This window comes from Neofelis nebulosa, chromosome 15 (assembly GCF_028018385.1).
Source record: "Neofelis nebulosa isolate mNeoNeb1 chromosome 15, mNeoNeb1.pri, whole genome shotgun sequence".
Lineage (NCBI taxonomy): Eukaryota > Metazoa > Chordata > Mammalia > Carnivora > Felidae > Neofelis > Neofelis nebulosa.
The window spans coordinates 71791128-71863216 of record NC_080796.1 but is presented as its reverse complement, the minus strand read 5'-3'; the positions used below and the strand labels follow the sequence as shown (position 1 = coordinate 71863216).

At 44.5% G+C, this 72089-nt stretch overlaps 3 protein-coding genes across 3 annotated transcripts; 1 reads left to right on the top strand and 2 right to left on the bottom strand.

The window, feature by feature from the left end:
* Nucleotides 1-2110: 2110 nt before the first annotated feature.
* On the bottom strand, nucleotides 2111-4450 carry LOC131495737 (olfactory receptor 10J3-like). Its single transcript, XM_058700840.1, is given in 4 exon segments — nucleotides 2111-2277; nucleotides 2279-2846; nucleotides 2879-3062; nucleotides 3065-4450. Coding segments are annotated over 4 exon segments (1026 nt in total). The 5' UTR covers nucleotides 3204-4450; the 3' UTR covers nucleotides 2111-2142.
* Nucleotides 4451-17049: 12599 nt separating this feature from the next.
* On the top strand, nucleotides 17050-49193 carry LOC131495581 (olfactory receptor 10J1-like). The gene is made up of 3 exons (XM_058700575.1): nucleotides 17050-17106; nucleotides 23611-24154; nucleotides 48191-49193. The coding sequence occupies exons 1-3, from the start codon at nucleotides 17050-17052 to the stop codon at nucleotides 49135-49137; spliced, it is 1548 nt and encodes a 515-aa protein (XP_058556558.1). The 3' UTR covers nucleotides 49138-49193.
* An 18319-nt stretch (nucleotides 49194-67512) lies between these two features.
* On the bottom strand, nucleotides 67513-71614 carry LOC131495580 (olfactory receptor 10J3-like). The gene is given in 3 exon segments (XM_058700574.1): nucleotides 67513-70867; nucleotides 70870-70917; nucleotides 71368-71614. Coding segments are annotated over 3 exon segments (930 nt in total). The 3' UTR covers nucleotides 67513-70232.
* Between the last annotated feature and the right edge of the window lie 475 nt (nucleotides 71615-72089).

The following is a 72089-nucleotide window of genomic DNA, read 5'->3' as shown; positions in this document are numbered from 1 at the left end:
TAAGCTGTCGGCCCTGCTCTGGGCAGTTACTTACCAAGTCCAAATCCCGTTTGCTGCTTCATCAATCTCCATGGCATCCCCGTCCCAAAACTTCTACCTAAAAATGTGCCCAGAATCATGGGCAAGTTGACTTGTCCATATCACTTAGAGCATCCACACTCTTTCCCTTCCTGAAAACTGGAATGATATAGCCTCACGTTTAGCCTTTCCTGTATTTGAAATTTTAAAAATATCACCGAGAGTGGTCAGCAATCTCACTGCAAGGTAATCGAAAGGGGATTCAAAGCTGCCACGCAACTGAAAATTGCTGAGGATAAAGGAATAACTTCTTGTGGATTCTGAGAAAAGTTCACATTTAAATTTTTTTCACCAGTTTCCAACCAACCAAATTGAGCCACAAGTAAGTATAGTTCAATTAATAGGGTGAAATTATTTTTTTAATTAAAATATAGAAGCCATTGGCCTCCTGCCTTCACTAGAATATATCAAGGCTAAAAATCTGGGCTCTCTGCTTGCCAAGGACTGTCCTAGAAATGGGAAGCTAAACTGTTGCAGATTAGGATCCTCAGAAAACAGATTCTGATGGGCACAACCGGATGGTTCAGTCGGATGAGCGTCCAGCTTCGGCTCAGGTCATGGCCTCGCAGTTCAGGAGTTCCAGCCCCGAGTCAGGCTCTGTACTGACAGCTCAGAGCATGAAGCCTGCTTCGGATCCTGTTGTCTCCCTCTCTCTCTGCCCCTCCCCTGCTCATACTCTCTCGCTCTCAAAAATAAATAAACATTAAAAAAAAAAAAAAAGGAAGAAAGAAAAAGAAAACAGACTCTGAAACTGATTGAAATGTAACAGGTTTCCCAGAGTGTGCCCTCGGCATCAACACCCGTGTGATTGTGAAGGCAGCGGACCCTGGCAGGGGGAGTAGCTGAAATGTGATGTACGTCAAACCGGCTCACAGATGAGAGCCTTGGAGCCGGGAGGGCCCTTTTTAATCATCTTAGTTGGAGGGACGGGGGCCAGTCTTTACAGCCGGAAGTAGGCAAGTCTTTGCGGCCGGTCTGCCCTGGCAGAAGGTGTGAGACCCTGGAGAAAGTAGCTCTTCACCAAGAGCAATTTCCGAAGAGCCACTCAACTGACCTCTATTGCCTCAGAGCCTCCCAGCAACTGGGGGAACAGATGTGTGGGGCCCAAAGGTAAGCAATCCAGGTAGGGTAGCACAGCATCCACTGAGTACAAGTGACAGAAGAGAGTGAGACCCCGGCCGTCAGATCTCTACCTAATGGCTTTTTATCTGGATTTAAGCAGGATGACTAAGCCAAACATTGTGAAAATAATTTTGACTATCCTCATAGCAAGGCACTGGTGCTATTATGTTTAGAAATCTGGACATGAAGGCAAAGGTGTCTTTGATCTCCAGGCTGACTTCACGTGCTAGCTAGTGTTTTGTGCAAAGTCAGACAGGTTAACTTGACTTGGAGAACTCGTTCATTTCCACTGCCTTGCCCCACCCTTCATAACCAGCAGACCCCGTGACACTCTCACAAGTGATTTTTTGCCCATGCAGGGTCACCCCGTGGGGTGATTCTGGGCGTTGCAGGAGCTGTGTCTGGAAGTCAGGGTATGCTCATTCCTTGCCATAGAAGGGCCAGAGTGCACAGAAGGATGAGGGAGAAAGGACCCTGCCTTGCACCAGAGCGCACGTGTTCACCTTCTGTGATGCTCAGACAGGAATGCTGGCTTTAAGTCCGGTTTTAAGTTGGGAGCATCTAAGAAGAAACTTCTCAAGATTAACCTCTGCAGGTTTAGGAGCTTACTGGAAAATTAAAAAAAAAATTTTTTTTAATGTTTATTTATTTTTGAACAAGAGAGAGACAGAGTGCAAGAGTGCAAGTGTGGGAGGGTCAGAGAGAGTGGCAGATACAGAATCTGAAGCAGGCTCCAGGGTCCAAGCTGTCAGCACAGAGCCCAAAGCGGGGCTCGAACCCGCGAGCCATGAGATCATGACCTGAGCTGAAGTCGGACTCTTAACCGACCGAGCCATCCCAGCATCCTTCTTGATCCCATATTTAAAGGCATTTTTGAAACAGCATTAATATTAATACACATTAAACAAAATCAGTTAAAAGCCTTCCAATAATCTGTCCTTGTTAAGAGGAAAGGGGCTTCTGCCCCACGGCTCTGCGCAGGGCATCCTTGACCTCCTTGTTCCCCAGGCTGTACACGACAGGGCTCAGCAGGGGAGTGAGGACGGTGTAGGTCACAGAGGTGAGTCTGTCCTGCCCCCACGGAACTCTGGGACTTGGGCTTGAGGTAGACGGCGGAGGCACAGCCATAGTGGACGATGACCACCGTGGGGCGGGAGGTGCAGGTGGCAAAGGCCTTCTTCCGGCCCCGGGCGGAGGGGATCTTGAGGCTGGTGGAGACGAGGAGGACGTAGGAGAAGAAGACCGGGCCCGTGGGCAGAATCAGGACACAGACGCTGACGACAAAGTTGATGACCTCGTTGACAGGGGTGTCCACGCAGGCCAGCTTCAGCAGGGGCCTGACGTCACAGAAGAAGTGAAAGATGACAAGGGCGTCCCAGAAGGGCAGGCCAAACACAGATGTTACCTGGACAATGGCCATGCCCAGGCCAGTTCCCAGGGAGCCACTTGCTAACTGGACACAGGCCTCTTTACTCATGACGACTGAATACCGCAGGGGGTTGCAGGCGGCCGCGTAGCGGTCATACCCCGTGGCCGTGAGCAGGAAGCAGTTGTTGATGCCGAAGGTGAGACAGAAGAAGAGCTGAGTGGCACAGTGTGGGATGGAGATGGCTCGTTGGGGACTGAGGAGACTGGACAGAAATGGGCTGGTGGGGACTCAGGAGGCCGGAAAGCACAGATGATGGCCACAGCGTAGCAGGTCTCAGAGAGGGACAGCATGCTCGGGAAGAAGTACATGGGGGTATGGAGGTGATGGTCCAGACGAATCACTGTCACGATGATGATGATATTGCTGGACAGAGTCAGCAGGTGCAAACTCAGAAAGACGGCAAAGAACAGCCTGTGCGGCCACCCGAGTTCCTTTCAAAGGGGAGCTCGACCACGGCAGTAGAGTTTGGTGTTGGCACTGAGGGAGGTGTGGTTCTGGGCAAAGGACAGGGGTGATGAGCCAACTGTACAAGAGAACAGGCTGACCCAAGGCCTTGGGTAAAAAGTGTGTCCATCTTCTGAGCAAATGCCCTGGACCTCGACGGTCATCAGTGTCAGCTGCGGTCATCGCCTCTATCCACCTCTTCCTGGGCTCCACCCCAGGACCCTGAGATTGGCGGCAGAGTCAGATCCCAGAGGGAAGGCAGAGGCTGAGTACAGAGGAGATCAGTAGAAATAATTTGCCCAGACATCGAAGAGGCGAGTCCAGGTCAGGGAAGAAGTTGGTCCTCAAACACCCTTGGATTTGCTGGGAAGGATCTAGTGAGGACAGTAACCGAGGTAAAAGACAGAACATATCTGAGGCTGATATCCTTTCAACACCTGTCAGAAGGCACTGTCACTGCCGAATGGCTCAGAAGAGTCCTGTAATGATTTCTGCTTCTCAGAGTCACTTCACCAAGCCCAGCGCCTAAAATCCCCTGCGATCATGGAAGACTAGAAAAGGGAGCATTTCTACGAGCTGGTCCTCCTGAAAGCCCCACACCACATAATCTCTCAGGCCATGGAAAAGGTTTGATAAGGCACTGCAGGGGTATGGTTTATCTCCTTGAATTTGAGCAGAAAACGGGATGGAACAGATCCGAGGAGATCCTTTCAAAGAAGGGGCTGGGTTTTCCCAGTGTGAGAGCAGAGATAAAACTCACCTAATCAGAGAAGGACCAGATATTCTATTTTTCCCTTCAATTTTGCATATTTCAAGTTGAGACAGGGATAGAAATGGGCTCATCTCATGTGAGCTCAGAACTGGAGACTGGACAGCGGCAGGTTTAGTCTTGCCTTTCAACCCGTGTCTACTCCCGAAAGAACCCGCCATGGTTATCCGTTACTTCCATTCAGAAAGCTGAGCATCATCCTTTTCCATGCGGAAAACAGTCCTTCCCAAAATGCTGTATTCTGTGTCCCCTCTTCCCTGCGCTTTCTACCAACACCCAACTTGTGGGCACAATGTCATTCTCCTCAGAGACTGCAACGGTCTCCCAACCAAGGTCCCTCATTGCATCAACCTCAGTCAAGTTCCAAGCGAGCCCCCTGAAGGGTAAAAAATCTGCTGATGGTGTTTGCCCAAAGGATATGAAAACACTACCTCGAAAAGATTTATGCACCCCTATGTTTACTGCAGCATTATTTAGAATAGCCACATTATGTGAGCAGCTCAAGTGTCCATCGATAGATGAATGGGTAAAGATGTGGTATATTCGTTCCATACACAATGGAATATTACTCGGGCATCAACAAGAATGAAATCTTGCCATCTGCAACAACATGGTTGGATCCAGAGGGTGCAATGCTAAGAGAAATAAGTCAGTCAGAGAAAGACAAACACTTTATGATCTCACTCATGTGTGGAATTTAAGAAACAAACCAAAAAATCCCAGTTAACTATCGAGAACACACTGCTGGTCACCAGAGGAGGGGTGGGAGAAACCGGTGGTGGGGATGAAGGGTGAAGTCTCCAGGTACATTGATGAGCACTGGGTAATGGATGGAATCGTTGAACCACTACACTGCACAACTGAGACTGATGTAACACTGTAGGTTAACTAGACTGGAAGTAAGATAAAAACTTGGGGGCGCCTGGGTGGCTCAGTCGGTGAAGCGTCCGACTTCGGCTCAGGTCATGATCTTGAGGTCCGTGAGTTCGAGCCCCACGTCAGGCTCTGTGCTGACAGCCTGGAGCCTGGTTCCGATTCTGTGTCTCCTTGTCTCTCTGCCCCTCCCCTGCTCGCGCTCTGTCTCTCTCTCAAAAGCGAGTAAACATTACAAAGAATTTTTTAATCGGCTTCAGCCCAGCTTTCAAGGATTTGTAAACAAGCCTGTGATTAACCAGCCTTGATTTTTATAACTCTCATCACTTCCCTTCCAACTGCTCATACAAACTTCATCACGCGCTTTTAACATCTTTCTCGCGGTGCACGGACCAGACCCATGTAGTGCCCCATGTACTATCCCGACATGGGTGTGGACCTGGTAGAATGAGATGTTTAGTTCTGCTTTGCACTCCCATCCCAGAGATGCCCAGCATCTTCTTTCTCCCTTAGATCACAGTGGCCCATCCTGCTGCTAGCCGGGAACAGTCTGTAGTGACATCCAAGTTGTGTTCTCGGGTTTTGACGGATAGTTCGGAACCCATCCATCGACAACCACAGATCTTATTATATTTGACCACATACATGGAAATGCATCCAGGTTGTTCTTATAACTCCCTTCCACTTGCCTGGAAAAAGATTTTACTCCTGCCTGTAGCCTAGAATATTTGTTTTCTTCCTCCTCCAGACCATTAATCCGCTCTAAATTACTATCACCTGAAACGACTCTAGCCCAGCACCACTATGTGGGTGGACTCCAGAAGAGCCACCAGGAAAGGGGAGCAAGGTGGGAAGGGGAGACGAGAAACACTGGCAAGAAGAGGGCTACTCATCTCGGGTGTAAGAAATGGAGGTGAGGAAGGAAAGAGACAAAAAGGTCGGGAGGGTACAGATGGACAGAAACCTCGAAATTCAGACCGCAGTGGACTTTGGGGTTAATACTCTTTCTTTCTCTCAAATAAATGACAACAAAAGGAGGGAAACAAAGCCTGTCCCTGACCCAATCTTACAGTTTTTCTCCAGGGAAGAGAACTTACTTGTCTTGTTGGGTCTCCAATGTTTTTTGAAGTCTACTGTAAATAATAAAATTTTGTTTTGAATGCAAGCAAAACCATCTCTCCAGGAGTTCAATGTGCTGAGTACGTCACGAAGTGAGTGCTGTGCTAGTATCAGGAACACAAAGATAACCAAGCAAGGGTCCGTGCCCTCACGGAAGTTAGATTTCTGGACAGCCTTTTGTATAGGACCCAAAGAAAGAGCCCTCAAGTCTTACGTCCCTCCTCCTTACATTAGTTCACACATACACATTTCCAAAAGGATAAAAAGCACAAGATTGTCTACGAGAGATCGTGGTCCCCCTTCTACAGATCACCGTTGACTCCGTGATGAACGAATATTACGCTACAATCAACAAGCACCGTCCCAGAGTACAAGGAAGTGAAACTCACCAGCAGCCTGTTTCTCTGGGTCTTCTGAGAGTCACATCCGCCCACTCGGGACACCGAATGCCTGCAACAATACATATGGATTTGTACTAACAGTTACAAAGCATTTCCCAGATTTTTGTCAATGCCCTTCCCGAGATTGTTTTAAATCCATCAGTTACTTGAGTCTGGGTCACTGTGCAAAACTAGCACTATTTTACCAAAAGTCTATGGATTTTCTTATCTGATGATCACTAACGTCTTACTGAGCAGAGCTGTGGTTTCACAGGAACTCCCGCCTTTACTGGCTAATCTTGAGATACTGCCCAGAAGGGGATACCGAAAAGAAACTAGAAAGGAAGGGAAGGACACACAGCCCAGTCTTCAGTGCCTGAGCCTATGAGTGACGGACAGGAAAAGTCACATTGAGTTCCTCTGGATTCCCACAGCCTCCTCGGACAGCAGCTCTTCTTTGGGTCACAAAGCAATAATAATTCTGGCTTGAGGTTTCTTAACAAGGTGCGGACTTCCTGTCCAGACTCCTGGGTCTCTCTCCCCAAAACAGCACCTACTACTCCCAAGTGACCTATGGTAGCAGAGGGCACAATCCAAACAGCAGAGCGCCAAGAGACCTCATTACCCAGCAAGCTCGTTGCCTCATCCTGGGATTAACATTTTGAGAGGTAGAGCTGGCTTGGCAATTAGGAGAAATCTCTGTGGGGAAAAGGCTGATCTGGAAACTTGGTAGGTTGGGCCATGGTCCCGTGAGGTACGTGTTATACTTTCTGTCCATTTCTCTGGTGCCAAAGCTGAGGAGCTTAAGACCCTTCTGGAAAGGATGCTTCATGTGTGGCAGAAGGGAAGCCACGATTGCCAAGAAGGATTTAAGCATGGAACCCTGCAGCCAGGTCCGCAGAGGGCTGACCTTCAGATACCCCACACTGGAAGCCAGTTTAAAGTCCCAGGGTGCAATCACCAATCCAATCCATGCCTAGAATTCTCTTGTAAGACTACCTTTACCTTTTTGTTTAAATTCCAGCATAGTTAGCACACAGTGTAATATTAGTTTCGGGTGTACAATATGGTGAATCAACACTTAGATCCATCCCCTGGTGATCATCACAAGGGCACTATTGTTAAAAATTTTTTTAACGTTTCTATTCATTTTTTGAGACACAGAGAGAAACAGAGCATGAGCGCAGGAGGGGCAGAGAGAGAGGAAGACACAGAATCTGGAGCAGGCTCCAGGCTCCGAGCTGTCAGCACAGAGCCCGACGCGGGGCTCGAACACACGAGCCATGAGATCGTGACCCGAGCACAGAAGTCGGCCGATTAACCGACAGAGCCACCCAGGCGCTCCCATCACAAGTACACCCTTAATCCCCATCCCTCTATTCCCCGTCCCCCACCTCCCCTCTGGTGACCAGCAGTGTGTTCTTTGTAGTTAAGAGTCTGTTTCTCGGTTGGCTTCTCTCTCTCTTCTCTCTTTTCTCCCCCTTTGCTCACTTACTCTGTTTCTTAAACTCCTCACATATGAGTGAAATCATATGGTATTTGTCTTTCTCACCTTTATACCTTTTTTGATCGAAGCATAGTTCACACACAACGTGACGCCGGCTTGAGCCGTGCAACCTGACTCTGTGGGCTGTGCCACGCCCACCACGAGTGTAGCCACCCCGTGTCCTCACGCAACGCTATTACGGTACCACGGACTGTATTCCCTTCCATCCCGTGACTTCTGCTTTTAACCAATCTCGCCCATCTCTGCTCTGCTCGCTGCACACCCTGCATCATTCTGGAACTTCTGGCCCAGTTCCGCCCAAGGCCTCCGCCTTGCCAGGCCACCTTCCGGGAAGTACATCCGTGTCACTACCCGCAGCCCACACAGACGTTAGTGAGCGTCAAGGGCTTTGAACTAGGCAAAAGTTGGCGCTCAAGCGTCACATATTTTTAACTGTTTAGTCTTACTCTTCACATTGGCCTCACATCCGTAATTCAATTATAAAGCATCTTCAGAGACTCTCCATCTTTTCTCTCAGGGTACTTACAGCTGCTACTCATCAAAATAATTACTAACACTTATGATACGTGCTTCTTACCTGCTCGGTACTAAACTGGGCAGTGTACATATGTTAGTTCATCTAATCCTAGCGATAAATCTGCAAGGGAGCGTAGCTACATTCCTCTTCAGGAGAGAAAACAGGCACAGAGACGTTGTGGAACTTTCTCTAGGACACCGAGCTCATACATGAGGAACCAGGACTCCAACCGGGAAATCCGGCTTCAGGAGAAACAGTAGCACACATCCGGACATGGTGAAGTCCTCCGTGACTACCGCTGAGACCGAATTTAACTTGAAATTGTGCTCGACGGCGGTGCCACGGGCGAGGACGATCCAGGAAGGCAGCCTGGTGACGGTGCAAAAGCATTAGACTAGGGGCTCTGTTTCCCCAGAGATCAGCGTCCAGATCTGCCACGAATCTGACTGGCGTCTGGATGGATGCTCCTCTGACCCGAGCCTCCTGACGCGCCTGCGGGTGATGGAGTCGCATGTGACGACGGTGAGGACGGCGACGTCCCCCCGGAAGTTGCTCTCGCTCTGCACCCTTCACGTGGCTTTGGGTGACTCGCAATAACATGATGAAGTAGGTAAATATTCAATATTACTATCATTATGATATTACTATCATTATTAATATCATATTACATATGATATTACTATCATTACTAATATCATATTACATAATGATATTATCATTATGATATTACTATCATGATATTACTATCATTTACAAATGAAGAAACTGAGGTTCAATCAGAAAGTAGAATAAGGGGCCCTTCCCAGGGTCTGCCCCCCTCCCCCCACCCCCACCGCTAACTCTCCACATCTGCCTCCAATCGAAGGATGGAATTATCTCTCTTCCATCTCTGCAACGATGTTCTAATGACCATAAGAAGTGGTGTAGCTTTGGGGCGCCTGGGGGGCTCAGTCGGTTGAGCGTCCGACTTCAGCTCAGGGCATGATCTCCCAGTTCGTGGGTTTGAGCCCTGCATCGGGCTCTGGGCTGACAGCTCAGAGCCTGAATCCTGCTTCTGATTCTGTGTCTCCCTCTCTCTCTGCCCCTCCCCTGCCTGCACTCTGTCTCTCTCTCTCTCTCTCTCTCTCTCTGAAAACTAAATACACATTAAAAAAAATAAAAAAAAATAAAGAAAGAGGTGGTGTAGCTTCTAAGTCGGTGAATAATGGAGGGGCCAAGATTCCATAAAGAAAGGATATGTAGAAATGTCAGCCTGACACCCACTGTTTGCAATTTCTTCAAGGAACTGTAATTTGTTGCTCAGAGGCTTTGGTCCAAACACTCAACAAAAAAAAAAAAGAAAAAGAGAGAGCAGAGCATCTGGTCATCTGGTGGTCTCCAAATGCTTAAGGGCTGTATTTCCACTGAGAGGTAAAGTAGAAAGAAACTAACCCTCACAAAGACTGAAACCAGCTTCAATTTCACGTAATCCCTGCTTATTAATATGTTCTCGCCCGTCGTCTAACTACCTGCTGGGAAGTAAAACAGAGGAAGATAATATAACGTAGAGCCTCAATTTATCTTCACTGCTTTTTCACTTACAGCAGGGTAAGCCAACTACTGCCTGCCGGCCCATGAAGCCACCATCGGTTTTTGCACGGCCTACGTGCTGTGTAATGGGCCATATATTTTGTAATGATCGAAAGAAAGAACTTTTAAAGAATAACATTGTGTGGCGTGAAAATTGTATGAAAGTCATATTTCAGTGACCATAATTCAAGTTGTGTTTGTTTCTTAATCAAAGCCACACTCCCGGGGCGCCTGGGTGGCTCAGTGGGTTAAGCGTCTGACTTCGGCTCGGGTCACGGTCTCGCGGTTTGTGAGTTCGAGCCCCTCCCTCTGCCCCTCTCTCCCTCTCTCTGCCCCTCCCCCGCTCATGCTCTGTCTCTGTCTCAAAAATAAACAGTAAAAAAATTAAAAGAAAAAAAGCCACCCCGCCCCCCACATGCCGCCTGTGGTTGCTTTTACGCGACCACAGCAGCATTAAGTAGATGCAAGAGAGACTTTGGGTCCACAAGTCCTACATTATTTACTACGAGGCCCCCTCCGGGGAGGGGGCGGGGAGGGCTGGAGGACCCCCGATATTGTGCATGCAGGGTGCAGTGAAGATGCACTAAGTGTACCGGGAGAAAAGACCACAGGGCTAAAGATCAAGAAGGAAAAAAGAAAGCACTCAATAGAAATAGATTCACCAAAAAAGTTCCCGTCTTAAGGCTCTGAGAACTCCGAGATACACACCCCCGGGCCATCGTCTCCTCCTGAGCATGGGCACAACCGTAACTTGCCTCTTCCCAACAGAGGACAGACAGGTGACGGGATGTCACTCTCATGCTTACATCACGTCCTATAAAAATCTGTCTTAGCAGAACGGAGACCCTCCCTTGCTGACTCTGCAGATGTAAGCGGCCACGTTTTGAGAGGACTCCCAAGGGGGCCATGTGGCAAGCAATGTGGGCACTTGGGGGAACTGATCTCCGGTGACAGCCAGTGGGCAAACACAGCCTCAGTCCTGCAACCGCGAGGAATGAATCCGCCGACGACCACGTGAATTTGGAAGAGAACGCCCAGGTCCAGAAGGAAATGTGGCTGGGCTGACATTGTGCTTTCAGGTTTTTGAGACCCTGAGCAGGGGACCCAGAACACCTGAGCCGCGGGGACCGTGACAGAGAGCAGGGTCCCCCGGAGCGCCTGAGCCGCGGGGACCGTGACAGAGAGCAAGGGATCCAAGGCACCTGAGCTGTGGGGACCGTGACAGAGAGCGGGGGACCCGGAGCGCCTGAGCCATGGGGACTGTGACAGAACATGTCTGTGTTGTTACAAGCTATTAAATCTGTGGTTATTTGAGACAGAATATTAGAAAATGAATGTAAATTTGCCACATGTAAAAAAAAAAAAACAAAGTATGTGGTAATTTGTTGCAAAGCAATAAAAAACTAATTTTTATTGTGTTGAAGGAAATAGCTGGCAGATTGTGGAACCACAACAGAGCACTGGAAAATATATTTTTTTTAAATAAAGTGAAAACATCAGAAGTAAAAACTGTAATAACTGAAACTAAGAACTCAATAGAATATTTTAACAGCACATTAGAAAGAAACCAGAGATAGGAGTGCCTGGGGGGCTCAGTCGGTTAAGCATCCGACTTTGGCTCAGGTCATGATCTCACGGTTCAGGAGTTTGAGCCCCGCATCGAGCTCTGTGCTGACAGCGCGGAGCCCGCTTGGGATTCTCTCTCTCCCTTTCTCTCTGCCCCTCCCCCACTCATGCTGTCTCTGTCTCTCTCAAAATAAATAAATAAACCTTTTTAAAAAGTTTCACTATAAAAAAGAAAAAAAACTACAGATAAAAAATCACTGAATGAGAAGCATGTGAGTAGGAAATATCCAAGCAGAAGCACAGGGAGGGAGAAAGAATGTGCAATATATATTCAAGAGCACAGGAGGCATAGAGAACCTGGTGAAAGGTCTAGCGTATGTGTAATTGGAGTTATGGGTAGACAGGAGAGAGAGATGGAATGTACCAGAAGCAACAGATGCAGAAACATGTTCTCAGTTTTCCAAACCTGAGGACAATATCAGGACAGAGAGTCAAGAATGACGCTGAACTCCACGCAAAACAAATACACACACACCTCCCACCCCAACAAAATGCATGCACACATACCGTGTAAGATGGCCAAAAAAGAAAAAGGCTTAAAAGTAGGTAGAGGAAAAAGATACACTATTTTCAAGGAATAACAATAAGACTGTTAACTGGCTTCTGAACAGCAGTAATAAGAAACAGAAATCCGTGGAATGATATCGAAGGGCTGAAAGGAAGTAGCTGCCAAAGGAGAATTCTAGACTCCAGGAAAATATCATGCACGAAGAAAAGCCAAAATAAAAACAGCTTCGGAAATGGAAAAAAATGAGAGAATTCCTCACCGGAAGACTTGCACTAAAGAACTATGAGCTGGGGTTCTTCACTTAACCAACTGAGCCACCCAGGTGCCCCTGGGGTTCTTCAGATGGAAGGAAAATTCATGCCAGACAGAAACCAAAACAAAAAATAACCAAAATGAATTTCAGCATAAAAGATAAATGTATGGAAAGCATAAATTAATATTATACGTAATATTATCCAATTAATTAATATCTTGTGAATGTCTAAATACTTGTGGAATGAAAATACACAGTAACAACATTAAGATAGGGATAAATCAAATTCAGGTTTCACATAATCGTGGCACGGTCCTTGAAATCTAATCTCTAAAATAAACATTAAAGTGATGTGTAAGGAACAAGTAAAAGGAATAATAAAAATACTTGATTATTCCGAAATAAGATAAAAAGGAAAGGTATCTAAAAAATGGGAAAAGTAGAAAACAAATGGTAACATACGTAAAACCCAAAGATATCGGTAATTTTGTTATAATATAAAAATGTAAATTTCATTAAATGCGAAATAATAATCCAATTAGTACACAAAAACTGTCACACGGGATAAGAAAACAAAATTCTGTTTATAGAAGACATACCTTGTCAGCATACAGAAAGATTAAATATAAAAGAATGGAAAAAATACCATGCAAACACTAATCAAAAGAAAGTTATTGTTTTATGTAAACATCAGAAAAGAAGATGTCCATTTTTAAAAACTTGAAGCTTATTTTGTGACCTGCCCTACGGTCTAGCCTGGAGAACGTGCCACATGTACTCAAAAACAATACACATTCTGCTCTTTTCAGGTGTAGTTTTCCAGAAGTGTCAGGTCAAGTCGTCTGGCGATGTTGTTCGTGTATTCTCCATCCTTGTGGATTCTCTGATTGTTCTATAAATTACTAAAGTAGAATTATTGAGCTCTCCCAACTATATTTGTTGTGTGGTCTATTTCTCCTTTCAATCTGTCCTTTTCATGGATTTCTGGGCTCTGCTCTCAGGTGCATATACCTTCATAATTTTATATCTTCCTAACAGAGTGACTCTTTTATCATAAATGTTTGTCTCTTGTAACATCCCTTGTCTCAAAGTCTATTTTGTCTGATATTAACACAGCTCTCCTGTGGTTACTGTTTGCGTGGCGTATCTATTTACCACCGTGACTTTCAAAGTATCTGTGTCTCTGACTCTAAAGGTACTGCCTGTAAACAACTTATCAACTACATCTTGCTTTTTAAAATCCATTCTGACAATCTTGCCCTTTCGACTTGATGATTCAATGTGTTCACCTTTTTTTTTTAAGTTTACTTATTTTGAGAGAGAGAGAGAGACAGAGCGAGCAGGGGAGGGGCAGAGAGAGAGAGAGAGAGAGAGAGAGAGAGAGAGAGAGAGAGAGAGAAGGAAATCCCAAGCAGGCTCCACATTGGCTGCACAGAGCCCTATGCGGGGCCCGCACTCACAAACTGTGAGATCAGGACCTGAACAGAAACCAACAGTCGTCGGTGCGTTCACGTTTAACGTAATAAACAGTGTGAATGAAGCACTGTCTTCCATGTCACTAGCTGTTTTCCAAATTTCATGTGTTTTACATTCCTCTATTCCCCTTTACTGCCTTTTCTGTTAAACAACTTTTTTATTGTACCCTATTGATTCTTTTGTTGATTTTAAAACTGGATATTTTTTTTGAGTGCTTGTTCTATGCATGTTTAAATTATCACAATGTTGTTCAGGTTAATACAAAGTTGATTTCAATGAAATATGGCAAAATGGAAATACGCCTCCGTTTCTTCCTCTTATGCCTTTGCACTATCGTCATGTAACATCTTTATTTTTATAAATCCAATTTATAAAGCCATACAGTATTATAACAATACGACCGCTTCGAATGATGGTCTGTTTTCCTCTAAAAACATTACTACAGGAGGAACATAAAAATGTGGACACATAAACACACACATACACACTCTTGTATGGTTACTTATACATGTTACGATAGGCAGCATTTCTGGTTTTATTCGTTCTTCTTTATGGAAATGAGTTATTGTCAACTGCCGTTTCCGTTCAGGCTAAAGAACGTCTAGTATTTCTTGCGGGGTAGGTCTGCTGGCAAAAATTCTCTCCATCTTTTTATCTAGATACACCTTAATTTTCCTTCATTTTTTAAAGGATATTGTTGCTAGATTCAGATTTTGTTGTCGTTGTTAATTGTTTTTTCCCCTTGACAATCTGAATGCCATTTCACTCTCCTCTGGTCTCAATTTTGTTTCCTGTCGGGAAGTCACTATTAATCACGCTGCTTTTTCTCTGTACATGAGGGTGAGTCACTTTTCTTCGGTTTTCAAGATTAGTCTGTACGTGGCTTTCAGCAGTTGGATGTGGTTCTCTTTGCATTTATCCCACTCAGGGTTTGTTGGGTTTCTTGAATCTGTTAATGGTTTTCATCAGATTTGGGAGGTTTTCAGCCATTATTTATTTAAGTTTTTTTTTTTTTTTTTCTGCCTGGTTTTCTGGGAATCCCATCACACCAATGCTGGGATGTTTCCTTTGTCCCCAAAGGTCTGGGAGATTCCCTCTGTTTTCATGCTTCTATTTCTGTTCTGAAGGCTGGGTGATTTCTAGGATTGATTTTCAGGCTTCCCGCTTCTTTCTTCTGCTAGCTCAGATCTACTATTGATGCCTGAAATTCCAGTTATTATAGTTTTCAAATCTAGAGTTTGCATTTGCTCCTTTTCTATAGCTTCTATTTGAGATCCCCTTTTGTGCGATCACTGCCATTCTACACACACACACACACACACACACACACACACACACACACACACACTAACTTGAGTTCTGGGAATGTGAACTGTCTCCAGTATGGGAATTGGGTGAGAGACTTATTCTCCATTAAAATGAATGAAGTCAGGATTCTGTCCAGCCTTAAAGGAGGATCACAGCACAGAATCCTCAGATTTTTTGTTTAAAAAAAAAATCATACTTTCCTTCTCTAGATGGGCATTCTTCTGAGAAATGCTTCCTGAATCACGTCTGAGTCCTGGAGGAGGCAGGTCACTTGACCACACCCCCTAGGGTGCCCGTTGTGAACTGGTCTCTCTTATCCCAGGGAGTCGGTGACTCCGTGCCTGCCGCCGTGGCCCTAGCTCCTGTCGTGTTCGCACTGGACAACCGTGGCAGCCGCCTAACCCGGTCCCAAACTTGCTCCTCTCCAATTCATTTCCCACTTCTCAACCAGATGCTTTAGAGAGCACATCGGACTGTGCCGTTGCCTCCTTAAAAGCTTTGCTGGCTCCACATTGCCCCATAAGCGCCAAGTGCTGTGTGACCCGTATACTCACATCCTCACACCCAAATTCATCTCTCCCTCGAGCTCTCTGTGCACAATTGGGCTTTCCTTCAGTTCTTGAAACGACGCATTATCAATAATCAAGTCCTTCCCTCCTGTTTTTCTCTGCCTCCAGTTCTCTTCCCTAACTTCGTCTCGTTGACCTTCATTCATCTTAAAGACCCCAGCGCAAAATCACCGCTCAGGGGAATATTTACACTTCCCAGACTAGCAAAACGTCACCCCCTTTATTCTGTGCTCTCGCAAAACTCTGTTCTTCCTTTGTGGCATGTGTCGCTGTTTGTAATAATGTGTTTATTTGTGACCTTGGATGTTTGAAACCTGCCTGGTGTGGCCGCCATAGACGATACAAAGATACCGAACCAAGGGACCGCGGGAGGGATAAAGGCGGCCCATCAGCACTCGACCAGTGGTACATCCCAATATGATGGGGATCCCTTCATCCACGTGAAGGGATGCCCTTCTACCAGCTGCCAAAATACGCTGTCTCCTCAACAAGAGGGGTGCCCACGGGCTGCGTCTATGCAGAGGAGGCTCCTTTTACTAATCTGCACAATACCTGGTGGATTAATACATTAATGATGAGCTCCATGCAAGCAAATGCCGTGACTGTCTTTGTCACACTTGCACCACCAATGCCCAGCACAGTGCCTGGAACCGTGCGTTACATCTTTGTTACTTCAATAAATGAAGGCACGGTCCTCAGATGTAGAATAATAGGCACGCATTTGGCAGGTGTCTCCTGCGCTCGTTAGAGTTTTAGCAAAACGTGTTTGTTTCTACGAGGCTAACCGCTCTTGCGAATCAGTCAACAAAGGTAGAGTTTTGTTCTACTAATTGCCCAAGCTCCTAATCAGTCCCCTGGGATAGAGCCTCAAACTCTTTCTGCGCTGCCCTCTGTGCCCTGGAACGATTCTCAAGGGGATATCCCTGGAGTCCTGGATCAGAGGGATTTGGGAATTCACAGACTGAACGCCCGGATCTGGGGTTTCTAAAGAGGCTTCAGCTCTGCAGGAGGATCTTCTGAGGCCAGAGGAATCAATGCTCCGGGCTTTGAGCCTGTCACCATACCCCGAGCTTCCTTTAGACACTCAGGAAATGATGCACTTCTAGGCCGGGGGTTCGAGTTCTCCTCCCCGCACCCCCCCCCCCCAGACCTTGTGAAGAGTCCTCTTCTGAGTTTTTTGTTTAAAAAGTTAAGGTAGATCTGCAACTCAGAGAATTTGCCTCCTTTGCCAACTTTGCAGGAAGTAAGTGGCTGTCGGTAGAAAAACCCAGGAGAGAATTGATTTTAGACATTCTAAGCTTCTTCGTTTTCCTGTTCTGGTTTTCTGATGCTTTTCTTGAACTTTAGAGTTTCCCACTTTGCCGACTGAGCCCAGGAGCCTATAAAGTGGAAGAGACTGTTCTCCTGCCCGTAAGTAAATAATGAGGGAACCTATTAAAAATCGTGGACGGGGGAGAAAAATAAGACAACCTCTATAATCCCAGACTTGCCATCTACTACCGATGTCCCTGGTGTCTCGAGTGAATGAGGCTGAGGGTCAGGCAGTTTTCCGACAGCTGGTACCTCCCTCCCCATAACCTGAAGCTCTCGTCTGAACATTCATTCGGCGCGGTTTGGATTCAATGCGAGCGAATGGATTTGGAGACCTGTGTTTCACACCTGCTCTTATCATTACTAGAAACGTATGATAAGTGGTTCATCCTTCTGACCCTCAGATTCTCCATCGATAAAATGAGTATTTTATTTCTTTGTAGGGTAATTGCTAAACTTTAAACAATGTAGTCTGTCTTCGCAGGCTGGCAGGTATCTTAACCAGATGTTCGTTTCTCCAGTTTGGTTTCTAATGACCCCAGACAACTTTATTGCTGCGTCGGCCTCTGAGGTCTATACCCTGCCTTGACTCCTCTTACTTATAATGCTTAATTCTGGGTCAGGTTCTCTGCCCTGCTTTCGTTTGTCAGTGTAACACGGGGCATCCAGATCAGATCACTGCTTCCAGAAAAATATGCTTGGCATAATCTGTGCTGGGGGGAGGAGAGAAAGAGACACGGACGTGAACTGGGCTGGGGCTGGAGATTCTAGAGGAGGAGACGCTGTCCTTGAGATAGAAAAAGAGGAAAAAAGGGGACACCAAATCCCCCTGAGCCTTGCCTCCCACCCTCCCCCCCTCAACAAGATGTTAGTAGCTACATTAGGAACTAAAAGGAAATTGGGTAATACTTATTAAGTCCGCATCCCTTCACAGAGATACCAAAAACAACCCAGAACAAGATACAGTGACTTCCTGTTTCTTAATGTCTTCCTTAAGAAGACTCACCCGCTTCCCGTGTCAGCGTTACACCTATCGGTATCTCAGCTGGGACAGAAAGGTCCTCTAGTATTACGCCCTCTCAAGAGCAAAGGACTCGGTACTGGGCAAAGAGAGCTGGGCCCCCAGGTTATCTTTGCCGTGAACTAGATGAGTGCTATCAGGCGTCCTGCATCCTTTTGGGGATTAAGTGTCCCCACATTTCTACCCCAGAGTTACTTCTAAGTAGTAGGTGCATTATTACTTTGACAAATAAAGGAAACTGTCAAATGTAAAAAAACTCATATACATTTCTACAATCTTTTTAGAGAAAAGAGCTATCCACCAAAAGTCAGACTGAGATTTGGAAAACTAACCCAAGATCAACGGTCTATGTTGATGATAATGGTTTGCCAATACTTAGCTCAGCCACCCATGTCTTCCTATATAGTTCCATCTTTGTCCCCTGGAACCTTCTCAACTTCAGTGAGCCTGCAGATTCTCTCCCTTCCTGTCCGCCTGTCAGCCACATGTCCATCTTTTGCTTGAGTGCTTCACAAGCTCCATGTGTCTCCAATGCCCCCCTGATGGGCAAGTCACGTCCCCACCTCTCCTCTCTCCAGCTCTGAGGTCGAGATGCTCACTTGAGTCTACTGTTCTGACTTCCACCCATCGCTGTCAGTACTGCTGGAAGTACTTGGCAGAGGTTGGGGCGGGGGGGCCTCCTTCAGACCAGAAGTACCTCCAGAGTTTTCCTTATCAGTTCCTTTGACACAGGGATCAAAGGCCTGACGTACGGCAAAAATTGAGCCAAGTTCCAGGTATGTGGAAACGACCAAGTAGGATCTGTCATCAAAAAAACTTACAATCTAGTTGAAAAGTGAGATAATAAATCATTTCAATTGAATGTGACAAGTGTTATCATGTACAAATGAATGAAAGCCTGAGAGAACCAAGATGGGCGGGATGCCTGGATGGAAAGAGGGTGAGGAGAATTACCCCAAGGGAGGCTTAAAAGAAATTGAAGCTACCTTATCCCACTGCATAATATATATTTATTATGGACACTTTGGGAAATTCAGGAGACAGCAAAAATTCACCCATAAGTTTACCATGCAGAATCACACGCTACTAACATTTAGAGGATTTCCATTCAGCATCTTTTCTAGGCACATTTTCATCTAACCCAGGTAATTTTGTATATATCATATCCTGTTTTATAACTTATTTCCCATTGAATTACATAATTTTCAGGGTATCATTTAAAAGCTACATAGTACAGATTTTTAAAATACCTTATTAGTTTCTGTTTACAAATGTCACACATATTCATTTATACATATTTATATTTCTTTAGAGAGAGAGCAAGGGAGTGAGCATGAGCAAGGGAGGGAAAGAAGAGGAGGGAGAGGGAGGGAGAGGAGAAAGAGGGAGAAAGAGCGCCAAGCACAGATGTGGGACTTGTTCCCGTGACCCTGGGATCACGACTTGGACCGAGATCAAGAGTCACATGCCCAACCAGTTGGGCCACCCAGTTGCCTCTCATTTACTTAATTTTCATTTTTTTGTATACATACATATTCACGTACACGTGAATATAGAACTTTACTTTCTTTACAAAATTGGGATCATATGACTTTTACTGTTTTGTGATATTTTCCCCCCTTAACAATATCATGAACACTGTCCTTGACGTATAATTTAAAATTTTTATTGTAGAATCGGGTATGCATTAGAGTATATAAAACAAATGTGCATTTTAAGAAAAATAGCAAACACCTAGCTACCCTCTCCCCGGGCTAAGAAACTAAAGATCACTGTAAATCTAGAAGCCTCATAGATGCTCCTTTCAAATACTTCAAATACTCACCAAATAGTCACGATCATGAATTTTAGATTAAAGTACTCCCACATTTATAAAGAAACAGATTATCCCTAAATAATATATTATTTAGTCGTGCCTTCTTTTGAACATTACATCAATGGGACACACACACACACACACACACACACACACGTGTCTGTGATTGGCTTCTGTTATTCAACATTATGGTTGTGAGATTCATCTACGCTGAAGTCTGAAACTGTAACCAGTGCCCTTAGGAATCTTTAACAGGATCCGTGGACCTTTTCTGTAAAGGACCAGGTGGTAAACATGTTAGTCTCTGTGAGCCATACAGTCTCCTGCTGAAGCTACTCAGTTTCACTGCCACAGCGTGAATGCAATTTACACAACATGTAGACAAGTGGGTGTGACTGGGTCCCAATAAAGCTTTATTTACAAAACAGACCACTGGCCCCTGGGCTGTGTTTGCGCACCCCTGTTTTATAATTAATTCGTTTGCTGTTCCATAATATATTGTAGGGTTTACTTTATCCTTTCTGCTTCTCAACAACGTTTGGTTTTTTCAGGGTTGTTGTTTGTTTTGCTTCCCCTATTATAAACAAAGCTGTTTTAACTTTGTGTGTCTTTAGTTGTTCTGGATTAAATTCTAATGGTGGAATGGCTGGCTCCTATAGGGCTGTTGGTTTGCAACTTGAACAGGTAATGCCAAACTGTTTTCCAAAATGATTGTGTCAATTCGCTGTCCTTCCAGCAGGGAACCAGAACCTCCAGTGCTCTTTATTTGTGATAGCTTTGACTTTTTCGCAGCCTGATCGGTGTGAAATTGTGGTCTGCGGTCTATTTTCCCCTGGCTACTAATGACGTTAAAAATCTGTTCACATGCCATCTGTGCGTCCCCTAATATGGGATTCCTATACACTTGCTAAATCTATCATTATATTAAGCTGATCTTTTTTTTTTTTTTTCCTTTTTGGTGTTTCAAACTCTAGATACTCTAGATACTAGTGTTTTATTTGTGGTTTTTTAATATATATATTTACTTGTTCCCGCCCCTTTTTCTTGTACTTTATTTTGAAACATGGAAGCTAATGTTTATGTAACAGAATGTATCATTATTTTCCTTTATGTTTTGTATCTCTTACCCAGAGCTTTATAAACATTCTCATATATGATCTGCTAAACGTTTCATAGGGCGTTTTGCTTCTTCCTAGGTTTTTTAATACATTTGAAATTAATGTTTTTATGGTGCGATCTAATTTCGTTTCCCCCCATACAGATAGGCAATAATTCCAAGATCATTGACTAATCCACCAACCTACAGTGCCAGCCCTGGCATGAAGAGTTCCCATATTTCAGAGCTCTGTTTTCTTCCACGAGTGTGACTCTTCACCTCTGTGCCAACACCACACCTTCTTAATGACTGGTGCCTAATAAGTAATAATATTTGAAAGGCCAATCTTCTGTTCTTCAAGAGTGTTTTGTCTTCTCTCAGATCTTAGTACATTCATATAAATTTTAGGATCAGTTATGAAGCTACCAACCAACCAACAGCAATCCATCGGAGATTCTGATTGAACTCGACTGATTTGTCAACCACAGATCTAGGAACTCATAGATTTCTGATGAATTGGAATCTTCATAATCTTAGATCTTCCAACTCATCAGTGGGGTCCATTGTTCCATTACTTCAGTTCTCTTTAGTGTTCCTCATTAAGGTTTTGTAATTTTCTTGGTGAAGGCCTTTATTCCTACGTACTTGATATTTTTAAGCTATTATAAATGACAGCCTCTTTAATTTGCTATCAGTTTGTTGAAGTACAGAAATTCAATGGATTTCTATAAATTTTGTACCAGAAAGCTTGCTAAACTCTCTTAATAATGTTTAATTTATCAGTAGGTTCTTTTGGATTTTCTGTGTGCACAAGCACATCATCTGTAAAGAGTTTCTTCCTTCTCAATCCTTATGTCTTTAATTTCTTTTTCGTGGCTTACTGGGTTGGCTAGGACGTACAGTTCAATGTTGAAGGAGGTGGATAAAGCAGGCACCCTTATCTCATTCCCAATCTCACAGAGAATCCTTTAGTATCTTACCTCGAAGTGTATGTTGGCTGAACTTCTGTACACATGCTTTACCAGCTTAAAGAAAATCTTTTATTCTTAGTTGGTTCAGGGTTCTTCTTATAAGTAGACACTCAATTTTAAAAATGCCTTTTTGGCAGCTGTTGAAATAATCACATGACTTTTCCCCTTTAAACAGTCTGAGGAAATACATTATTGGATCATTTTAATGTTAAACAAATTTCGCATTCTGAAACAAAACCACCTTGGTCATGTACCCATTTTATACATTGCTGGATTTGGCTTGATAACAATTGCTTAAGAGTTTTACACCTAGATCCGTGAGATCGGCCTGTTAAATTTGTCGTCAGGATAATTCCAGCTTTGTAAAAGGAGGTAAGGAGGACTTCTTCTTTACTACCTAACATAGAAATCTGTTTCGTATTGAAATCAGCTTATCTTGTAATGTTTCATAGCACTTACTGGTAAATTTACCTTGTCCTAGAGATTTATTTATAGATTTTTTTCACTGCTTTTTCTGTTTTTAATTTTTTTATGTTTATTTATTTTTGAGACACAGAGAGAGACAGAGTGTGAGCAGGGGAGGGGCAGAGAGAGGGAGACACAGAATCCGAAGCAGGCTCCAGGCTCTGAGCTGTGAGCAAAGAGCCCGACGCGGGGCTTGAACCCACAAACCGTGAGAGCATGACCTGAGCCAAAGTCGGATGCTTAACCGACTGAGCCACCCAGGGGCCCTATTACTGTCTTTATTTCTTAAAAAAGTTTTCAGGTTTTCTACTTCTTGATTCAAAGTTGATAATTTTTTTAGAAATGTATCCGTTTCATTGAAGTTTAGAAATATATTGAGGTAAAGTTGTTCATAATGTTACCGTTCATCTTTCTGTGTCTGAAGCTTCTGTAACAGCGTCCCTTCATTTATTCATAATCCAGTTTATGTCTTCACTTGTTTTTCTTGATCAGATTTTCACTAGGAGTTTACCTAAAGTTTACCTTTGTAGATCTTCTATATTTTATCATTAACATCTGTTTCATCATTATTCATTTTGTTTTTTTTTAATTTTAGAAAAAGTGTGCACACAAGCAGGGGAGAGGGGCAGAGGGAGAAGGGGAAGGAGGGGGGAGAGAAGGGGAGGGGGGGAGACAGAGAGAGAGCGAGAGAATGAATGAATATGAGAATCTCAAGCAGGCTCCATGCTCAACGCATCTGGGGCTCAGACTCACAAACCATGAGATCATGACCGGAGCCAAAACCAAGAGTCAGACGCTCATCAGAATGAGCCACCCAGGCGCCTGTTTTTTCCCTCCTACTCTGTTATTTTTATAACTTCTCAGGATGAGTTCTCATCAATTTTCAGTTTTAAAAAAACAAGCATTTTCCATGATAAACTTTCTTCTGATAATGTTCTGAATGCACAATGCACGTTCTGCTACGTGGTTCTTCCATTACTATTTAATTCTAAAAACCTCCTAACTTCCGTTTTAAGTTCCTCTTTGAACTATAGATTTCCAAACATTTCCAATTTTTCAAGCTTTTTTGTGTGTCTGTCTCATAGTCTCTAACATAATCACACCGTCCCCTGAGAATGTGGTCAACATTTTAAGAAAATCTAGACCAACTTCATGGGCCATCCACAGGGTCAGGTGTCCTTGCAAAGAATGCTTTCCCTCAAACTTTCAAATACTGTTGCTCAGATTTTTGATATCTTTACTTCAGTTCTAGGACCGAGTCTTCCACGCCCCTGGGAAAGGCGGTTGATTCATGAAGTTTCGAACCTGTTTTGAGCTACTGAATCTTTGCTCTTGACAGTGTGCCCACCAGGGGACGTGGTGGTCTTTGGTGCAAAGGGATAGTGTCAACCTTCTCTTTACCCTTCTCATCTGACGTCCTCAGTGAAGACAGCCAATCACACAGAGGTGAGGGGGTTTGTTTTCCAAGGTTTCTCCAACTTCCGAGAACATCAACTCATACTGTTTGCCGTGTTTCTAACCCTGTACCTCTTAACTCTGGCCGGCAATGTCATCATCGTGACTATTATCCGTGTTGACCACCACCTCCACACCCCCATGTACTTCTTTCTAAGTGTTCTCTCCACATCAGAGACTTGCTGTTCCCTGGTCATCATCCCACGCATGCTTTCCGGCCTCGTGTGTCTGAGCCCGTCCATCTCCCTGGTGGGCTGTGGGACTCAGCTCTTTTTCTTCCTTGGCTTTGCCATCACCAACTGCCTCCTGCTAGCAGTCATGGGGTTTGATCGCTACGTGGCCATCTGCAACCCACTTCGTTACTCAATCGTCATGAATTGGAGGGCCTGTACCATTCTGGCGTCCTCGGTCTGTGCCTCGGGGTTCTTGCTCTCTCTGGTTCAGGCTGTGGCCATCTTCCGACTGCCTTTCTGTAACTCGCTGATTGAGCACTTCTTCTGTGATGTTCGACCTGTGTTGGATTTAGCCTGTGTTACTCCAATCGTTGATGATATCTTGACCTTAACTGTAAGCCTCTTGGCCATCACAGCCCCTGCCACTTTCCTCCTCACCTCCTACGTCCGCATCCTCTCCACCATCCTCAAGATTGCCTCAGCTGAGGGCCGGAAGAAAGCCTTTGCCACTCGCTCCTCCCACCTCACGGTGGTCATTGTCCACTATGGCTGTGCTTCTACTGCGTACTTCAAGCCCAAGTCAGAGAACACCAAGGATCAGGACCGGTTAATCTCAGTGACCTACACCGTGATAACACCATTGCTGAACCCTGTGGTGTACAGTCTGAGAAACAAAGAAGTCCACGATGCTCTGAGGAGAGTGGTGGGGAGGAAATCCCTTCCCTAAGATGAAATCTCTACCCAAATAGGCATGCGTCTCTTCCGCATGGGAGCTTATAGGTAATGTTACACGGCCACGGCTTCAAGTGATTGGCGAAATCTCACTCCTCGCAGCCAGGGCCAGAGCAAAAGTGAGGCTGGGGGCCGGCTTCTAATAATCGACTCTTACTTCCTCAACCTCTTTGTTAACATAACAAAAACATAAGTCACTCTGCAGGCCTGTGAACAGTTGCCCATTGGCCCTATTCCAGGAGATAACTACAAGGTCAGAGCGTGATCTAGTGTTCATCTCAAAAGCTTCCATTTAAAATGACCAGTCCACTCCCCTGAAGTATAAACCACTTTAAAATCACACTTGACTGAATCTTCTTTTAACATAAACTGGATGCTTGAACCAGTGGTTATTAAAATGGAGACTGGGCCAAAAACTGATCGCCTTGTGTTTTAAGAAGATAAGGGAAGCAAAAAGAGAGTTATCTTTCAGGAAATGGGTTTGGGATGAGCTAAAAACCTTCTAGAGAGGAGGTTTTCTAGCAACACCCTGCAAGTTTCCTGTAACTCACATGTGGGGCTTCAAGGGAAGGGAAATTGGGGGTGGAGAAGGGAATTTACGCACCGGGGACTCCTAACCACGTGTGAGAGTCGTGAAGCTCTGGCCAGAGAAACAGCGCACATGCCTGGGTCTGACCCTTTGCTTCCTCTGGCTGAACACAAGCTACACAAAGAAGTCCTTGTGGGGCTGACAGCAATGCCCCGCCCCCATGGACAGGATGACCAAGGGGCTCAGAAGAAGAGCCGACAGATGGCTCAGGGAGCAGACTGCTCAAAGAACGCTGTGAAATCGAGTAAGAAGAAAGAAAAATGACAGGCAGATCCAAATGGGAGCTTCCAGTGAGAGGAGAGTAGGAGAAAGCAGAGGGACCAGGGGACGGTCAGGGCAGGGGGCAGGAATTCAGAAAACGTCCCTCACATTGGGTCTTGAGCCCTTCACAAGCCCAGTCACAAAGGCAAGGAAAGAAAGCTCAATGAAAATATGAAAAAGGGTCAACAAAATATCTTTCTGATATATTAGGTTAATATTATTACTCCTGGAAAGCTAAAAAAAAAAAAAAAAAAAAAAAGTCAACAGTAAAGGATTTTTGACACGAAACTTCCATAAAAACAAAGCAACTGAGTTAGACGTGTAATGATGAAAGACTATTCACCATTTTTCGCTTCAAAAATATATAAAACAATGAGGGTGAACTTCAGACTCAACTTGTGAGACGAAATAGGTGTTGAATAACACGGTGATTAGCAGTTGTAATTGCTGAGCAAGTCAAAGTTACTCTCCTGAGCTATTTGTAAAGAGACACAATAAACACATGAGTACACAGTACTCTCATTGCAAAATATTTCTGAAATGCAGAAATATCAAAAGGTGTTAAGTGATTATGAATTTAAACCCAACGCATGCGGGTGCATAAACACCTAACTTTTAGAAGTTCTACAATTCAATCTATTTGGTCATTCTGAGCTCCCAATCGGACGGATAAAAGAAAAGGCCTCGAGTCCTTTCCATGCACACTGGGGCAATTTAGTGAATAAGTCACCTTATGAGTAAACATAATTGAATTCAATTCCTGCTCCCCCCTTTTTCCCCATTCTCCTCAGGGTGAATCAGTCAAGTTCTGCTCAAGGCTTCTAGTCTCCTTACCACAGAGGAGGGAACTATAGTCCCCGGTCACTTCTAACTGCTCCTCGTTGGATCCTATGGAGATACATGACCCCCAGTGGTCATCTTTGGTGGCATCTATTTTTTTTTTTTTTAAGTTTATTTCTTTAGAGAGATGGGGTGGAGGGAGAGGCAGAGAGAGAAAATCCCAAGCAGGCTCCGTGCTCACCAGAGAGCCTGACATGGGGCTCAGTCTCACAACCATCAGATCATGACCTGAGCCGAAATCAAGAGTCAGACGCTCAACCGACAGAGCCACCCAGGTGCCCCAGGTGCCATCAACTGAGAGGACCCTGGTCTCGTGCTCTTTAACCAATGTGGTCCGTGCACCTCACCTTCCTTATGACTACTCTAGGGCCCCTGGACCTCCCTCAGCCCCTCCTTGAAGGCATCTAGGCACTCAGCTGTGCCCCTGACCCCCTAATGAAGAGGTTGATATTCAGAACCATGATTTGTAAGCTAAAAGAGGCTTTCCTCTCTAGAAAAGTTTGCTGAAGTTAAAAACTGTTTCGGCTTTTAAGACAAATGCTTTAGTTAAGAGTTTTAAAAAAAATCTTTTTGAAATTCAATGGATTTTTTTTTTTTCTGGGTTCTTTCAGGTTTACCCTGGGGCGAATGAAACTCCTGTGAAATGAAGAATGGGAAATGCAAAGACAAGGCAGGATTTTTATTCTGTCGCATTTATGTGTTTATTCCGTGTGTCCACAACAATAATTATCATGGATTTTTTTTTTTCAACTTTTTATTTACCAGAGCTAGTTATTTGCCATTCTTCTTTAGAATTTTTTTTTTGGGATGTTTTGCTTCGCATAAGTCTTAGAAGCAGTCTGTTCAATTTACAACCCACCCTCCCCCACCCCAAAGGCACACAGCATTCTCCACACGGTTTAACACACACAAGCAAATCACACTCCAGCACTATTTTACGGGAATCCTACCACATTTATAATTTATGGAAAATTGACATCTTAATGATCTTGAGTCTCTGTATTCAAAAACATAGCGTTATTCTCCATTGGCTCAAGTCTCCTTTGGAATCAGGAACTTTAACATTTTTCTATATTTTTTCCCTAAAACTTCTATAGTTTTCTGTTTTACATTTAGATGATCTGTTTTGAGTTAGTTTTAAGTTTATTTATTTTCGGGGGAGGGGGGAAGGGGCAGAGAGAGAATCTCAAGCAGGCTTTGTACCACCAGCACTGAGCCTGATGGAGGGCTCGATTCCACCAAGTGTGAGATCACCTGAGCTGAAATCAAGAGTCTGCTTCTTAACCAACCGAGCCATCCAGACGCCCTGAGTTAGTTTTGTTTCAAGTTTAAGGTTGAGGTCAAAGTTTGATTTTTGCTTGCAGATAACTACTTACTCCAGGCCAATCTTTAAAAGCAATCATCTGGGGCACCTGGTGGCTCAGTCGGTGAGGCATCTGACTTTGGCTCAGGTCAGGTCATGATCTCGCGGTTCGTGGGTTCGAGCCCCGCGTCGGGCTCTGTGCTGACAGCTCAGAGCCTGGAGCCTGCTTCAGATTCTGTGTCTCCCTCTCTCTCTGACCCTCCCCCTCTCTCTCTCAAGAATAAACATTAAAAAAATAAATAAAGGCAATCAGGCTCCACTGAACTGAATGTTCACATTCGTCAAAAGTCCGTTGAGCATATTTCTGTGGATCAGTTTCTGGGTTTCTTTCTGTTGCAGTCAGTGTCTATGCTTTCCACTACTGTACTGTCCTGGTTAATGCAGCTTTAGAGCAAGTCTCAATATTGAGTCAAGTGAGTCCTCTTATCCTTTGTCAAGAATGTTTTAATTACTCTAAGTCTTATGTATTTCTGTATCAATTTTAGAACAAGCTTGTCTATGTCTATGAAGCACGTCGTCGGGATTTCATAGGAATTGTATCAAATCTATAGATCAAGTTAAAGAGAACTGACATCTTTATGATGTGGAATCTTCCAGTCCACGGACACAGTAGGTCTCTCCATTTATTTAAGTCTTCTTTGATTTCCTTTATCACCATTTTGTAACTTTCAGCATGCAAATTTTACACACATTCTATACCTGAGCATTTCATTTTCTTAGGAGAAATGGTAAATGATATCATGCTTTTAATTTTGGTTTCCATACCTTCAGTGTTAGTTTACAGAAATGTGTTGATATTGTGTGTTATGACCTTGCTTAAGTCACTAATTTTAGGAGTTTTGGGGGTGGGGTTTGGTAGACTCTCTGGGTCTTTCTATACAGACGATTAGGTCATCTGTATAAATGAGGACGGTTTTATTTCTTCCTTTCTGATCCGTATGCCTTTTCTTTTTCCTGCCATATTGCACTGACTAGAACTTCCATTACTATGTTAAATAAGAGTGGTGAAAGCAGACATCCTTGCCTTATTCCTAATGTTGTGGGGGTGAAAGGGGGAAACCATTCAGTTTTTCACCATTAAGTACAGGTTTTTCAGATATGCTTTTTATCACATTGAGGTAATTTTCCTCTATTCTTGCAAAGAATTTTTGTCATGAGTGCTGGATTTTATCAAGTGTTTCTTTGTAGTTGATGTCATTATATGATCATTCTTCTTTCATCTGTTAATATGGTGGATACCATTATTTGATTTGTGACCATTGATCTAGCTTTGCATTCCTAAAATAAATCCAACTTGGCCACGGAGTGTAATTCTTTTTATACATTGTTGTATTCAGTTTCCTCATATTTTGTTAGGGATTTCTGCATCTAAGTTCCTGAGGGATACTTATCAATAGTTTTATCTGTACAGGCTTTACGTGGTGTAACAAGGTAAGAGTGGCCTCATAAATTATGAACTCCTAAAGTGAGTTGATCAGTGTTCTATCCTTTTCTGGAAGAGATTGTTCATATTTGGTATTGATTTTTCTTTCAATGTTTGGTAGAATTCTCCAGTGAAACCATCTAGGCCTGGAGATTTCTTAGAAGTTTTTAAACTATGAATTCAATTTCTTTAATGGTTATAAAATGACTCAGATTATCCAATAGTTATAGGATTTTTCAGATTATCTGGCTGAGTTTTGGTAGCTTGGTTTTTTTTTTTTTTTTTTTTTTGAGGATCCACTTGATCAAGTGGACTTGATCCACTTCTGTCAAGTTGCTGGATTTAGAAACAAGGTTGCTCACAGTATTTCCATATCATCCTTTTAATAGCTGCAGAATGTGTAGTGATACCCTCATTTCATTCTTGATGTTGGTGACCTGTGTATTCTCAAGTTTTGTCAGTCTTTCTAGAGATTTATCAATTTTGTTGAGTTTTCAGAGAACCCATTTTGTTACCTGGATTTTCTTCTGCTATTTTCCCATTGTTTTATTTCATTGACTTCTGCTCTTTACCATTTCTTTCTGCTTGCTTTGGGATTATTTTCTCTTCTAGTTTCTTGAGGTAGGAACTTTAGATTACCAATCTGAGAAGTTCCTTCCTTTCTAATGTAAGCATTCAGTGCTATGAATCTCCCCAGCAACACGGCTTCAGCCACATTCATGTACGACACATCCTGCATTGATTTTCACTCCTTTCTATGTATTCTTTTATTTCCTTTGAGACGTGGTCTTTGACCCATGGATTTGTTAGAAGCAGGATGCTTAATTTTTATGTTTTTAGAAGTTTTCCCATTGTCCTTCTGTTACTAACTTTTGGTTTGCATCCTGAACATTTTGTTTATTATGTGAGAAGACTCGAGATCCTACTTCAGTGTTTTATTTTAGCAGGCAGTCGCCCATTTTAGGGTTAGCATGCAGGGCCTGGCCTCCTTTTGTTGCCTGTGGTTCCAGTGATATTTACTTTTCAGAACATTTTCTGTTATTTGGTGTGTTTGTCTTATTTGGGGCTGTTGAGATGGCCCTCCCGGTGCTGCCTGAGGGTTACCAGGGGTTTCCCCAAGCTGGGCTGCTGGTGTGGAGGGGAGTCTGAACCTTGGGGACAGAGGCTTCTCTAGGCAAGTGCTTGTTAGGGTCACACGCCCCTCACATGTGGGAATGGAGAGTCTCTTCCACTAGTATTCCCCATGCCTATACTCTGTCTCTGGAGGATGGGGGGAAGCATCAGCCTCACAAGGTCAAAGAGGCTTCCAGAACTGGGTTTTCTTGGTGGATCAGTAGCCCTAATGTTTTGGGTCAGGGAGGGGAGCTACAGGCCCTGCAGGGAGAGAACACACTTTCCCTGGCTACTTATTAGTGGGTGGTGGTGCTAGGCTCGCCAACTGTTGTGGGAGGGACTCCTCTTTGACCCAGGATAGGAAATGAGCCAGGTCGATGGGCAGGAAACACAGGGGCCAAGGTGACCTTATGTTGGGATGGGGAAGGTTAAGATTTCCTGCCACTGTGCTGTTTCTGTAGGCCTGAGGTCCAAAACACGTCTGGCTTCCTCTCATCATCTCTCAGAGTTCTCCTTTGGTTGCCTCTTGGGTTATTTCCAGGGGGTATAGTTGTACTTAAGAAGAGAAATGAATCTATACCATTTTATCTGTACCAGAAATTTGCTTTTCTATAAATTTTGCACATTTCTGTTTATTCTTTGACATTTCTTATAATTTTGCAATTGGAAATAGCTTTTCTTCCATTATATTATTAATTGGCTTTTATTCCCGTGTAGCTAGGAAAATGATAAACCTGAACCCAGAGTCCTTGTGGAATAATTTTAATGTATGTAATAATTTTTCAGTGAATTCTCTTGGGTTATTTTACAAGTATTCTATTATATTACCTGGGAACTACAATTCTACCTCTTCCTTTCCAGTTTTCATACCTTTTCACTCTTTCTCTTGATGTAATATTGTTGGTCAGTACACAACAATAATGGAGTTAAACAATAATGGTTATGGTGACCACTTTGTCTCTCTTTTTTTTTTAATTTTAATGTTTATTTATTACTGAGAAACAGAGAGAGACAAAGCATGAGCATGGGAGGGGCAGAGAGAAGAGGAGACACAGAGTCTAAAGCAGGCTCCAGGCTCTGAGCCATCAGCACAGAGCCCGATGCGGGGCTCAAACCCACAGACCGCGAGATCATGACCTGAGCCGAAGTTGGATGCTTAATGGACTGAGCCATCCAGGCACCCCACTGTCTTGTTTTATTTAATGGGAGTGTTTCTCATTTTTATGTTACAGAATTATTCATCTATCCTATTTAATTGGCCATTTTAAATGAAGAATGGTTGTTACATTCTATTGGATATCCTTTCCAGCATCTAGAGAAAGAGGCATATAATTTTCCTCTTTTTATTTATATGGTTTATGGTTTATGGTTTATTAAATTTATTAATACATTGAAACATTCAGAATGCTTGTATTACTGGTATTATAATAGGGAACATACTGAATACTTACCATGTGTCAGGTCCTTTCCTAAGGATGTTTGCTAATTAACTAATTTCATTCTCAAAATAACCTTGGGACGTAGATACCATTATTACCCCCACTTTATAGGTACGAATGTTATATAAACTTTGGTGAAAAGGAAACTGAGGCGCCTAGAGGTTAAACAACAGGGTGAAGATTACATAGTCCATAAGTGATGAAGCGCGTTTTTGAATCCCAAGAGTTTTGGATCCAGTGGTTTTCCTATTGATCGCGTGCAATATGGCTGTGACGCATTTGCCACAGGATACGATTATTTTAATCTAGCACTGGTTGCTCTTTATTTACGTTAGTGAAATCCGTATTTTCTGTCTACCTGCATGTGTACAGCAGGCAGCCCCAAGATGGGCTACTTTGTCACATAGGCTATTTTGAGCAACCAAACCCCGGCAGCTTCAGGAGAAGCTCTTTACCGCCCCCCACCCCCACCCCTCAATTGTATGCCAGTACCAGAAAGAGTGAGAGGCTAAGAGAAAAATTACCAGGTGTACTCACAACTGCAAAGAAAAGATCTTTCCCTTCCCCCGCCGTCCCGAAACCAGCCAGGGCCGCCCGGTCGTAGTCTGACATAAAGGCGGGAACCAATCGAGTTCTGCTGAATGGTTTGAAATAAAGGCGGGAACCAATCGAGTTCTGCTGAGCATTCAAATTTAAATGTCAGCCTATAACAGCTCTGTAACCTCAAAAAAATCCCTAACTTGTTTGTGCCTGTCTATAAAAGAAGCTGTAAGATCCTTGCTCGGGGCCTCTTGCGTCACCGGCGACGAGTGCGCGGAGGACCGGGTTCGAACCTGCAATAAACGACCCTTGCCGCTTGGCTTTGGCTCTGGACTCTGGTGGTTTGTTTTCGGGGGGTCTCTCGAATCGGGGCATATCAAGAGCACTATTAACAGAGATTCCTGCTACCTAAGAAACTTCTGTGCATAACAGGGCACCTTTGTTTTCCAAACACCTGCTCTCACCTTCCCACTAACCACCTTCTTCCCCTTTGTATCCTCAGACCCTACCCTTCTCCTGAGCTCACATTGTTGCCTGTCTTTGAAATTCCGGGACTGTGTGGCTTCTCCATACATTTGCTATTAAATTGGGTTTTCTCCTGTTAATCTGTCTCATCAATCTGATTCTTAGTCCAGCTAGAAGAACCTTCAAGGGTAGAATAAATTCGTCTTCCCCAACACGTATGTGTGTGTGTGTGTGTGTGTGTGTGTGTGTGTGTGTGTCCGTCCAGTGTATGTGTGATAATCAAATCAGGCTTTGTTTTCAGTGCTATGCCCATCATAAAACAATTTGAAGGGCTCCCTCTTTTTCTAGCCTTCCCACCTTTTTAAAAGACTGGTGTGGTTATTTATTCCTTAAAGTTTTGGTAGAATTATCCTCTGACTTCACACCACATGATTTTATAGCCTAGCGTTTATCTGGAGCTGGGACTCTTGTTGTGAAGGGAAAGGTTTCTGACCACTCCCTCTACAACGTTTTCTAAAGAAAAGGTCGCTTTAGATTAGTTCTTGTCGCGTTATGCTGATAGCTATGAAGAATAAGGGGAAATCCCAAATTTATAATTCCAGCTGTGGTCTTTCCCGGATCCAAGCTTGTATAACTGGCTGCCTACTTTCGCCACTTCCGTTAGGAGGTGTAGGATTATTCCAGATAAAACACATCCAAAATTAGTATCCATTCCCCCAAACTAGCCAATGATACCTTCTCTACCCGGTTGCTTGATCCAAAACCCAGTGAGCCTATCTTGAATCCTATCTTTTCCTTCCTCCTCCTCCCCAGAATGGCATCGGTCAGCACATTTTTATGCAAAAGAAGAAAAAGACAAGATCCTGCTAGCACCGCAGGGTGTTAAACCAAACAAGGTTGTAAGGAGAAAATATTCACGAGGACACACAATCTCCCAACTCTCCTTAACCCGTAGCTTTGGCTGTGCACAAGTGGGCTGGGTGTACCACGGGAATGACACACTTATAAAAAAGGGGAAACAGGGACTATCTAAGTGATTATCCAACAGCAGGAGCTCCCAGGGGGAAACAGCCCTGTTACAAAGAAGGGCAGCATTGAGAACTTGGCAGCTGGCGTCGGCCTCTCCTTCCACTGAAATTTCTTAGACCTGCTGTGTCAGCTCTTTGCCAAACTACTGAAAGGAGAGAGAAAATGAGCCTTTGGGGCCATCTAGACTGGTATCTCCTGACAAGCTTTGTCAGCCCTATCTACAAAACACAACGCGAATTTATCCGTTTCCTCCCATCTCCACCGAAACTACTCTGATCCAGAAAGAGTCTCTCACGATGCACTCTCCTTGTTCATTCTTGTGCTTTGCCATTCCATTCTCTACCAAATAGCAAAGCGATCTTCTAAAAATGAAACTCCGATGACACCCTTCCCCTCATTAAACTATCCAACAGATCCCCATTGCACCCGGAATAAAATCCACCTTCCTCCCGATGGCCTATAAAGCTCTGCCTGTCCTTGCCGCCCGTGCTTTAAGAAGGGCGTCATCTCTTCTTGCGAACCCCCCGCTACTCCAACATCTATCAACACGGCAGGTTTGTTCCCTCTGAGGACCTTTACCCCTACCATTCCTTCAGTCTAGAGTGCAGGTTCTAGACGTTCTCGTTTGTTCTTTCTCCATCAGTCAGGCCTCCAGCGAAACGAGCTCATGTGCTCCTTCCCTGACCACTTCATTTATCATCAAGCACACCAGTGACATTCTCCAGGAGCTCTTTTATGGTCCCTCTAGCACTCATCGCTAGCTATCTGACACAAAATAAGAAGGCTGGCTATAAGGGCGGGAAAACTATACACCAGGCAAAATACTAAATAGAAGAGAGCGGAAAGCACAAATGAAAACAAACAGGCTGTAAACACAGCTCCTGCTGTCGCGGAGCGTATACTTCAAGAGGATCGTAGCTGACTTCAAAAGTGTGCAGGTGATCTGTATTATTTTGGTACGTAGTAAGTGTCTAAAGATAAAGCGAAAAAGGACAAAAGAAATAGAATGAAGGCATGAGCCAGCCATAGGAGGACCTGGGGGAAGAGCACTCCAGGCTGAGATCAGAGCCAAGGGTCCGAGGAGGGTTAGCTGTGGCATTAACAAACAGGCCAGCACAGCTGGAGACAAGGAGCAGGATGACGGGGGAGAGTCACACTGTGGTCTCACAAGCTATGGCAGGGACTCTGAATGGGATGGATAGTCACTGCAGGAACATCTAAGCAAGCGATGACTTGATGTGGTTTATGTATTAAAATCTTTATTCTGGGGGCACCTGGGTGGCTCCGTCAGGTGAGCGTCCGTCTTCGGCTCAGGTCATGATCCCGCAGTCCGTGAGTTCAAGCACCGCGTCGGGCTCTGTGCTGATGGCTCACAGTCTGGAGCCTGCTTCCGGTTCTGCGTCTCCCTCTCTCACTGTCACTGCCCGACTCATGCTCTCTCTCTCTCAAAAATAAATGAAACTTGAAAAAAAAATCTTTATTCTGGCTGCGTGGAAAATCAACTCCCAGAGCCAGAAGGGAAACAAGGAGAAACCAGTCAGGACCTCGTTGCTAGGCCCATGTTACAGGTGATGGCGGCTTGGAACAAGGTGTGCCTTTGCATGAGGAGTTGGCCGGTTCAGGCGGGGGCACATTCTATTCAAGAGGCCGAGTGGACATCCAAGCAGGGATAATGGACTGACTGCTGAACATACAACTTCACATCCTGAAAAGCAGTATGGAGTAGAGATTTAATTCGGAAAGTGTTTAAACTTTCCAAGGATAGGTGAGGATAAACATAAGAGGTGAGGATAAACACAAGAGTGGTCTGGGGCTGAATCTTGAAGTGAGCTAACACCAAGAGACTGAGGAGAAGAGGAAAGAGAAGGAACAGTGGGGGAACAAAAACAAAGTGAAAAGTACCAACACTCAGGGCATGTCCTGGAAACTGCATGAAAACCGGTTTCCAAGAAAGAGAAGTCACATATTTGGGTCAAATGCTGCCAATATGCCCAGTAGGGTGAGTTACAATTAACTGACCATTAGACTTGGCAAAATGGGGTGATTAGTCCCACTGAAAAAAAATAATCTGTATTGGTAGCATATAATGGTGAAAAAGCCAATTTAGTGGGAATTAGAGAGAGGACAGAGAAACTGAAGACAATGCAATTCCTTCCAAGAGTTTTGGTAAGAAGGGGAGCACATAAATGGGCCTGTAGCTGGAAAAGGATGTGGGATCAAAGAAGGTTGTGTCTGTTTTCACTCTTTTAGCACAACGGGAATTAGAACGCACAAGTCTGAGAATGAAAGTGAGCTAGTACGAACCTGATGAATCAAAGGAGACAGGGGAGAACCGCGGAGCCAAGGTCCTGAGTGAAGATGAGGGGCTGTGACACGGGCACCCAGCCAGGGGCGCATGCAGTACTCCCCAGGGGGAGGGTGTGCTCGGCTCCGAATCAGAGCACAGGCACACACAGCGGGCGAACGTGGTGGTGGGAATAAATACCAGGCCTCACTGTCAGTGCGGAGCCTGATACGGGCTCGATCCTACAAACTGTGAGATTATGGCCCGAGCTAAAATCCAGAGTCAGATGCCTGACTAAGCCACCCGGGCGCCCCCATTCATTTATTTTAAATTCTAGTTAACATACAGTGTAGCATTGGTTTCGGGAGTAGAATTCAGTTTCATCCCTTACACACAACACACAGTGTTCGTCCCAACAAGTGCCCTCCTTAATGTCCATCATCCATCTAGCCCATCCCCCGTCTGCCTCCCTCCATCAGATCATCTGCGGAAAACAAGGATAAGGAAGAACCTCCGGAAGTTGGAGGACCGGAGATCGTGCGCATGGTAGGTGGGGAAATATAGCACGTTGCTCACCAACATCAATACCCCACTTCCTGTGAAATGTCATGAAATTTAAGTAAGAGCAGTAAAGGGGTTCGGGTCACCAATTCTGATATGTGTGTGGGGGGGGGGGGTGGTTTCCCCACACCCCTGAGCCATTTTCCAACAGCAGCTGAGTGTCCTACGACTCAACTCAATTCTGACTCCACCACCTGGGGTCAGCATCAGATCCCACAGGTAGAAGGGTTCAGCCCTACCAGATGAACCCCTCCTTCCTTCAGATGCCAATCGCAAGCCCAGGCTGTCACCTGACCACCTATAAATCAGAGGTTCCCGTGACCCCTTCCTTGGGTTCTGTTAATTGGCTAGAGTAGCTCTCAAAACTCAGGAAACCGGTTTATTGACTAGACTACAAATCTAGTACAAAGGATGTTAAAGAATACCAGTCATCAGTCAGATGAAGAGAGGCATAGGTCAAGGTCCTGAGCAAAGGAGTTTCTGTCCTCGTGGAATTTGGGGCCCCGCACAGGGGCACATGGATATATTCTCATTCCCTACCCTGGAAACACTCCGAACCCCGTTCTTCTGAGTTTTTATGGAGGTTTCATTACAGAGGCACAATTGATTAACGCATTGACCATTGGTGACTGATACAATCTCCAGGAACTCTCCCCTCCTGCGGGGTCATGGGGATTGAATGTTCCGAGTGTCTAACCACACGGCTGGTTCCCCTGTTCTTGTTTCCGGCCACCTAGCCCCTATCCTCAGGTATTTTCCAAAACTCGCCTGGTTAACATAAACACAGCTGTGGTTGAAAGGGGCTCGTTATGATTACTGAGACAGTCATCTCACCCTTTGGCTCTGACGCCCAAGGACAAGAGACCAGGTATTACTTTAATATTGCAAAAGATGTCTCCATTGCCCTAACTGCTCAAGGACTTTGGAGGATTTGGGGAGCTGTGAGCCAGGAAGCCTGGAGGAAGACCAAATACGTATGAGAAATGAACTTGGGCGATCTCAGTGACCAAATACGTTCGTTCAAATCACAGTATTGCAACCAGTTACCAGCGTCACCAGCAAGACCCCAAAACCTGACTTTTGCCACCCACCTGCATGTGCCCACCAACCTCTGTCCCACATCTCCCTTAAGCTCTTCTCTCCAGCTCATCTTTTGACTCAGGCAAAAGACTGGCTGGGGATCGCATCTGGGGGTGGTGGAAACCCAAACTACCCCTCAAGCAGTGACGACTGCCCTCGTGAGGAGCCCCAGACCAGTTTGAGCTCAACAGCCAACTCAAACCTGCGCAGATGGACCTCGCAGGGACACATGGAGAGAACTTTACCTCATTTTAATACTAAAATCGCCACCCAAGGAGGAGCACACGCCTCATTAACAAACAGGCGTGTTTTCCTTAGGTGCATTCACGACCTTATGCATGCCTCTACATACAGGGACAAGGATCCCCTTTCTAAATGTTCATCCTAATCCTACATAAAAGGACCCCATTCACCCTCGCTTGGGGCGGAGGCGTGGTTTTGCAAGTTATTCCCTGAGATGGCCTTATTTGTTGCAAATAGAGTTCCCTTTGTGTGACACCTCCACCGGGTGTAGTTTCTATGTGTGACTTACCAGGGAGCAAACGCGTGCTAATTGCGCGACAATAGTAACATATTTTTCACCAGTGAAGTTCAGCTGCCCAGGTGCTCTCCACAAGCAGCACTGGATTCACCCAAAGCTGGTAAAACAGGGGCAAGCGAATTAAAGGTAAATGCAAAGCAAGAAGGAAAATGACAGTCTGTGGAATCTCAACAGGGGACGGCGGAAAGAAAGAAGAGCCAGGGCAGTCTCAGGGCAGGAGCCCCTGAGAACGATACAAACAGCCGCAGATATAGAGTGTAGGACTTCATAAACTGAGAAATTTTGGGGTTAGGGTGCCAGGGAGAATGAGCTGGAAAGATAAGTGATAAAAACAATAGCTCTTCAGAAGATATAATGGAAGTAGCCCACTTCTAAATGAAACAAAACACAGCAAATACATGGGAGTAGGAAATGGGCATTGTCCGTATGGAGAAGATTTTAAACCTCTGTGAAACACGCAAAAGCATTTCCTTTTAAATCCCACTTTGGATAGAGAGCCTCAGTGTTATAAAAACTAAGGATGTTTCTTCTCCTTACATTTCTATGAATACAAATAAGAAATCGATAAAAGCACCATTAATTGTTAAATGTGCGAATAACTAGAAAAACGCCAAAGAAGAAGAATGGTGGGGGTTGGGATCAGCATATAGTAGCATCACAGAGTAACGATGCAAGACGTTTTTCTTATTTAATAGATGACATAGGGGCAGAAGCTTTCCCCTCTTCTAAGTTCTTTGGTTGGCCTAATAATTGATATAAAACTGATATGAAACAGGTTAACGGGAGGGAAAAAAAGTTTAACAACATACATACCTCCTGTATGCATCGGAGAAACACCCAGGAAAACTAAGTACTCCCCCCAAATAAATGAAGCCATCATCTCAAATACCTTTCTCAGCCTAGGACAGAAGAATATGTGGGGGAGGAGGGGGGGGATAGTGGGAGGTGACCATGAAAAGCACAGCCAATAAGGCTAAGGTTGTGATGCAGATCTGATGAGACTTTAAACAGATTGAGTCATTCCTCTCTTCCTGGTACAGTGAGGGAGACACCCTTACAAATGGACTTTTCCCTTATAAGTGCAAATGTCTCTTACAAAAGGGCAAATTCTACTCAGTTTCCACCTACGTGTGCTGTTAAAAATAACCAGTTTTAAATAATCCCTTGGGGGTGCCTGAGTGGTTCAGTTGCTTAAGCATGGACCTCAGGTCATGATCTCAAAACTCTGGGTTCGAGCCCCGCGTCGGGCTCTGTGCTGATGGCTCGGAGCCTGGAGCCTGCTTCAGGTTCTGTGTTTGCCTCTGTCTCTGTCCCTCCCCCGCTCACATTCTGTCTCTCTCTCAAAAATAAATAAACATTAAAAAAATTTTTTTAATAATCCCCATGCCCGAGAGACATTTTGGGATGGCAAATTTTGCTCCGCCTTTAATGGTGTTGAGACAATGCCTAGTTATTGGGAATAATAAAAGGTATATCTGATTTAAGAAATATTTCTAAATTTGTTTCTTAAAACCAATTAAATTCCAGATGAATCAAATACTGAAACATAAAAAGTATAAATGAAAATAGGGATACTTAAAAAAACAATCTGGTAGTCAGGGAGGCCCTGATCCACACATAAATATAATACTAATAAAATTTCAAACCCGTAAGCTCAGTAAAAATGATAAATGGAAGAAAACTATCTACAACATGTATGATAGAAGGCATATTTCCCTATTATAGAACTCATTATAAGAAAATGACAATACGATACAAAAAACTGAGCAAGATACGTCAATGGACGTTCACCGCCAAGGAAGTACACATGACTAACGGGCATATGAAAAGATACTGAGGCTCATTCATAATTAGAGAAATAAAAATTCAAAGAAAAAAAAATAAAACAGCTTTTTTACCTATCATCTTGCCAAACGCTGAAGAAAAGTTGGTCAAAGACCACAGTTGATGGAAATGTGGGTAAGAAAGCATTCTCAGTTACGCCAAATGTATACAAATGTTCTACCTTGGCTTCAGTTTAGCAACAGTTACTAAGTTCTTAAATGCATATATCACTGACCAAGGAATTTTACTTTCAGGAGGGTAGCCTGTAGATATGCTCCCAGAAGTGCACAATTATATATGAAGAGTGATTCTCTAGAATATGCCTAAAAAATGCCAAAACCCACAAACAGCTGAACTATCCATTGATATAGGATAGGTTAAATAAATTATGCTATGTTCTTATTCTACAATTCGCAGTTGTTCAAATGAATGCGATAAATCTTCATATACTGATTTGTAAAAGCATCTCAAATGTATTGTTATACGAAAAAGCAAGTTTATAACAGTACACAGAATACAGTCCATTTGTATTACAAAAGCACATGCTCAGATAAATGTATAGAACATTTCTAAATTCCATTTAGTAGGTTTGGTTTTTGACGTGGCACAGGTTAGCAATTTAGAAACAACTTTCTATGTATATTAGATGAGCAAATGTGCAAATATATTGAGAATATGAACCAGGTTTCTTATTGCTGTAGACAGGAGTTATAAATATGGAAAGGGGCAACATCAGAATATACTCTGAGACAGTTTGAATTGCAGATGCCGTCGTGAAATCATCGATTTTAAGATGTAGATGTCAATCCGCAGACACCAACACACATCCCACTTGCTAGTTGTTTTTCCCCACTGAGAGTCTAAGACTAATTACAAGCAATGACGATATCCAGATCTCGGTTTCTAATACGATCCGCCACCAAAGGGTATCAGAGCTCCCTGCAGAAATGGCTGGTTCGAGGGCCAGCACCGGGGAAGTACGAGAGAAGTACGAGAGGGCTGGTGTGTAAAAAAGTTACTAATGGATAATGGAGACATGTCAGAGGAACAGGGGAGCCAGATGACAGCAGCTCCCACTGACCAATGCGGTGATGATTTAAACATCAAAATCACATTATAGTATCTGACGTTATCAAATAGAATCTACACGATCTAAATCTAGTTGTATGTAAATAGATCCCTTCCTTACGAAGAATGCCAATCTATAGCCAAGGATGATGGAGTTAGAAACGCAACAATGGATCCTAAAACTGGAGAGCGAGAATTTGATGAGAGACAAGGTATTCATCTCAATAGATCAGCCTTCGAGAAAGAGAAAATACTGACTTTACGACAGAGAACTCTGGTGGAGACCACCTTGAACGAGAGATTACAGGTCACGTCACTAATATCGGGACAAAATGACAACATGTGACTCCCAGTAGGATGCACAGAGAACAACACAGCATCACTTTTTTTAATGAATATAATTTATTGCCAAATTGGCATCCATACAATACCCGGTGCTCATCCCAACAAGTGACCTCCTCCATGCCCATCACCCACTTTCCCCTCTCCCCCCCCACCCCATCAACCTTCCCCCCAGCAACCCTCAGTTTGTTCTCAGTATCCAAGAGTCTCTTATGGTTTCCCTTCCTCCCTCTCTGTTTGTAACTATTTTTTCCCCCTTCCGTTCCCCCATGGTCTCCTGTTAAGTTTCTCAAGTTCCACATATGAGTGAAAACATATGATATCTGTCTCTGAGTTATTTCATTCAGCAGAATACCCTCCAGTTCCATCCAAGTTGCTGCAAATGGCAGGATTTCATTCTTCCTCATTATACAGCATCACTTTTGTGATATTCTTGTGGAAAACTCATCATCTGAATATAATCATGAAGATTAAACCAGAGGATAAAGAAAAAAGAGAAAGAGTTCCAGAACAACTGGAGGTGAATGTGAGGGAAAAACTAGAATTTCTACCCCTCCTCGGGTAAACCCAAACTAAGAGACATTTTGCAAAGCACTTGGCCTGTAGTTTTCAAAAGTGTCAAGTCTGAGAAACACAAAGAAAACCAAGGTGCTGTTTCAGATAAAAGGCATTAAAGGAACAGGCGGACAAAAAGCAATGGGTAATCTTGGATGGGACCCTAGGCTGCAAAGACGCTTAGCTGTAAAGGACATTATCGAGACAACCAGCATAACTTACAATGAGTTGCGGATTAGGTAACGCTATTACCGTATTTGATGCCGTATATGCGTATGTATCTCTCTCTGGACATATACACCGACTCTCAGTAACTACACAGTGGTTATACAAGGGAATGCTCCCTGTCTTGCAGAGGACACACGAAAATATTTAAAATGCTGTGAGACAATGCCTTCAACATACTCTCAAGCGATTTGGAAGAAAATTATAGAAGCAGAGGAGGAAGGAAAAAATTGATGAAGTGGGGCGAAATAGAAATAATTGGGTATCCGGATACAAGATGTTTAACAGTTTTGTTCTTACAACTTTTCTGTCCCTTTGAAATTGTGTCTCCGAAAAAGGGTTTTATTTTTTATTTTTATTTTTTTATATATGAAATTGTCAAATTGGTTTCCATACAACACCCAGTGCTCATCCCAAAAGGTGCCCTCCTCTCCCTCCCTCCCCCCATCAACCCTCCCCTCCCTCCCTCCCTCCCCCCATCAACCCTCAGTTTGTTCTCCGTTTTTAAGAGTCTCTTATGCTTTGGCTCTCTCTCCCTCTCCAACCTCTTTTTTTTTTCCCTTCCCCTCCCCAATGGGTTTCTGTTAAGTTTCTCAGGATCCACATAAGAGTGAAAACATATGGTATCTGTCTTTCTCTGTATGGCTTATTTCACTTAGCATAACACTCTCCAGTTCCATCCACGTTGCTACAAAAGGCCATATTTCATTCTTTCTCATTGCCACGTAGTACTCCATTGTGTATATAAACCATAATTTCTTTATCCATTCATCAGTTGATGGACATTTAGGCTCTTTCCATAATTTGGCTATTGTTGAGAGTGCTGCTGTAAACACTGGGGTAAAAGTGCCCCTATGCACCACCACTCCTGTATGTGAAAAAAGGTTTTCAAAAACATGACAAAATTATTTTCTTTACGGAGATCTGTGCGGGAAAGGGTTAGCTCGGGAGGCCTTGGGTTGCTCAAACCCTGGATATTCCCAAGAAAGGCTCATCTTGAGGACTGGCTGGTGGCCAGCTCCTGGGAAAGGAGTTCCGAGCCCCTGAATTACTCGGTTTGATTAGCGTTTTATATGTCGAGGCCTTGCGTTAAATCCCTGTCTGGTGAGATAACTTATGTTAACAATGTGCTTTATGCTGAACCCCTGCTCTTGGTAACACAGGTGTTGTGTGACCACGTGACTGACCCCTAACAAAAACCCTTGACACCAAGATTCAGGTGAGATTCCCGGGATGATGTCACTTCACACCTATCATCATGCACTGGTGGTGGGAAATTCACACATGTCTGTGGGACTCGGTCGGGAGAGGACACTTCACAAGCTGAAGCCGATTCTCTCCGGGACTTTGCTCCGGCCCCTTCCCCCCCTGATGATTCACATGCACACCCTCCCACTGCGATAAACCATAACCATGACTACAACAGCTTTTCGACATGCATCCGGTAAGTCCTTCCAACGGAATCATCTAGCTCCATGGTGGTCTTGAAGATGTCCGACAAAAGGTTAAAGACATCTAAATATATGGAGAGATAGCCTATATCAATTCACCCCTCATATTTGAATTCAATGCAGTTCCAAACCCGACCTAAAATGGAAAAGCAAGTGTGCAACCACTTAAAAATAAAGAGGCGTTGATCTCTCTGATAACTAAGATTTATTTTATTTTTCATTTTTTTGCTTTTTTTTAACATTTATTTATTTTTGAGACAGAGAGACACAGCACGAATGGGGGAGGGTCAGAGAGAAAGGGAGACACAGAATCTGAAACAGGCTCCAGGCTCTGAGCTGTCAGCACAGAGCCCGATGCGGGGCTCGAACTCACAGACCACGAGATCATGACCTGAGCCGAAGTCGGACACGTAACCGACTGAGCCACCCAGGCGCCCCTAAGATTTATTTTAAGGTTATCACTGTTAAGACAGTGTAATCTTGGTACAGGGGGTCAAACTGACCAGCGGAGCTGGAGATAGAGTCCCTGAACTAACCCACACGTACATACGATTGTGAAATACGGCAGAGAGAATCGTGGGCCAGTGGAGAAAGGAGGCTTTTCAAACAAAGGTGCTAGGGTAACTGGTTACCCATTTAAAAAAAGAAATCTCAGAAAATTATATAGAGAAGATCATTTTTATAAAGCTCAAATAGATACAACACATTGCTTAAACCCATATATATGCAATAAAGGTATGAAATAAACGAAAATAAACACAAAATTAGAAAGGAGTCATGGCTGGGGGAAGGGGGTTATGAGAAATGCGTGAAAACAGCCTAGGGTTGAGTGACGAGTTCCCAGATGTGATGCCCCACAATTTACGTGCTTCAAACATAGCGTTAAGTATAAAGTGTATTAAAAGTGATAAATATATAGGGGCACCTGCGTGGCTTAGTCAGTCGAGTGTCCAACTTCGGCTCGGGTCATGATCCCACGGCTCGTGGGTTCAAGCCCCGCGTCGGGCTCTGTGCTGACAGCTCGGAGCCTGCAGCCTGCTTCCGATTCTGTGTCTCCCTCTCTCTCTGCCCCTCCCCTGCTCATGCTTGCGCTCTCTCTCTCAAGAATAAATAAACGTTAAAAAAGATTTTAAAAAAAGATATGAATATAAGCCCTTCATTTTTGCTGAGTGTAGAAAACTCCACTTGGAAGAGTGCCATCAGGATCTGGCCACGGGACAGATAAGGGAATCTCTGTTAGATTAATTAAACACGGAGGCCACGGGCTGGCTGGCTGGACCACCGTGGCGCCTCCAGAAACGAACCCAAATCTGAGCCTGTAAACGCCTCACAGTTACAAAATCAAAATACTAAGGATAACCAATCACAAAGGGCCAAGTAGGCTTTAAGCTGCAGCCACTCAATGCTCCCCGTGTTTCCACCTCTTCTCTAGAAAAGTCTCCCCGGGTTCCTGCTGGTTGGGCACTCCTAACCACTTCCCATTTGTCATTGCCAGACTTGATTTTTGCTCAAATAAGCTTCATGTTTTCAATACGTCGCGGTTTATCTTTTAACAATATAAAAGAGAAAAATAGAGTAAGACACTCTCGGGAGAAAAAGTGCACGGAATTGGGGCAGGGAAAGCGGCGAGGAGCTGGGCTCAGGAGGCCCAGCGTGTCTGACTGTCTGCCTGGGTCCCTGAGGCTGAAATCCCGGCTCGCATTTGTTTGGATGCTTGCAGTGGGTCTCCTGGCCTTCTAGAAAGGTCCGTTGAGCTTTACTCTCCACTTCTGAACCTCACAGGACAACAAATATAGTCATATTTGACTGTTTTGGTTCCAGAAAAGGAAAGGAAAAAAGAAAAGCAACAACAAAAAAAAAAACCCAGCTTCTAATACCGAGCAGGACTCTTGACTACAGGGAGAACTGTGCAGTTTCCTGGAATCCAAGCAGCGGCTCTTAGCTCGAGCTCACTGGGGCTTTGTAACCATGGTTTTTCAAGGCCCAACCGTATAAAAATAGAATATTTATTTAAAAAATGAAGCCTGACAAATAAGCCACTGCTGTCTCTACTCACAAAGTGCTGCAGCACAGGCCCAGGTGATGTGGGAAATGAGCCCCACACATAACGAGGTCCCCGGCCGCTGGCTGTTGGCTTCCTTCCAGCCCCGGTGTGGCTTTCACGGGTGCCCAGGGGAGGGCACCCAGAAACCTCAAGAGATGGTCCTCAGAGAGCCTTTCTTGGTTAAAAGCTCCTCCTCCAGCTGGAGGGAATATCTAGTATCCAAGGAGCCCCTGTGACCTTCCTTCCCCTGCCGTCCCTAGACTGGCCCTAGTGCAGGTGGAAGGACCACGCTGTCTTTGCTTCATGACCTTGACTTGTGAATACTTGTGACCAATGGGCCACATCTCTGACCTCTACTTTCATTTTTCTGTTGAGCCACAGGTTTGCAGGAAGAAAAGTAAGTGAGATTTCAAAAAAGACTTCAACGGTTTACAAAGGGCCATGATTGTCGTTAAAGGGTTAAATTAAACTAAAAAGGGTCCTGGTGTCTACGAATATCTGTCACTTTCAAAGATGCCTTTCTAACCCTAAGGAATCCTGGCTTCCCAGGATTAAAGCGTACCTTGACCAATAAAGAACGGAGGCTGCCACGTATCAGCTATGATTCCTTGGCTACGTCCTATTAACAAATCACAATCGAGAGACACTGTTGACAAAGCTTCGTGGAGCAGGTTTAAGTTTCTTACCACGGTGCACACATCAATGCCAAACCACCTCCCTTGTCAAGAAATGGTCCGTGAGGGGCACCTGGGTGGCTCAGTCGGTGGAGTGTCCAAATTCGGCTCAGGTCATGAGCTCACAGTTTGTGGGTTCGAGCCCCATGTCGGGCTCTGTGCTGACAGCTCGGAGCCTGGAGCCTGCTTCGGATTCTGTGTCTCTCTCTCTCTCTCTCTCTCTCTCGCTCTCGCTCTCTGCCCCTCCCCTGCTGTGCTCTGTCTCTCTCTCTCAAAAATAAACATTAAAAAAAATGTTTTTTTAAGAAATGGTCTGTGAAACTGCACTGTTTTTTTGCAACCTCATGCCATTTTCTTTCGTAACATGCTTGCTCTAAGGGGTTCAAGGCGTAACTGTGTCAATCTCTTATATCTTTTTGCAGATTTTCTTTATTAAAAATGGTGTGTTTCTGAGAAGTCGGTTAACGTTAAAAGTACTCAAAAAGCCTACCTTTGTTTTTTTACCCAATAGTAAACCATTTTGCGATGTGGGTGATTCGCTTTACTTCTGGCAAAAATGTACTTTTTAGGCAACTCCACCGTTTCAATTATCGAATTTTTTTTATAGCCACTTGGTTACATAATTATATGTTGGTTGGTGATCAGGTAGAGCCTGTTGGACGAGCTGCACCACGGTGTATTTTCCAATTAAATGTTAATAGTGTCATGCTTTCTTCTGGGCTTATAATCTCAGTGTTAAAATTTAGCCCAGTTCTGTAGCTGTTTGCTGATGTCACGCGCACAGACAGCAGGGAAAAGGAGACGGTGTAAAACATTAACTCCTCTTCTCTGAAGAAAACCTCACTGTGGTTTTCTTCACTCCAGCATTCTGCTTCCTCCCAGGCAATGTATCTGGTGGGGCAGGACCGGTAATGACTCTGCCAGCAGATATTATGCCCCCATCGCAGTGGCCACACGGCTCCCTATTCTCAGAGACCATATAATCTCGCCCTGGTGGGGCAGGTCTACTTTGCAGTTTTGGGTAGCGGGAGGGACACTGGAGACAGGACCAGAAGTCATGGGCTCAGACTGATAGGTGTCCCCGGGCCATTCCCGAAAGAGTTTCTGTATCTGAAGACAACCAGTATTCCTTGTTCTCCCCGTTCCACTGGATGGGAATGAAATGAAAGGATGTAAATGTCTTTGGTAATCACAAATCCACTGTAAGGTGCTTTCAAGACAAAAGAGCCAGTAAACAGCTCTGTGCTACCTACCTGTGGAAGGAAGCGGAAGCCAGAGGGGGAGATGGGGTGGAGAAGAAAGGAAAGGGTTTCATAGGTGTCATGGGCTTTGGGTAGCTTTGAAAAATGAGTAGTGCCTCGGGAAGAGGCCCGGAGGGCAAAGGTGGAGGGGGACGGGACCCACAGAGCTGCGGCGTGGGGAGGGGACCACGGTGGCAGGTGCTCCAGCCAAACCCTAGCAGCTCTGCTGGTGGCCGCAGACCCTGGAGCTCGGCAGGACACCACTGAGCCAGGATGTATTCGATAATTGTCCGAATTCTAACAGAAACGCTTACACTGTTAAGCATCACGCTCATCTGAACAATTCTGTAACATCACCATCGCTACACTCGGATCAAGATGATGGGACTGGTCTAAGAGATGCTAATTCCTTACCCGAGACAAGCGGGCACATGTTAGAAGTAGGATATCTTTCCGGCAGTAAACTCGAAAAGCCACCTTCCTTCTCTTAGTGAGAAAATGACGTTCTTCCACTCTCTGTTCCCCCAAGGAATAAACATGAACGTGCATATCAATAAGCAAAGCCCGAGGCAGATTAACCACAAGAACTTGCCCAGCCTCGATGACAGAAGTCACGTGTCTAGGTCCCTTACGTGGTTTTTTCTTTCTTAGATCCCACACACGATTTGATGAAGACAGAGAATCACACTTGGGTGACTGAGTTCACTTTCCAGGGCTTCTCCAGCTTCCGAGAGCACCAGCTCGGCCTGTTTGTCGTGTTCCTTGCACTGTATGTCGTAACCCTGGCTGGCAACATCGTCATCGTGACCATCATTAGTGTGGATCGTCACCTCCACACGGCCATGTACTTCTTCCTGAGCATGCTGTCCGCTTCAGAGACCGTATATACACTCGTCATTATACCCAAAATGCTCTGTAACCTTGTAGGCCCGAGTCAGCCCATCTCCTTGGCTGGCTGTGCCACCCAGATGTTCTTCTTCATCACCTTGGCCATCAACAACTGCTTCCTGCTCACGGCGATGGGGTACGACCGCTACGTGGCCATCTGCAACCCCTTGAGGTACACGGTCCTCATGGACAAGAGGGTGTGTGTGCAGTTGGTGGGGGGCGCCTGCGGCATTGGGCTGATCGTAGCGACGACGCAAGTGACATCTGTGTTCAGGTTGCCTTTCTGTGCTACGAAGGTGGCCCACTTCTTCTGTGACATCCGACCTGTAATGAAGCTCTCCTGCGTCGACACCTCGGTCAACGAGACCCTGACCGTGATCGTCAGCGTGCTGGTGATCCTGGTCCCCATGGGCCTGGTCTTCATCTCCTACGTCCTCATCGTCTCCACCATCCTCAAGATCCCCTCCGCCCGGGGCCGGAAGAAGGCCTTCGCCACCTGCGCCTCTCACCTCACGGTGGTCGTCGTCCACTACGGCTGCGCCTCCGTCGCCTACCTCAAGCCCAAGTCGGAGAACGCCAGGGATCAGGACCAGCTGATCTCGGTGACCTACACCGTCATCACCCCCCTGCTGAACCCGGTGGTGTACGCCCTGAGGAACAAGGAGGTCAAGGATGCTCTGCTCCGGGCCGCTGGCAGGAAGCTTTCCTGACAAGATGGGCCCACTTCAATGGAGGGTCTTATAAGACTTGCTAGAGAGGGAAAGCAGAGAAGGGCCCACAGTCCCTAGAGTTAAAATTCTAGAACTTACTACAGCAGTGGGTGGGCCAGAGAGAACAAAGGCATTCCAGATTCAGCCACTGGAGAAAGGGACACATTTCCCTGGAGCGTGGACATGGACAGCATGGGACGTTGACACGGAAGGAACTTCTGGGGAGTGGATGTGCCATGTGGGCAGAATGAGATCAGGACAGAAGGAGTGATTAACCTGGGGAGGCTGCTCCGGGACAGGACTAACGTTTGAAATGTAATCTGTAGTGTCCTTGTTTTGGACGTGGGGTTTCCCCTTCACCCACCTAGAGCTACACACATTTAAGCCCAAGCTGAAGCAAATCCTTCCCTGGCAACTCAACTTCCTTGCATCCTAGACATCATGACTAAGTGGATCTCAGAGATGGGAGCTTCCATAAAACTCACTAGGCTTGAATTCGGGATCTTTTCCACAGAAGTTCCAGGTTGGCCAGACGGGAAAACGGCAACCTGTTCTCAGGATCATGTCAGAGAAACATTTTTGGAAAGTGACTGAAATCCCTTGAAAGTGATGAACTCTGGAGCACCAAATAAATCATATTGGCATCTATATTATGAGGACGTACAAAGGTTGGTGAGTGGAATGGGTGAGTGATTCACCCATCAAGGAGAGAGGGGCTTGCCTCGGGAGAGGCTTTTGTGGAGTGGAAGAAGTAATAAGTGCAGGGGAGTAAAGGAGAGAGTCTACAGCAGGGGCGAGTAGGAGAGGGTTGGGCGGTTGTGCGTGATAAAGACAATGTAGCCACCTGATAACTTAGGAGCAACCAAAGACACTCTAACCATCCACCCTACTGCCACTTAAGACCATCTAGGCCCCGAATTAATGGGACACCATCCACTGGTCACCTCCACTTCCAGCACCCCTGCCCTCAGCCTGTCCTCCGCCCAACCACACCCAGTGACCGGTGGCCTCTCTTTTCCTATCCTCAGGCCGGTCTACTGCTAACTGGAAATCCCTCACTGCCACTCGGCAGGGCGCTCTCCTCATTTTGAAACCCCAAACCAAAGCCTCTCTCCTATGGACCTTCTGATGAAATCACTCCATCTACTCCCTCCCACCCCACTGCTGTGCATTCACACATCACTACGGGGAGCTCCCCCCGGGCGTCTTCACGCACGAAGGTGTGAGCGACGCAGCACCCAGGCGCTCAGCTCCACCTGCTTGTATCACGGCTCACTTGTACCAAGGGATGTGGTTTTCACAGACTGTCTTCTCCTTTATGTTAATTTTTAAAAAATAGGGCTCTATCCAGATATTTCATAAAAAGCTCATTATGGTCCATTCTTACACAGATTCAAACTATGGGCTTTTGGGTGTTTTTGTTTTGTTTTTTTTTTTTTTTTTTTTTTTTTTAGAAATTTATGGTGAAATCCAAGAGAACCCAAAAATAAAAGTACCCTGCATTTGCCAAAAGTCAGTTTTACTAAGTGAATAAAAAGATGTTATTTCAGACGGGCTTCAAAAATGCTGCCCTATCTGTTCAACCTCCTCAGTAGATAATCTATAACTGCCAACTTAGCCACGTAAACACTAGGCACTGGTTTTGGGAGGTCAGCTGAGTGAAGGGGATGGAACACAGGCACTGCAAGAGAAAGGCTCCATTTTGAGTCCTTTGAACGTCTTACAATCCACATGTGAATGAATTATTTAGCCTCACTAAGCCTCAGTTTCCTCATCTATAAAACATACCCAAAGTTTCCTGTGATGAACACATGAGATACTTAAGTGTGAAAGCCCTTTGTAAACGATGAAACAGAGACAATTCTTTAAAATTTCTATTAGAGTCAGAAAACAGCAAAATCATCGCCATGAACTTCCAACTGCATCTACCGAACTCAGAGTTCAAGCTCGCCCACCCAAGGCGGCCCCCGCCTCCGAGACTTCGGAGGCCGCTCTTCCTCCCTCCTGCCACCCCTCTTATTTCTACGCCTGGCTTGTCTCTTTCCTCGGACACCCTGGAGAATGAGGAGGGCAAGTTCGCTTCTGGATGGTCCTCCAGGCACACAGCAGTCACGAATCCGAAACAGTGCCTTGGGGAGCACCAAGAGCCAGAGAGCGTGTGTCATACTCGGTTTCCCCAGACACCTGGGCGCCACCCTTCACTTCTCAACTGGTCTCTTCTGTTCCAAAGAGCACAAAATCATAAGGCATTTGAAATGAAGACACACGTGTACTCCTTCCCAGCTGTGGATCTGTAAGGAAGTCACTGAATCTTTCCTTATCTACAACATGGGGCCATCAATGCCCGCTCCGTCCTTCCCATTAGGCTGTTGTAAGAATCAACTACACTAGAATAAACACAGGAGGAACTGCTGTGCTAACCACCAGAAAGGTGGAGAAATATGGCATATTATCATCATTCTCCCTATTATTAGCTAACACGATCCCTATGTTCTTACCTCTCCAATTTTTCCTGGCCATTTTATATTACTTCACTATTGAAAAAAAAATTTTAGAGGGGAGCAAGGGGCAGAGGGCGCGAGAGAATCTCGAGCAGGCTCCTCGCTCAGGGCGGAGCCCGACGCAGGACTTGATCCCATGACCCTGGGATCATGACCTGAGCCGAAATCAAAAGCTGGATGCTCAACCGACAGAGCCACCCGGGCACCGTGATCTCACTTTTGATTCCTACCTTCCTCCCACGTATGCCTAACTTCTAATGCTACTGTATTTCTCATTAATTGTGCAGGTCGCACACGTGCAGTCCCTGACGAAAGATAAATAAACAAGTCCCCAAACTGGGCGTCACCAACTTTTGTTCGCAATTCCAGAATTTACTGCCTATTCTCCCGTGCTCTGCCAAGCACCCCGGTTCAAGGGATTTCAAAGTCTCCACCATGACCCTCAGCCAGAAATGCTTGTGGTAACATAACCCAGCGTGGCTGCATACATCTACAAATGGAATCAGAAAATTCACAGACCAGTATTTATGCTTACTACTTACCAAGGATTGAGGTTTTTCATTCCAGTCGGTTCTAATTCATTTTATTCAAATAATGTCAACGAACAGAGGTGCAGCTCCAACACATGTTGACCAAATACCCAACAGGTGAAAGCTAAAATACTCAACTGAAGTTAATGCCGAAGTCCAGTACCATTAGACTGTGTTTCTGGGCTACTGAAGGTAAAATCTTACTTGAAAACGTTAACAACGCTGGAATTTTATTATTAACGATTCGGTGTTCATATTTAAATACTGGACATTTCAAAGGAGGGACGCCTATGCAGCTGCTGGGTGGCTGCGGCCGTCACACGTGTGGGATGCCAGGTGGGTATTCACTTCTCACACGAGAGACAGAGATTGGCAGAGAAGCAAAAAAAAGATCTTGAGGGAAATACCTTATTTTTTTTTGTCTAACACTTTCTTCTATTCACAGTCTTCATTAGATATGGATTAAAAATAGTTTATCTTCCATATATGATTTTGGAGGCAAAATTAAAATCGTACTGCAAATTCAGGACTTAAATAGAATGAAAAAAGCTAAAAATACTGTGCTTCACTGTTGTTTTATTTAAAAGTATAAGGTTCATGAGGAGGTAAGATGGCGGAGGAACAGGGGGACCCTAAGCTTGCCTCCTCCCTCAAACACACCTAGATAACTATCAAACTGATGAGGGAAACAAAGGCAGGAAGAATGTAGTTTAAATTAAATCCCCTTAAGACTTGCAGCCCACTGATAGTTTCCAGAGACCTGCAGTGCCTACCATTCCTCAAGAAGTTTCTGGCTGCCTTAATGCCTTGATGTTTCCATGTCATTAAAAACTAAAAGCAACCTTGCCTTGACAATAGCTAAATCCTCAGGGTCCTGTAAGACCTCGGTCCCAGCATCCAGAAATTCCTTGGAAACCGACTTTTTCTCTATGCCCTCTCCCTCCACAAACTTCAAAGTATATAATCGGGTTCACTCTTCCCAATCCCAGCGCAGCCATTTCTGCCCACGGGTCCTGTCCCCCTGCTATGATAAGACCACCTTTTGGCCCCCAAAATGTCTCAAGGATTCTCTCTTAGCCGTTTCCTCACAAACCCCACTTTAAATTTCATCAGAATCAGGGGCGCCTGGGTGGCTCAGTCGGTAGACCATGCAACTCTTGATCTCCAAGTTGTGAGTTCAAGCCCCATGCTGGGTGTAAGGCTTACATTTAAAAAAAAAAAAGGGGGGGGCGCCTGGGTGGCTCAGTCGGTTGAGCCCCCGACTTCGGCTCAAGTCATGATCTCGCGGCCCGTGAGTTCGAGCCCCGCATCGGGCTCTGTGCTGACAGCTGGGAGCCTGGAGCCTGCTTCGGATTCTGTCTCATCTCTCTGCCCCTCCCCTGCTCATGCTCTGTCTCTGTCTCAAAAATAAATAAACATTAAAAAAAATAAACAAATTTCATCAGAATCATTCTGAACGCCTAAGGAATCAACGTGAGGACAGAACAAAACTGTACGCCTAGAAGTGGAAAAGTGACCAACTCCTGGAAGGCAGGAGGTGCAGAGTTGATTTAGGGGGAGATAAGCACTGTGGGCGCTGCAGGGCGGGGGTGGGGGAGGATGCCCTGCTTACAGAGACCACCACAAGTTACTATCCCCAGCAGAACATAAAATCTCAGGTTTCAGAAGTCCACCATCGCCAGGGTCATGCCTGGCTTGGCAAGGGTGCTGCCGTGGGGAAGGAGGGTGGTGACCTGGGAGTGGGCAGCTGGTCTGAAGATCCCCCGGGTCACGTGGGGAGAAACAGTTGCCCTGTTCGGAGTGCACTGGGGCCTGGTGGCAAGCCCTCCCCGGGGACAAAAGTGGCAGCGCGGACGGGCTGCACCGTTCTCAAGCGTAGGAAGGGGCATGTTGGCGGAGCGCGGGCAGCCTTGGTGCCAGCTTTCATCTGAGTTTTACCGTAAACTCTGAACTGCTTCACGGTCACACGACCACTTTCCTGGGACAGACCGGCGAACAGAAAAGCACAGTGAGACCCTCCCTCCAGAGTATCAGTGCAGGTCCGTGTGCCACAAGTCCCTAGAACTTGGGAGTTTTGAGACCTTGCCATGTGCCTGAGATAAAAGACGGTGCCACCTGGCAGGAAAAGAGTGTGGACGCAGACGGGGGGAAGGCAGGGATCCGACAGAAGCCGCGGACACAAGAGGGGTGAGTCTTTCCCATCCGTGAGGGCTTCCTAAAGAGTGGCAGGCACAAACCATTCAGGGATAAGAGAGTGGGGAAATGCCATTTTGCCCTCCCCCAACCCACCAGCACTGACCAACCTCAGTGAGTAAAACAGCACCACCAAGTGGAGACCGGAGCCATTTACACCAAGCTCCACACCCCTGCGCCCTGCAGGTGCATCTCTACGAGGGCAACACCACCTCAGAATCGGCACAACAGCCCCCTCCCCCAGAAGACCGGCACAAACCCGTCTCATGCACCAGGTCGACTGATCATAGAGTGCTGCAAAGCTTCCGCTCTAGGGGAAATAGGATCTAGCTTCCTTTTTATTTTTAATTTTATTTTTTATTCTTTTTAAAAAATTCATATATATATTTGGATCTAGCTTTTAATAAGCAGACCAAAACACACCTCTGACCTAGTGGTTTTTGTCTTATTATCTTTTTTTTCTGGACAAAATGAGAAGATGGAGGCATTCACCCCTCAAGAAGAACAGGATGAAGTAACGGCCAGGGATTAAGCCAATACGGACATAACTAAGGTGTGTGAACTAGAATTTAAAACAATGATTATAAGGATACTAGCAGGGCTTGGGAAAAAAAAACACAGAGGACACTAGAGAATCCCTTATGGCAGAGATAAAAGAACTAAAATCTAGTCAGGCCAAAAATAAACACGTGATAGCCGAGATGCAAACCTCACCACAGCAATGAGAGTGGATGAAGCAGAAGAACAAATTAGTGACACTGAAGGTAAAATTATGGAAAATAATGAAGCCAAAAAGAAGAGGGAAACAAAGATAGCAGATCACGATGATAGACTTAGGGAACTCAGTAACTCCTTAATGCATAATAACATGTGTATTAGAGGAGTCCCAGAAGATGGAGAGAGATTGAAAAGGGGGAAGAAGGTTGATCTGAGCAAATTACAGCTCAAAACTCCCCTAATCTGGGGAAGGACACAGACATTGAGATCCAAGAAGTACAGAGAACTCTCATTAAATTCAACAAAAGCTGGTCATCACCAAAACATATCACAGTCAGATTCACAAAATACCAGACAAGGAAAAAATCCTGAGAGAAGCAAGGGGGAAAAAGTCCTTAACCAACAAGGAAGACAGATCAGGTTCATAGCAGATCTGTCCACAGAAACTTGGCAGATCAGAAAGGAGTGGCAGGATATATTCAACATACTGAATGGGGAAAATATGCAGCCAATAATTCTTCATCCAGAAAGGCTGTCATTTAGGATACAAGGAGAGATAAAGAGTTCCCTAAACAAAAACTGAAGGAGTCCGTGACCACTAAATCAGCCTTATAAGAAATATTAAAGGGGATTATTTGGGGGGAAAAAGAGCAAAAGCAACAAAGATGAGAAAGGAACAGAGAACATCAACAGAAACACCAACTTTGCAGGTAACACATTGGCACTAAATTCATCTTTCAATGGTTACTCGGAACGTAAATGGACTAAATGCTCCAATCAAAAGACAGGAAATATCAGAATGGATAAAAAAAACAAGACCCAGCTATATGTAGCCTACAAGAGACTCATTTCAGACCTAAAGACACCTGCAGACCAAAAGTGAGGAGATGGAGAACCATCTGCCATGATAATAGAAGTCAAAAGAAAGCCTGAGTAGCCATACTAATTATATCAGACAAACTAGATTTTAAACCAAAGACTGTAACAAGATACGAAGAAGGGTATTATATCATAATTAAGGGGTCTATCCATCAAGAAGATCAAACAATTGTAAATATTTGTGCCCCCAACTTAAAGACACCCAAGTATATAAACCAATTAATCACAACCTTAAAGAAACTCATGAATAACAAAACAATAATAGTAGGGGACTTTAACACCCCATTTACAACAATGGAGAGATCATCTAAGCAGAAAATCAACAAGGAAACAAAGGCTTTGAATGACCCTCTGGACCAGATGGCATTAAAAGATATTCAGAACATTTCATCCTAAAGCAGAATACACATTCTCCTTGAGTGCACATGGAACTTTCTCCAGAATAGATCACATACTGGGACACAAATCAGCCCTCAACAAGTACAAAAAGATCCAGATCATACCAGGCACGTTTTTAGACCAAAATGCTATGAAGCTTCAAATCAACCACAAGAAAAAATTTGGAAATATCACGAATACTTGGAGATTAAAGAACATCCTAATAAAGAATGAATGGGTTAACCAATAAATTAAGGAGGAAATTAAAAAGCACATGGAACCAATAAGAATGAAAACACGACAGTCCCAAACCTCTGGGATACGGCAAAGGTGGTCATAAGAGAGAAAACTATAGCAACCCAGGCCTTCCTAAAGAAGGAAGGAATTCTCAAATACACAACCTAACCTTACACCTAAAGGAGCTGGAAAAAGAAGAGCAAATACAGCCCCAAACAGAAAATAATAACGATTAAAACAGAAATCCATGACATAGAAATAAAAAAGACAGTAGAACAGATCAAAGAAACCAGGCATGGAAACAAAAGCAAACATGAACTATTGGGACCTCGTCAAGATGAAAAACTTCTGCACAGTGAAGGAAACAATCAACAAAAAGGCAGCCTACTGAATGGAAGAAGGCATTTGCAAACGACATAGCAGATAAAGGGTCAGTATGCAAAGTCTATAAAGAACTTATCAAACACAACACCCGAAAACACAAATAATCCGGTGACGAAATGGGCAGAAGACGGGAATAGACATTTTTCCGAGGAAAACATCCAGATGGCCAAAAGACACATGAAAAGATGCTCCACACCACTCATCTCCAGGGAAATACAAATCAAAACCGCAACGAACTACCACACAACACCTGTCAGAATGGCTAAAATTAGTAACACAAGAAACAACAGGTGTTAGTGAGCATGCAGAGAAAGGCGAACCCTCTTGCACTGTTGGTGGGAATGTAAACTGGTTGTAGCCACTCTAGAGAACAGTAGAGTTTCCTCAGAAAGTTAAAAACAGGACTACCCTACGATCCGGCAGTTTCACTACCAAGTATTTACTCAAACAATACAAAAATACAGATCCGAAGGGGCACGAGAACCCCAATGTTTATGGCAGCATTGTCAACGACAGCTGAACTATGGAGAGACCCCAAATGTCCATCGACCGGTTAATGAAGAAGATGCCATATATGTAGATGGGATATTACTGACCCATGAAAAAGAATGAATCGTTCCATTTACAATGACATGGAAGGAACTAGAGGGTATCTTGCTAAGCGAAGTAAGTCAGAGAAAGACAAATGCCATATGATTTCACTCATGTGTGGAATTTACAAAACAGATGAAATAGGGGAAGGGAAAAAAAAAAGAGAGGGAAGCCAACCACAAGAGACTCTTAACCATAGAGAAAAAACTGAGGGTCGACGGAGGGAGGTGGGTGGGAGATGGGCTAGATGGGTGATGGGTATTACGGAGGGCATTTGTTGTGATGAGCACTGGGTGTTGTATGTAAGTGATGAATCACTGAATTCTATTCCTGGAACCAAGATGACACTGTATGTTAACTAACTAGGATTTAAATAAAAATTTGGGGAAAAAAAAATTTTTTTTTCATTTTCATTTATTTCATTTTTTATTTTCATTTTATTTATTTTTTATTACTAAAAAATAAATAAAATGAAAGTATAAATACAGGACACCAGACAATTTTACAAAGATTAGAACTGTGGTATCTAACTTCCATTATTCTGCTTTGTATATTCAAATTTATAAGTATGCATTGGCTTTACAGGATATGACATTCTTTCTAAAACTAAAACCCAACACACTCTTAATATTTATGAAACAGGGACTTATTTTCCTATTTAAAACTCTTAAATTTGTCCCCGAAATTAATAGCTCTCAGTCATCAACTGTTCTTGCATTGTACGTTTGCAGTAATAAACGAAACATATACCTCTACTGAATTTTACCGTGCAAAGCTATTTTGGGCTAAGTCACAGAATGATTAACTGTATTTCGAAATGCGTATCTGAATATTTGTCCAAAACCCAACGGCTTGCTTTATGCAGGTTCTGATGCTGTCAGCCTGGCTGGAGACAATAATGAATGCTATCGTGGATCACTGTTCAACTACGAACTCAGGGTTGCCCCCCAACATGGCATACGAGATTTTCAGCCATCGACTTTGCAAAGACTAAAGAGCAAAGTGCAACGAAACAGCAGATTCTAGTAAAGACCCAAAGCAAGGTCAGGCTGCCATGTGCTCCTGGGGTGGCCTCTAAAGTTAGGGAAACTCAGGGACACCTGGGTTCCATAAGGGGGCGTTGCCTGTGTGAGCCCCACCACACTGGGCAGGATGGTAGGCAAATCATCTGAGAAGGATGCCACCCATTTTTGTCTTCTTTTCTGGTCAAACAGTGGCATATTAGTGGGCATTCTTCTGTTTACAAAAGCAATACTCACTCGTTGAAAAAACTTCAGAAAATGGTAAAGAAGAAAATGGAACCCGTGTTTCTCTGATGTTCACTGTAGCACAGTGAGCGCAGCAAGCATTTCTCTTTTCCACACTCTCCAGCCGCACCCCTACCAAAACCTGGAAGGGACAACAATTTTAAAGCAGGAGCATTCATCCAGACGATGAAAAATGGATGAAATGGAGTTTTTAGTGGGCTACAAACTATGCGGCATGACCTAGAGACTCAGAACAAGTGTGATTCAACCGATAAGGCACCTTGGAGGCCACGGGAGTTGGAAGGCCAGCCCAGTCAAGAAAGTTACTTCGTACCAGAGGTGGAAGACAATGAGAACAGTGGGAAATGCCAGGAGAAGGAAACAGGGGGGTCGTGGCAATATTTTTTTTAATAAAAGAATTATAAGAAAATTACACTCCCCTCTCTTGTTCCATGGGAAGCTCTACACACTGGCTAAGACTAGTCACAATTTAGAACAAAGTTTTAGGAATTCTGCTAAACAGAACTGAAACACAGAGCTCACACATGTATTAGTTTGCGGCTTTGCCCTAAAGCCCTACTCAATTTCAGTTCAGAACAGGCTCGCCTCCTTAGCCATAGAAACAGGCAGATGACAGCCAGATGACAGCAAGAGTGTGCGGCAAATTATGGAATCTGGAACGCAGATTAATACATTGTTACTGTCTTCCGTGTGACTTAGCACATAGACTGCAGAAGGTGCCTGATGCAGAGCAAACAACAGAAACGCCGATTTCTCACCCAGAATGCCGGAAGGCAGAAGCGTTCAGGAAAGGGAGGCAGCAAGCCTTTCTGAACCTCAGAGTGTGTGACTAGTTTAGTAAAACACCTCTGAAAATGTTTAAGAAATGCTATACAGCCAGAAGCTCTCCTCCGCCTGTGCAGAAGGCTGGAGGGTGACTTTCTGGGGACATTTACAGAGATGAGGTGTGTGTGTGGGGCGGGGGGGGTGCCATAGCAGTTTTTTAAAAAGTAAGGAAGAGGCAAACCTTATAGGATACTGACGAAAAAGGCTTATAAGCTCCCAATCAGGAAAGTGAAGGATATTCCCTGGGCAACTTAGCATTTCCTGAACAAAGACCAAAAGATATGGAAAGTTCGGTGTCATCCTATGTTGAAAAAGTAAGCTTATCCTAAGAATCCAAAGAAAGCATCTACACCACATCACTCAGCTTTATCACCCTCATAAGGAAAGCCCACCACTCAAGATATCCCAGCCCTTCACACACACACACACACACACACACACACACACACACTTTCCAAACAGATAGTCATTAGTGAACTGGTCATATTACAAATGGACTGACAAGGATCCCCAAGCATTTGGGAATAACATGAAAACAGACATCGCCTGACGAACAGGTAACAGAAGAACATGCGAGAATCAGATACGGCCCAGGGAGCAGATTAAAGTCTTTCAAAGACACATATTCAACATTTTCAGAAGGACGTGACAAGATGCCGTATTGGTGAAACAAAAGAGCTGCTGTATAAAAGGCATGTTCTGAGAAGCAGAAAGAGCTTTGACAAATTAAAAATACATTACCTGAAATAAAAAATTAAACGGCAGACTTGGGGGAGAAATTTGAGGAAATGTCTTGAATACCAGAACCAGATGGCAAATAGGAGAAAAATCAGGGGCCAACATATGAATATCGACGATAAAAGATGTTGAATCATTGACTAGACAGACTTCAAACATAAGTAGAAAGGGTTAAATTTTCAAAGACATAGTAAAAAGAGAATTTCAAAAAGCAAAAGGACATGAGCTTCCGGCCCAAACGACTCCCATGATGAAAACAATCATGGCCACATGCAAAATACATCTTCACGAAGTTTCTAAAAACTATGTTAAGAAGGCGACCTTACAAACGTCAAAATAAAAAGCCAGACAGAATAATAAGCAATGGACCAAGGATCAAAACGGCCCTGGACTTTACTCTACAAAGTAGAAAACCATGAAATAGTGGCGTAAACATTTTGAGGGAAAACTAGTCCCGCTAATCTTAAAAATAGAAATTGCTGGTTATTTTACCAGCACAAGATGGGTTTATATGGGAATAAGAATTGCAGTCCGGGGCAAACAGGCTGCAGCACAACCCTACGCAAGTCTGAGAACAAAGGAGAGGCACCTTCCTTTTAAGGGGAAAAGGGGGGATTGGGGAGGGCTGTTAGCAACTAGAAGTCCATTGGAGGAAAGGGGGAGTTTCAAGTATGGTGCTTTGCACTGGCTGAGCTGTTCCCCGGGAGATGTAGCCTCCTGGAGTAGTAGAGTGATATCCATAGGACGCAAGGTCCAGTCATGTAGGGTCAAGTCCCTCTCTTCCTGCTGGGTCTGCAGTGATGAGGAGTGGTACGGCTGACAGCACCCCTGCAGAAGCCTCCAGACTCCATTTTTCAGGAGACTTCCCATCACTAGTTGTCAGTGTCCCAGACCAGAATTCTAAATTCAGCCAATCATCAACCAAGTGCGAGAGTAAAATAACACTTTTTACGACATGCAAGAGCTCAAAATTTGCTTCTCCCCTCTTTCTCAGGAAGCCATGGAAACGGAGGTGTATACACTGAAGATGAAGAATCCAGGAGACAGTGAATCGAGAAGAGCAGAGAGGGAAGGGGACCCCCCAGGTTGGAACTGAAGTGTCACATCCCTCCAATCAGCTAAGGAGCAACTGGGAAAAACTGGACAAAGGCAGAGGGCTCCTGGACAAGTGGCTCCATGAAAAGAAAAAGAGAAATTAAGAAAGGACTGATATTACGGACCACAGAGAGAAAACAAAAACAAAAACAAAAAACAAAAACGTTTAGCCTTCTTGTTCAAGAGATACGTGTTTATAGCACATGGCACGGATCAGCTGTGAATAATATTCATTGAATCATTGTCACTGAAACAGTAAATGACAACTAAAATAAGAATGTAAACCTATATTGAAAAAGAGGAATGAGGAAGCGTGTGAGTTAGGAAATGAGGATGGAAACTGATAAAGTTGTTGAAAATAGTGTGATGGTTGATTTTATGCATCAACTTGGATGGACCACTGTGCCCAGACATTTGGTCAAGCAGCATTCTGGATGTTTCTGCGACGGTGTTTTGAGTGGAGATTGACATTTAAATTGGTGGGCTTTCAGTAGAGATTTCCTCCATAATGTGGGCGGGCCTGTTGAAGGCGTGGATAGGACACAAGACGGACCAACCATGAGCAAGAGGGAATTCAGAAGATGGCCTCAGACTTGAACTGCAGGACCCGCGCTGCCCTGGGCCCCCAGCCTGTTGAGCCACCTTGTGGACTTGGGATTTGCCTGCCTCCGTTATCATGTGAGCCACTTGGTAAAAGTAAGCCTTCATCACCTCTCTCCCTCGTACACACGTGTACATAAAACACACACACACACACACACACACACACGTGTAACTGGTTCAGTTTTTCTGAAGACCCCAAAAACAGGTTGCCTCTAGGGAAAAGAAAAGGGTAGGAGGGGTGGAGTAGAGAATCACTTCCTTTTGTGTGTGTGTGTGTGTGTGTGTGGACATGTGTATATATTTTAGTAATACTTGAATTTTTAAACTGTAGGTACACTATTTCCCAAACATAAAAATGTTTTAAAAAGGGTAATTACTAGGTGAAGAGGTAGCGAGTGGAAAACTTTCAAGCCAGTACAGAGCGTATAAAACAGACCATCTAAAAACTGAGTAAAGGCTGAGAAAAAGGGGAAATAAGGAGAAACATGATACAAGGGAAACCCAAAATAAGAATAAACCTCCTGTAATAATTACATAAATATCACGTGGACTAAAATTCATTGAGAAAAAAGGGCACCAAAAGGCAAATGGAGTTCTGATAAAAATTAAAAAAAAAAGAACGATTTCACCAAAAACGTGCAGACGCCATCACTGGAATGGACCTAACAGCCAAGCTTCAAAATATATCAAGCAAACGCTGACAAACATACAAGGAGAAACCGGCATCGTAAAGTCATTTACGAGACATTAAACATTTTCAAAACACTGGTAAGGCAGACAAAATGTGAGAAAATAACCAAAGTTTTCAAAAGGTGAGAAAAACCCTTGGACCCAATTTTAAATTATTTTAAGGTACCCACGGTTTTTCACAAAAATCTGACCACACCGTCTGCTGCAAAGAGATGTCCTTGAGCTTCAACACACGGCTTTCACACACCGTGCAGTACATTTGAAAAAAAAACAACCGGGGCGCCTGGGTGGCTCAGTCGGTTAAGCATCCAACTTCGGCTCAGGTCACGATCTCGCAGTCCGTGAGTTCGAGCCCCGCGTCGGGCTCTGGGCTGATGGCTCGGAGCCTGGAGCCTGCTTCCGATTCTGCGTCTCCCTCTCTCTCTGCCCCTCCCCCGTTCATGCTCTGTCTCTCTCTGTCTCAAAAATAAATAAAACGTTAAAAAAAATTAAAAAAAAAGAAAAAAAGAAAAGAAAAAAAACAACCACAGAAGTTCGCTACCCACCCCTTGCTAGGCCCTTCCCACCACCATCCCTACAGCTGCAGATATAAAAATATACTTTGGAAAAAAGAAGTATGAAAGAGGAAATAAAAATGTTAAAAAAAATTGTAAACCATTTGAAATTAAAAGATAAAAATGCAGACTAGCAAAATCAGAGTGGTGTATGAAGAGGTCCAGAGGTAAATCCGCTTCCTGGAAAAACCTAAAACCGAGTGTTTAATTCAAGAATGCAGAAAAAGAAAGCGAATACAAAGGAAAAAAATTTTCAAGTAACATTACATTGGTAACATATGAATTAATGCAAAGACAAAGACAAATTAAATAATTAGATGGACCTTAAAGGTTGAAGTAAAAAATAGCAATAAAAATGAGGCCTTGAAGATATTAAAATTTTGGTAGTTACCCCTGAGAGCAGATGAGGGAAGGATCACCCAAATAAAATTACAAACGAAATAAGGACATAACGAGGGATGCAAATACAGCTGTTAAAATGATAACAGCACGAGATGCTTTAGATTAATTTGAACACCCGGACCAAACGTACAATTCTAATAAAAATACTAATTTGTAATAATGGCCTGAGAAAGATTAGAAAATGAACAGAGCAACAGTCAAGAGACAGGAAAGTGACAGTGAAAATGTAGTTTTCATCCCTCCTCAAGACAAAGAGACCAAAGGTTTAAGAGCAGACATGCAGATTCTTTCAGGTTTTATAAAAATAGGAGAATCTCCTCAGTTCAAATCATGAGGCCACTAGCCTCAAAAGCTTTGTATCAAACCAGAAACAGGCAGTTAAAAATACAAAATTAAACACTAATGTCACCTACAGATGAGAATAAATAAAATTTTAAAAAAAGAATCCATAGTTAAAACAAAACAAAACAGCATCGCTGTCCAAGCTGGCTTTAAACAAGGAATGCAAGGATGAGTCCACATTAAAAGAATCAAAATGTATTATTTCAAAGGATGAGAAGCATAAAACATCAGATGTAAATCCAACATCCAGTTGATCATAAACATTCTTATCAAGCTGAGACTAAAACGAAATTTCCTTTACTTATGCACAGCTATCAGAAGTCCACAAACGTCATTTCATGACTGCGTTTGAACATTCCAGCTAAAGTCAGAAAACCCCAAAACAACACACGTATCAGCAAATAGAGAAGACAAGACAGATACGTTTTGTTTGCAACTCTCTTCTCCTCCCGACTTAAAACACAGCAGCATAAAGCACTCATGACGAAAATGTGTACAACGATGTACAAAAAAGCAAAATGTATAACAAGGACAGCAAGAGGTAAGGGAATAATCTACATTGGGACAAAGTTTTTGCCTCTGGGCAAATTAAGTTGGTATTAATAAGAATTAGCATGTTTTTTAAGGTAAAAAATTGTAATCCTTCTCAGGGCAACCACTAAGAAATCAACTCAAAAAAATCCGGGAAAGAAAAAACATGGTATGCTAGAAAATACCTATCTAACAGAAAAGAAGGCAGGGATAGAGGGCCAGAGGAAGGAAGAACACATGGCAGACAGAAAACTAACAGTAAGTGGGAGATGTAGCTCCTCCTTGATCAGGAAGTACAAAAAAATAGAAATAAATTAGATAATCCAATCAGGAGGCTGAGATCGGCAGAATGGAGTAGGAAATTTTAAGCCAACTATACAAAGTCTGCAAAAGACAGGCCATAGATTCAAAGATACAAATAAGGTAAAATTAAAAAGATGAATGAGATATGCCTGGCAAGCAGCAACCCAACAGTATCTGGAATGGCTATATTAATATCAGACAAAATTAACTTGAAGACCAAAATTGCTGTAAGACAAAAGTGATAAAAGTTCAATGCATCAGGAAGAGATGACAATTATCAACTGTACAGTCACCTACCAGAACCCCAAAACACGTGAAGCAAAATCTGACAGATTTGAAGGAAAAGATAGGTAATTCCACGGTAATACTTGGAGCCTTTAATACTCTGTATTCAATAATGGGTAAAACAACCACAAATAAGACCAACACGGAAGTAGACACAAAAACACTATGAAACAGCTACAGCAGACATCCATAGAACATTCCACCCAAACTATCAACACATATACATCCTCATCCAGTCCACAAGGAACATTCTTCGGGACAGACCGTATGTTAGACCATTAAGAAGCCTCCATAAATTTAAGGGTATTGAAATCGAACAAAGTATGTTCCCTGACAGCAGTGGAATTAGAAATCACCAACAGAAGGAAATTTGGGAAATTCACACCTATGTGGGTATTAACACGCTTCTAAATAATTACCGATGTGTCAAAAAAGAAATAAAAAAGAAAGCACTTTAAGATGAATAAAAATGAAAACACATCCCCAAACTTATGGAATACAGCAAAAGCAGTGCTTAGAGAGAAATTTAAAGAAGTACATGTGTGTATTAAAAAAGAAGTCAAGTCATTAACCCAAGAATCATCTTAAAAAACTAGAAAAAGAAGAGGACACTACATCCAAAGCAAACAGATGGGGAAAAAAATGAAAAGATTGGAGGGGAAATAAATAATATAGGTAACAGAATTTAAAAAATTAACAAAACCCAAAGTTGACTGTTTAAAATGATCAACAAAGTTGATAAACCTTTAGTTACACAGACCAAGAGAAAAAGAGGACGCAAGTTGCTAAAATCAAGAATTAAAGAGAAGAGATCACCAGTGACCTTACAGAAATAAAAATCATAGAGGAAGGCTATGAACTGTGTGCCAACAAGTTAGGTGACCCAGATGGAATGGACAACTTCCCAGAAAGTTGCAAAATTGACTTAAGAGGGAATAGAAAATCTGAATAGACTTACAAGAAGCAGAAATTGCAACAGTAATAAACAAAGAGTAGCCCAGAACCACCATTAGCTTCGCTGATGAAATCTATAAAACATTAAAGAATTAATACCAATCCTTCACACACTCTTCCACAGCATAAAAGACGAGGAAATGATTTCCAACTCATTCTAGGAGGCCAGTATGACCTTGATACCAAAACCAGACAATGGCATCACGAGAAAACAAGAAGAAAAGCCACAGACCTATATTCCTGATGAATATAGATACAAACATCCTCTACAAAATGGGATCCAGCAACAATGCCATCTTGAGGCATATATCCAAAAGAAATGAAAAGGTGTCCACACAGAAACGTACAGGTTGATGTGCCCAGCAGCATTATATTTGTAAGAGTTACAAAGTAGAAACAGCCCAAATTCCCATCAACTGGTGAATGGATACATAAAGATGGCATGTCGATATATCAGAATACTATTCGGCCATAAAAAGGAATGAAATATTGATCACATGCTACAACATGGTGGAGCTTAATCGCATTGTGCTAAATGGAAGAAGGTAATCACGGGGCGCCTGGGTGGCGCAGTCGGTTAAGCGTCCGACTTCAGCCAGGTCACGATCTCGCGGTCCGTGAGTTCGAGCCCCGCGTCGGGCTCTGGGCTGAGGGCTCGGAGCCTGGAGCCTGTTTCCGATTCTGTGTCTCCCTCTCTCTCTGCCCCTCCCCCGTTCATGCTCTGTCTCTCTCTGTCCCAAAAATAAAATTTAAAAAAAAAAAAAAAAAAAGAAGAAGGTAATCACAATCGTGTGATCCCGTGCATCTGAGATGTGCAGAATAGGCGATTTCATACATAGAAAGTCAATCCATGTTTGTGAGCGGCTGGGGCGAGGGGAGAAACGAAAAAGTGGCTGCTAATGGCCACAGGGGGTCTTTGGCAGTGATGAAAATGTTCTGAAATTAGGTAGTGCTGACAGGCGCACAACTCTGATTTTAGTAAAAGCCAGTGAATTGCATATTTTAAAAGGGTGAATTTTACATTCTGAATTCCATCCCAATGAAGCTGTTGTCTATTTCTGTTGTTTTTGTAAGGTGCTCAGACAAGTTTGTTATTACAGTAAATGGATATTTTTCTATGAGATCCTTCTGGAGAATATTACGTCCCGTTGCCGGAGAACATAAAGGAAGCACGGTGTAAATGGGGCCACCTTCACTGGTGGGAGGATTCAAGGATGCAAAGATGTCAGTTCTTCCCAGATCCATCCACAAATTCAATGCGATCCCAATAAAACTCCCAGTGAGATGCTGCATGCATACTGACAAACTCATTCTTAAATTAGTCCAGAAGTAGAAGCTCATTCCTTTATTTAACAAATATTTATTGAGTGCTTACACTATGTCACTTTTATTAAAACTGCTGGGGTGCAGCCAGCAAAATGATAAACAACCTCACTGCTTTCATGGGGCTTATGTTTAGGAAATGTGCAAAAATAGACGAGGCTCTTGCAGAAAAAAAATGACAATGGGGTTTTTTTACTTGATCTAGCAGATACCAACATACCTCGTAAATCTATACTAATTAAAACAGCATAAAATTGGCACAAAATAGCCAAAATAGATCCATACAACAGAACAGAACCCCAAAACGGATGCGTATATGCATATACCGATTTGGCCCATGACAGAGAAGGGACCACGGTTGAATAGACATTGAAACGTGCAAACATGAAACTCTCTTTCATTAGATTTTTTTTTTTTTTAAACCGCACTTCCTGGCTCTGAACTCCAGTGTGCTTAGAGCCAACTACTACAAAAATATCCATCCAGTGTCTCTTCCAGTTGGATGCTGGCAGTCCAAAGGACCGGTCTGAAGCTTCAGCTGGTGCTAGGAAGCATCAAAGACTCTGGTTTGCTGGGTGGGGTCAGGAGTGAGGGAAATCAACAGGCAAACAAGTTTCGGGAAGCCAGCCTTTCACCCACAAACTGAGCACTGAGGGGTAATGAGCCTCCTGATCCCAACTCTCCATTTCTTTTCTCCATTCTCCTGCGCAGGCGTGCTCCCTGATGTCCCTTCCGAGGGACCAAAGAAATGCTCAAAGAGAGGAGGGGCCGGCACGGCCTCCTCAGGTCCTTTGCTAACCGCCCCCAAGGAGTGATGCTTCCTCCACCACCACCCTGCCACGCCCACTTCTGGCTCTGACCTTGATTCTAAGAACTGTGTGGTCGGTGAAGGCAGATGCAGGTGTGCTTCCAAAGGTTCTGTCCAGTCAAAACCGTTTTCATGATGAAGCGGACGTTCCTCACCTTTTTGGCTCATTCTCTTCTGAGAGAAGTTTTTCAGAGGCTACACGATATGCGATAGGGCGTCAGGTCACGTGCGGGAGAACCGGGTCTCTTGGATGAAACCAGATGCTGGTTTCACGTTAGCAAAAACGTACACGGGCGTCACTCTTTTTGTCTGGGTTGTAGTTATTTTTCGTAACAACGTGACTTGCGCTATCATTTGGATTGTTATTTTTAAGTGAATAAAACATACTTTGGAAATCTTTTGGTTTTAATTTCTACTGTGGTCAGGTGGTACCAGCAAAGACTCTTGGGTCCTCCTTCATTTTTACGAAGAGTTTAAAGGGGTCCCCCCGGTCACAAAGTATGGGATGGCCCCAGCCTTCTTAGAGCCAGCTTCACAGCATCAACGGGTCATACAGCCCTCAATAACCACCACTTGGGTAAATGAGCGAAGAAATGAATCGATATACCAGCTTTTGAAGGACACAGGACATACCATGTCGAACACGGTGCCTGTTGCACACGAAACACTTAATGCATCCGTGTCGTCTTCTCTGACACCGAACTAGAGGCACCGGGCTGGAAACTGGGAGTTTAACATCATAGCTCCTGTGTCTGTAGGAAGATGTCCGAGATGCTGGCAGGGTAACCGTGGCCTCCACCCCCCCTCCACGTAAACTCCTGTCTCCAGCTCTTGGCAGAACTGGGGACAGATCTGGTCCTCTGGACCCACAGAGGCTGGCTCAGTCTAGGAACCCCCGTGCTGGTACCACACTTAACAGCAACCCCAGAACTTGTACATCTTACACATCGTCTCGACCAGACCCGAGTTAGAGATGTGAGAGGGACTCCAGTCGATAAGGGCGGGCTGGGAAATGAGGCTTTCAGACAACCCAGGACTGAACGAAGATTGTGGGCAAGGACACTGGCACCTATTTGTTTCCAGGCTCCTCGTCTATCCCTTGATCAGCCCGGCGGCGTGGGATTCTGCAGGTGTCCAGTGTGACACTAAGGGGGTCCATCCACAGCTTAGACATCTGGATTCAGGATAATTCCCAGGAGAGGGCAGTAAAACCGTGATGGCCATTTCTGACAGAAGCATCCAGAGGAGAGGATGCTTTTTTCCTCAAGGGCACAAAGCCTCCTGCAGACCAGCCACAGCCCTGCCCACGCTATTCCCTGGAGGTCCCAATTTTGCCCGTGAAGTTCCCGCATCTTGTAAACGGATTCACTAAAAGGAACGAGAGACAATAAAGAGAAGTAGATTCAAATCCCGAGTCTTCAGCTGTCTAATTCTGTATGCTTGGGCAAATCGATGCCACCGATACGTGCCTCGGTTTCTTTATTTACGGCGCAGGGGTGATCGTTGCTGGCCTGCCTACCTTCCAGATCACATAAAAGCCTGCAGGTGGAAATTCCTTATAAATCGTGAGGCGTGTACAAAGGCAAACAACTTTATCATTGGTGTGATACTAAGTCCCGGTATTGACATGCCACGGCCGTGGGGGAGGCAGGAACAGCACCCGGGAGGAACAGCATCCAGCAGGGCTCAGCACGGGCTCCCTGGGGTGGGGGGCGAAAGAGACCAGATGGAGAGAAAGAGTAGTGCACTTGCACCAAAGTCTGGCAACAAATGAAAACGTGAGAGGAAAGCGTATAAGGCGCAGCCAGACTGACCAACCCCATCTCTCCTGGAGGTCCCCTGGCCTCAAAGCAGAACAAATTTTTGGAGCTTTTTCCAAGGTGTCCAACATGAACCTTCCTTTTTTTGTGTGTTATTTGGCAGATGTAAGAACTGGCCAGAATCCCAGGGCCTGTTACCTGCGTTCATGGGAATATGACTGAAGTGTGACAGGAGACGTCTCCTGAGAGGACACTGCACGGGCAGGCCCCATTGGAGGCTCCGTGGAGCTGTGGAGAATCACGATGTCCCTGCGAGTCAACACTCAGAGGAACGAGTACGTGGAGAGAACCTATCACAGTCTCGATGCACTGAGAGTTGAGCGGTGTTTTTGCCACGGCTCTGCACCGGGCACCTTTGACCTCCTTGTTCCCCAGGCTGTACACGACAGGGCTCAGCAGGGGAGTGAGGACGGTGTAGGTCACAGAGGTGAGTCTGTCCTGCCCCAGGGAACCCTGGGACTTGGGCTTGAGGTAGACGGCGGAGGCACAGCCACAGTGGACGATGACCACCGTGAGGCGGGAGGTGCAGGTGGCAAAGGCCTTCTTCCGGCCCCGGGCGGAGGGGATCTTGAGGCTGGTGGAGACGAGGAGGACGTAGGAGAAGAAGACCGGGCCCGTGGGCAGAATCAGGACACAGACGCTGACGACAAAGTTGATGACCTCGTTGACAGGGGTGTCCACACAGGCCAGCTTCAGCAGGGGCCTGACGTCACAGAAGAAGTGAAAGATGACAAGGGTGTCCCAGAAGGGCAGGCCAAACACAGATGTTACCTGGACAAGGCCACGCCCAGGCCAATTCTTAGAGACGCAGACGTCCACTGGCACAGGCCTCTTCCCTAGGACGGCTGTGGTGGTGAATTCTGTGCGTCAGCTTGACTGGGCTAAGAGATGTCCAGACAGCTTGCAAAACGTTAATTCTGGGCACGCCTGCGAAGGTGTCTTTAGAATATATTAGCATTTGAATCAGCAGACCGAGTGGGGAAGATCACCCTTACCCAATGTAGGCAGGGATCATCCCATCTGCTGGGGGCCTGAATAAAGCAAATGGCAGAGGAGGGCAAATTCTCTGTCGGTGGATGAGCTGAGACATCCGTCTTCTCCTGCCCTCACGCATCAGCGCTCCTGGTCTCGCGCTTTCAGACTCAGACTGGGATTTACACCACCAGCTTTCCCGGTTCTACACAGCTTGCAGATGTGAGATCGTGGGACTCCTCGGCCTCCTTGAGCACATGAGGCAAATTCCTACAGTTAATCTCCTACACGTATCAATAAAACCTACCAGGTTCTGTTTTTCTGGAGAACTTCGATGAATACGAGGACCGACTACCACAGGGGTTGCAGATGGCCACACAGTGATCAGGCTGCGTGGCCAGGAGCAGGAAAAGCATTGTGGGCTGCACAAGTGAGGCAGGAGACGAGTGGGCATGGCCGTCTTGAATGGCAACGGGCTGGTGAGGACTCAGGAGGCCAGATAGGATGCAAGGAATGACGGCCACAGCGTAGCTGTTCTCCGAGATGGAGAGCATGTTTGGGAAGATGTACGTGTCCCACATAGAGACAGTCAGCTGATTGCTGATGAAGGGAATATGGAGGTGATGGTCCAGAAAAATAATAGTCACGATGAGGACACTGTCGGAGAGAGTCACAGCAGGTACAGAATTAGAAGGACAAAGAGAAAAGGAGGCCAAGCCTGGGTGACCGCCCAAAGCTGGAGGAATCTGTGAGGAGGAGCTTGGCTGCAGCTAGAGTTCAGCCTTGGCACTGAGAAGGGTCCGGATCCACATGAACCGGCCAAAGGGAAGGGAGGGTGAGCTTCTCGCTGCACAACAGGTTACACTGTGCTCCGAGCTGCAGGCGAGAGTGCTGCCCCGGCCTCGGGTGCCAGCAGCATTCTTCCCCCGGCTAGGAACTCCGCGCTCTTGAGAATAAATCAACAAGTCTCTCGTGATGTGCTTGATTTGGGGCAAGGATGACAGGGAGGAGAAGTCTCAACACAAACGA

Coding starts and splice junctions, on each gene's coding strand:
- LOC131495581 (XM_058700575.1), top strand. CDS start 17,050: ATGTCCCTGGTGTCTCGAGTGAATGAGGCTGAGGGTCAGGCAGTTTTC. Junction 17,107..23,610: donor AGGCAGTTTTCCGACAGCTG/GTACCTCCCTCC, acceptor GCAAAGGGATAG/TGTCAACCTTCTCTTTACCC. Junction 24,155..48,190: donor CATCTTCCGACTGCCTTTCT/GTAACTCGCTGA, acceptor TTTCTTTCTTAG/ATCCCACACACGATTTGATG.